The sequence below is a fragment of the Dendropsophus ebraccatus genome, chromosome 14 (assembly GCF_027789765.1).
Source record: "Dendropsophus ebraccatus isolate aDenEbr1 chromosome 14, aDenEbr1.pat, whole genome shotgun sequence".
NCBI lineage: Eukaryota > Metazoa > Chordata > Amphibia > Anura > Hylidae > Dendropsophus > Dendropsophus ebraccatus.
The window spans coordinates 56,428,245-56,491,029 of NC_091467.1; the positions used below are offsets into that span (position 1 = coordinate 56,428,245).

At 46.4% G+C, this 62,785-nt stretch overlaps 1 protein-coding gene across 8 annotated transcripts; it reads right to left on the minus strand.

The window, feature by feature from the left end:
* Positions 1–9,948: 9,948 nt before the first annotated feature.
* Positions 9,949–36,646, minus strand: EXOC7 (exocyst complex component 7). Of its 8 annotated transcripts, XM_069953971.1 has the most exons (21): positions 36,456–36,646; positions 35,174–35,239; positions 34,134–34,318; positions 33,693–33,798; positions 32,653–32,875; positions 32,080–32,247; positions 29,664–29,675; positions 27,797–27,889; positions 25,677–25,745; positions 23,846–23,991; positions 23,593–23,745; positions 21,913–22,011; positions 21,346–21,408; positions 19,906–19,972; positions 16,190–16,255; positions 13,427–13,547; positions 12,581–12,676; positions 10,724–10,784; positions 10,598–10,639; positions 10,375–10,508; positions 9,949–10,110 (listed from the first exon to the last, which is right to left on the minus strand). In XM_069953971.1, exons 1-21 carry the CDS (start codon positions 36,513–36,515, stop codon positions 10,005–10,007), a joined length of 2,136 nt encoding a protein of 711 aa, XP_069810072.1. In that variant the 5' UTR covers positions 36,516–36,646; the 3' UTR covers positions 9,949–10,004. The 8 variants fall into 8 exon arrangements, with proteins under 8 accessions (XP_069810072.1, XP_069810069.1, XP_069810066.1 ...); XM_069953968.1 differs by lacking the exon at positions 27,797–27,889; XM_069953965.1 differs by lacking the exon at positions 25,677–25,745.
* Between the last annotated feature and the right edge of the window lie 26,139 nt (positions 36,647–62,785).

The window sequence follows — 62,785 nt, forward strand, 5'->3', positions numbered from 1 at the left end:
TTATATACATGACTATCGTTGGATGCAGGGGCGGACTGGCCATAGGGCACTTTTGGCAAATGCCAGAAGGGCCGGTCCCGTGCTCCTCCTGGCCCGGCGACAACTTTCCCTAAAGGAGTCACTGGGCCAGGAGGAGCACAGGACCGGCATACGAAGCTCCTGTCAGCCCACGGATGATGTGAGGCTGCCGGGGTAGTCCCGTCCTATCCCTGGCAGCGTGCACATCAGAGAGCTCCTGTGGCTGTTTCTTCTCGTGAGGTAGCGCACGCTAGAGACGCTCACTGTGCTGGAAGTTCCATCCCCGGCCCGCAGGGAGCTCTCTGATGCGCGCGCTGCCCGGGATAGGACGGGACACCCTGGGCAGCCACGCATCAGCTGGGGACCAAACAGAACCTGAAGAGGGAGAGGTACGCCGGGGGAGCTGGTTGTCAGGTGAGTTGTGTGTTTGTTTTTTTATCTGCTGTGCAGAGGGAGAAGGGGATATCTATAATGGGGGGAGAGGAGAAGAGGGGGCCATCTATAAGGAGGGGGGAGGAGCCATCTATAAAGGGGGAGAGGGTGCCATCTATGAAGGGGGGAGAAGAGGGGGCCATCTATAAGGGGGGAGAAGAGGGGGCCATCTATAAGGGGGGAGAGGGGAAGAGGGGGGCATCTATAAGGGGGGAGAGGGGGCCATTTATAAGGGGGAGCCAATTATAAGGGGGGAGGGGGCCATTTATATGGGGGGCAGAAGAGGGAGCCATCTATAAGGGTGGAGAGGAGAAGAGAGGCCATCTATAAGGGAGGGGGGAAGAGGGGGGCATCTATAAGGGTGGAGGGGGGGGAAGAGGGGGCCATCTATAAGGGGGGAGAGGGGCCATCTATAAGGGAGGGGGAGAAAGAGGGGGCCATCTATAAGGGCGGCATCTATAGGGAGGAGAGAGGGGCCATCTATAGGGGGGAGAGGAGAAGGGGCCATCTATAAGGGGGAGAGAAGGGGCCATCTATAAGGGGGACAACATAGGGGGAGAGGGGGCCATCTATAAGGAGGCTACATAGAGGGGGGTATATACTAAAAGGGGGTCACATAGAGTCAGCCTACCCACTAAATGAGGGTGTGAAAGGGCAAATACAGATGTGCAGTGTGTATATAGATGAGGTTGGTGCCAGAGTGAGGAACCTAATATTTCTGTCTGGCAGATTCTGTGGATTTGTGGCTCAGAGAAGGTTTCATAATGGCCCAGAGCAGAAGAAGAAAATGAAAAGGGAAGAACTCCAATAAGAAAAGAAGCCCCCTGTGAGCCACCTGATGTAACTGCACTGTAAAGTAATGGTGTATAGATCCTGTGTGGAGCTGTGTCCACCTTTATATGACTGGAGGAGGTGATAGTTATCTGTGTACAGTGGATCTTATTCAGTAGCAGCGGTGGTGTTAGTCAGTATGTGGTGGTATTGATCAGTATGTGGTGGTAAGTTTGCGGTGGTATTAGTTAGTATGCGGTAGTATTAATCAGTATGCGGTGGTTTTAGTCAGTATGCGGTGGTTTTAGTCAGTATGTGGAGGTGGTGTTAAACTCAGCACGGTAACCGGGGCCGGAAACAGTCTGTCTCTGTACACTGTGTAGTGGTGAGGACCTGTAACTGCAGCTCAGCTACACAGTACAGAGACAGAAGCTTCTGACCCCATTTACTGTTATTATTATCTGTAATTCCAGTCATGGCCGTGATGATACAACATGTAGCCGTGCTGCACTCACAATATCGTCTCATAACTTATCACCGCACAGCGAGTGGGCCTGTGTGCTCTGAAATGCCAGGGCTGATTTTCAGTCCCAGTTCGGCCCTGGTTGGATGGACATCTTTCTGTGTGAACTATGTATGTAAAGAATTGGTATTATTTTAATTGAATCATTTATCTACAGATGGGCCCTTTGGTAATTTTATGTTGCTATGTGTATTTTCATATCCTTTATAAAATAAATATATACACTCACCGGCCACTTTATTAGGTACACCATGCTAGTAATGGGCTGGACCCCCTTTTGCCTTCAGAACTGCCTCAATTCTTCGTGGCATAGATACAACAAGGTGCTGGAAGCATTCCTCAGAGATTTTGGTCCATATTGACATGATGGCATCACACAGTTGCCACAGATTTGTCGGCTGCACATCCATGATGCGAATCTCCCGTTCCACCACATCCCAAAGATGCTCTATTGGATTGAGATCTGGTGGCTGTGGAGGCCATTGGAGTACAGTGAACTCATTGTCATGTTCAAGAAACCAGTCTGAGATGATTCTAGCTTTATGACATGGCGCATTATCCTGCTGAAAGTAGCCATCAGATGTTGGGTACATTGTGGTCATAAAGGGATGGACATGGTCAGCAACAATACTCAGGTAGGCTGTGGCGTTGCAACGATGCACAATTGGTACCAAGGGGCCCAAAGAGTGCCAAGAAAATATTCCCCACACCATGACACCACCACCACCAGCCTGAACCGTTGATACAAGGCAGGATGGATCCATGCTTTCATGTTGTTGACGCCAAATTCTGACCCTACCATCCGAAAGTCGCAGCAGAAATCGAGACTCATCAGACCAGGCAACGTTTTTCCAATCTTCTACTGTCCAATTTCGATGAGCTTGTGCAAATTGTAGCCTCAGTTTCCTGTTCTTAGCTGAAAGGAGTGGCACCCGGTGTGGTCTTCTGCTGCTGTAGCCCATCTGCCTCAAAGTTGGACGTACTGTGCGTTCAGAGATGCTCTTCTGCCTACCTTGGTTGTAACGGTTGGCTATTTGAGTCACTGTTGCCTTTCTATCAGCTCGAACCAGTCTGCCCATTCTCCTCTGACCTCTGGCATCAACAAGGCATTTCCGCCCACAGAACTGCCGCTCACTGGATGTTTTTTCTTTTTCGGACCATTCTCTGTAAACCCTAGAGATGGTTGTGCGTGAAAATCCCAGTAGATCAGCAGTTTCTGAAATACTCAGACCAGCCCTTCTGGCACCAACAACCATGCCACGTTCAAAGGCACTCAAATCACAAATCACCTTTCTTCCCCATACTGATGCTCGGTTTGAACTGCAGGAGATTGTCTTGACCATGTCTACATGCCTAAAGTTGCCGCCATGTGGCTGATTAGAAATTAAGTGGTAACGTGCAGTTGGACAGGTGTACCTAATAAAGTGGCCGGTGAGTGTATGTATGTATATATATATATATATATATATATATATATATATATATATATATATATATATATATCAGTATCTTGAGGACAGACAAATTGGGGGAGATTTATCAAACATGGTGTAAAGTGAAACTGGCTCAGTTGCCCCTAGCAACCAATCAGATTCCACCTTTCATTCCTCACAGACTCTTTGGAAAATGAAATCTGATTGGTTGCTAGGGGCAACTGAGCCAGTTTCACTTTACACCATGTTTGATAAATCCCCCTCATTGTTTACACAATTTCATTTATACTTTATTTATATTTCATTTCCATCTGAGGGACATCCATAGAGACAGTCCTATAATTTTAGATATGCTTTGAGGGCTAGGCAAGTGCTGGTTTACTGTAGATTTACCTCATTTTGTGTTACTAGGGTGGTCACAGCTTAGCTAACCTCAGCAGTTTTAGTGGTCTGCACCCATCCTGCTTGTTTTCTTAATCCATATGCTAATTAGGTGGTTTGGTGCATTGAGGACGGTGGTCCCGCCCCTAGTGCACCAAACCACCTCATTAGTATAAGAATTAAACTACAATGTACACGGAAACAGCACCAATGATCAAGGTATAAAACTTACCTTCACCCTCAGTGCCCGTGCGCTACAGGGACATGCTTCTGTGAGCGTGTAGTAGGGGGGATGTCCAACATGGGGACATGCTATCCACAGGGGTGGTGGTACTATGGGAGACGCCTGACATGGGGGGAATGCTATATACTAGTGTGTGTGGGGTGAATACTTTTGGAGAAGCCTAACCGGGGGGGGGGGGGGGGGGGAAGATGCTACCTACGGGAATATACTAGGAGAGACGCCTGAGATGGGGGGATGCTATCTACTAGTGGGGGGATACTAGAGGAGATACCTAATGGGGGGATACTATCTACTGGTGAAGGGGATACTAGTGAAGATGCTTAACATGGGGGATGCCATCTATTGGGAGTAGGAGGGCTAACTAACGGGGATTCCCTACAGAGGGATGCTTATTATATTGGGGAATATCACATACTTGGAGGGTGTCAACTACCAGGGGGGTTTACCTACTGGGATATACCTACTGGGGGTGAGGGAGTGCCAACTATCAGGGAGATGCCCACATATGGAGTACGAAATACTGGAGGGGTTACCTACAGTTAGCTACCAGGGAGATTACCTGGCAGAGTTTGGGGGGGGGGGGGGGGGACATAAGAGAATACTATCTACTTGGGGCTTACCTGTACAAAAAGGCATAATTGTAATATAGAGGCTCAGAGGGGCTTAATTAGTATGCAGGGGCAGAGAGAAGCCTAACTAGTAGTATATGGAGACACAGAGCAGCCTAACTACTATATGGAGGGCACAGAAGGGTCTAACTACTATATGGAGACAGAGGGAGGCACAAACGGGGCAACACAAATGTGGAAGATGACAATGGTGGTATTAGTAATTACGTTGTGGTAATATATGTCTTTGTTGGTAATTTTAAATGTCAGCAAGCTCTCTAAAAGGCCGCATTCACATGTTCTGTGTTCCGCACAGAATGCGGATGTGGAATGCCTATAACGGAGTCCTCCCCTGCCCGGGCAGCATCTGTGATATAATGCTGGGAGTGGGGGAACTGTATGAATATGCGCCACGCTGTAATGACAGCGATATGCAGCTGCTTCATTATGGTGCGGCACATATTCATGCAGTTCCCCCACTCCCAGCATCATATCGCAGATGATGCCCGCGCAGATGATGCCCAGTGTTTCGTATGGAACATGGAACGTGTGAATGCGCCCTCAGGCTATATCAGCATATAGCAGGGAGTTGTCCCTGCAGGCCCATTGAGTTTAATTGGCCAAATAAATTATAACACCAATGAGTTTCTAAAAAATATTACAATGGTCCTTGTATCTCAAGATGATAAACCAATGAAAAACACTGGACAAACACTAGACACAGCAGACTACACTACTGAGTTCCTCAGAAAAACAGAATGAACCACCGTGGTCCCTTAGATTACGGGCATATTCGTTCCGGGACCATGCTTGTAATCCAAATCACCCTTCGATCAAAGCAAATTTTCCCATAAGAAATCATTGAAATGCAGAAAATTGGTTCCCCACCCCAAAATTAATCTTTTTTTTTTTTTCTGAATAACATGTAAATCAACAGAAACAGCTGAATTTGTTATATTATACGTTACTGTCCTCAGCTGTGCATGAGGACAGTGACAGAAAATTTTCTATACAGCAGAATGGCTGAGTGTAAGTGCAGACACATTATAGCAGCAATGTGTATAGCTGAGTGTGAGTGCAGCCACATTATAGCAGCAGTGTGTATAGCTGAGTGTAAGGGCCCTATTCCACCGAACGATTATCGTTCGCATAATCGTTAACGATCTCAAACGACCCCTATTGCGAAAGACCTGAAAACGTTCACTCATTTCCATGGAACGATAATAGTTACTTATGATCGTATTTGCGCTCGTTCTTTCTTCGCTATTGCGTTCGTATGTACTGCGAGCGACCGAACAACGTCTTATTCAATGTGAACGATCTGCGAACGAGCAACGATAAAAATAGGTCCAGGTCTTATAAAGCGATCAACGATTTCTCGTTCGGTCGTTACTCGTTAACTGCATTTCAACCATACGATTATCGTTTAGATTCAAACGATTTAATGATAATCTGAACGATAATCGTCCGGTGGAATAGGGGCCTAAGTGCAGGCACATTATAGCAGGAATGGAGAGGATGGGAAACAAGGGTGGACAGAGACTGCAGGGAGCATGAAGGAATGAGCAGGGCAGATGTGGGCACATACATGCAGCACACTCTGTCCGGGGAGTGAGGGGTTACAGCTATGAAGAGATTACCTCCACAGTCCTGTCCCCTGATGTAAGCCCCAGCCCGAAGTGGATCTGCTATGATTTGGAAGGTGAGGGAGACTTCTTGAGTCAGAGTACAGTGCTGTAGACCATGCTATGCAGACCATACCGCTCCTCCACTCCCACCCAGTACATGGAGCTCTTAAACTAAAGCGATGCTCTTAAACCAAGTTAAAATTTTGAAAAACTGTGAGCTCTTCTTGCAAAACGCTCTCAATCCAAGTTGCTCTTAAACCAAGGTACCACTGTATGTCGACATATCTTAGTGAGAATGTACACTCCGGACAAGGGTCAAACATGATTGAACCACTTAACCCATGAGCTTGCAGCCTGGGTAGAGCTCTGTTCCATGGCTGTAGCTTACGGTCTCACTGTGGTGTAATGAATTCACTATATCATGATACTGGCAAAACTGTCAGTATCAGTACCAACATGAGAAACCCTTTATATCCTCAGAAATGCTACTCTAATGACATCTAGTGTTCACTTTACAAACTGCATTCATTAGGTCACGACCACTAATCACAAATATGAACATATATGGGCTTTGATGTAAAAATGCTTATGTTTAGGTTTAAGCTTTTAGCTGCCATAAACCCAGCATCTTAGATCTCTGGATTCACGCAGTCTGTCTAGCAAGGTTAACCTTTTCCATAAGGCTTGTGTGGTGTGTTAGCATAGCTTAAAGGGGTATTCTGCTAAAACATAACTGTTCATATGTTGCTGCCCATGAGGGGTGTGAGCTTTTCTCTCTGTCTCCGTCTCACTCTTCCCCCCCCCCACCCCTTTCCAGACAGCTGATGTAAAAAAGTCCTTACCTGTAACTTTGCAGATAAAGCCTGCCAGGGACTTGTTACATCAACCGTCTCCAGTAGCGGTCTTTGGCACCAAGCACCCCAAGCAATCGCTTGGGGCCCCCAACATCCAGGGGGGCCCCCATGCCCCGCTCTTCTCTTGTGTTCAAGACCGCTAGACAGGGCCGCTGCTGTGATCTGAACTGTAACTATGAGCACTCGTAATGAGCGCTCACAGTTACATGCAGCAGCACTGACAGGGCGGGAGCCATTGGCTCCCTTTCTGTCAGTCATTCTTGTGGTCGCAGGAAGTGTTTTACCTGCGGTCACAAGTGGCCGCTCTGTCCTTGTGGTGTCGGTGCTGCAGTGACATCACTGGAGCATCGGCGCCAGGAGAAGGGAAGCGCGGCCTCTTGTGACCACAGGGAAAACCCTGTGACGCCCGGACCCAGGTGAGTATAAGTGTTTGTTTTATTGTGTTATATACTATATGGGAGGGGGAGCAAACAGGAGCCTGTGTAACTGGAGGAGCGCACAGTGGGAATCTATATAAATGGGGGGAGCACACAGTGGGGCTATATAACGGGGAAGACACAGGGGGGCTATATATAACTGGGGGAGCACACAGGGGGGCTAGAGACTACTGGGGCTTCACAGAGGGGTCTATATACTACTTGGCTCAGCACACAGGGGGTCTATATACTATTTGGGGCAGCAGAATGGGGTCTATATACAACTGGGGGAGCACACAGGAGGTCTATATCCAAGTGGGGGAGCACACAGGGGGGCTATATACTACTGGGGGAGCATACAGGGGGTCTATATACTACTGGGGGAACACACAGGGGTCTATATACTATTGGTGGGGCACACAAGGGGTCTATATACTACTGGGGGAACATACAGGGGTCTATATATAACTGTTTTTTTTTTACAGGGGTCTATATACTACTGGGGCAGCACACAGGGGGTCTATATACTACTGGAGGAGCACACAGAGGTCCATATACTACTGGTGGGGCACACAGGGGGTCTATATACTACTGAAGGAACACACAGAGGGTCTATTATACTACTGGTGGGGCACACAGGAGGTCTATATACTACTGGGGTAGCACACAGGAGGTCTATATACTACTGGGGTAGCACACAGGGGTCTATATACTACTGGTGGGGCACACAGGGGGTCTATATACTGCTGAGGCAGCACACAGGGGGTCTATATATAACTGGGGGAACACACAGGCGTCTATATACTACTGGTGAGGCACACAGGGGGTCTATATATAACAGGGGGGGCACACAGGGGTCTATATACTACTGGGGCAGCACACAGGGGGTCTATATACTACTGGAGGAGCACACAGAGGTCCATATACTACTGGTGGGGCACACAAGGGGTCTATATACTGCTGAGGCAGCACACAGGGGGTCTATATATAACTGGGGGGCACACAGGGGTCTATATACTACTGGGACAGCACACAGGGGGTCTATATACTACTGGAGGAGCACACAGAGGTCTATATACTACTGGGGGAACACACAGAGGGTCTATATACTACTGGTGGGGCACACAGGGGGTCTATATACTACTGGGGCAGCACACAGGGGGTCTATATATAACGGGAAGCACACAAGGGGGACAAAATATAACTGGGGGAGCACACAGAGGGTCTATATATAACGAGGCAGCACACAAGGGGTCTATATACTGCTGAAGGAGCACATGGTGGTCTATATACTACTGGGGGAGCACACAGGGATCTATATAATACTGGTGGAGCACACAGGGGGTCTATATACTACTGGGGGAACCACACAGGGGGTTTATATACTACTGGAGGAGCACACAGGGGTCTATATCCAAGTGGGGCAGCACACAGGAGGTCTATATCCAAGTGGGGGAGCACACACGAGGGCTATATACAACTGAGGGAGCACACAGGGGAGCTATATACAAGTGGGGGAGCACAAAGGGGGTCTACATACTAGTGGGGGAGCACACAGGGGGTATATGCAACTGGGGGCAGCACACGGGGTATATACGACTGGGGGCAGCACACGGGGGGTTTATATACAACTGGGACAGCACACAGGGGGTCTACATACTTTTGGGGGAGCACACGGGGGGGCTAGATATAACTAGGGAAACACACAGGCGTCTATTCACTAATGGGGAAGCACACAAGGGGTATATATTACTGAGGGGAAGCACACAAGGGGTATATACTACTGGCGGCTGCGCACAAGGGGTATATACTACTGGGGGCAGCACACAGCGGCTATTGTTGTGGAGTGCGTGTCGAGGTGGGGGGGGGGGGCCCAGACATAAGTTCGCTTTGGGCCCCAGAAATGCCAAGACCGCCCCTGGCCGTCTCTGAAGGGAGGGGGAGGAGAAGGAGATGGACAGAAAAGCTCACACATAGATTTTTGTGTCTTCAGCAGAAAGCAGCAGCTCTGAACTGGGAGCAGGAGACTAAATAGATAATAACAAGTATGGAAGGAATTGTTAAGTCTCACCACGGGCAGCAACATATGAAAAGTTATGTTTGAGCCAAATACCCCTTTCAGGGGGTTTCTAGGGCTTTATAAAATTGAGTTCAAAGGGCTGTTTACACACACACACACACACACACACACACACACACACACGTTTTTTTTTTTATTTTTTTTATTAACTGGTGCCAGAGATTTGTAATTTACTTCTATTAATAAATCTCAATTCTTCCAGTACTTATCAGCTGCTGTATGTCCTGCAGGAAGTGGTATTTTCAGTCTGGAGAGCAGGAGAGGTTTTTATGGGGATTTGCTCCTGCTCTGTACAGTTTCTGACACAGACAGAGGTGGCAGCAGAGAGCACTGAGTCATACTGGAAAGAATACACCACTCCCTACAGGACATACAACAGCTGATAAGTACAGGAAAACTGGAGATTTTTTTAATAAAGGTAAATTATAAATCTCTGGCACCAGATTTAATTTTTTCTCTTTTTTTGCTGAACTAGCCCTTTAAGGCAATCCTTAAAGGGTTAATTTCATAATATATCTCTATTGTGCTTTGAAGGTAATTTTCAATCCATCTTCAGCCACCAGAGTTTAGGAGTTTATTTCAGAACTTTATAACAAAACAAAGGCAGTGGCGTTCATCATGCTGATGTATCAAAGAGTCTCTCAATCATTTCTCCAACGTGTTCCACTGAGTATTTGATGTATTTATCTGGGTTTTTAGTGAAATTCACCCCTGTGCCGTACCTAGAAAAGAAAACGGGGTATTAGAGGACTCAAGGAAAGCGTGTGGGTGACAATGCCAGGAATGATATATTAGTAAACATGGAGATAGAGCAGGTGTAGGGAACCTTGGCTCTTCAGCTTTTGCAAAACTACAACTCCCATCATGCCTGGGCAGCCAAAGCTAAAGCTTTGGCTGTCCAGGCATGATGGGAGTTGTAGTTTTGCAACAGCTGAAGAGCCAAGGTTCCTTACCCCTTAGGTAGACAATCCAAGATCACAGCTTACTTGTGCAAGAAGGCTCCATAGGCTTCCTGCACTATTTTCTTCTGTGACTGACGGATCCGCTCCCGCTGTTTTTTGTCTGGAATAGCCCATGACTTCTGGATTTTGCAGATCTCCTCCAGTCCTTCATTAAAGCCCTAACAATAAAAAGCAGAGATTAGACATGGGGTTTGGGGTTATATTACTTACAATGTCACCATACATACCCATGATCCATCAGTCTCACCTTAAATCGTTCCTTTATCATCTGTCTCTCTTTGTCTTTCAACTGTGACAAATAAAAGTATAAAAAGGTTAGTAAATTCCCACTCTGGGGAAGATCGGAGAATCTCTGTGTCTTACAGTAACTCGCCTTCGCTCCCTGGAGTGGCGGCATGTTCTTGTCGTTGACATAGTCAATCACCTTGAGCCAGCTGGAAGAGAAACAGGTAGTGTTAAAGGGGAACTAGCAGCAGGTTAGACGACTGCTGATAGCCCCCTAATGTGGATGGGGTATAGAGGAGGAAGGTATGTCTCAAACCTTCCTCCTCGGCACCATTCCCATGCCCTTAGTAGTTAAATCTATGGCCAGGAGCACCACTAGGAGCAATGCTCCTAATGGTGCTCCGGGCCATGGATTTAACGACTAACTGCACAGGAACTGGGCCTTTCTTCTTCCTCTTTGTTGTATTTATAGGTAATGTTGCCTATGATTTCCTGTCCTTATAATATCTTGAAAATAATGGGATCTGGTGGGACCACCCATGATGGCTCTCGCCATGGATAGTCATTCAATCTATGTTAATTTTTATTTTCTGTACCAATGCATTGGAAGTAGGGTTGCACGATGCCCCGAAAAATCGGTTCAATACCAGGATTCCCTGGTAGTCGATACTTTATGTTAAGCCGTGCTTTTGTGCAGCTTAACATAGAGTATACTGCAGAGAACATGGAGAGATAGGAGCGAGAGCGGTGTGGCTGGGAGAGGAGATCGCAGGAGAAGGATGGACGTGCAGAGAGCGGGGGAGGAGATGCCGCCACTACACCTGTGAGGATCCAGCGCGGCTGTGAAATGGGGGAGGCAGGCGGGACTGTCAGGACCCTGCTGGTGCAGACATGTGCGATAGTGGGGTGGGAATCACATGTCACCACACTGACAGGGGAGCAGGGTGTGAGGGGAATGCTGCAGCCGCCCGACAATGCAGCCTGCTAAACTGTGTGCCGGACAGGTGATCAGGACAGAAATCAGTCGGCTGTGTGTGGCAGCTGTTCTCTGTAGCACAGGCCATGCTTCCCGGGCAGTGCGGTGATCTGTGACCTCTGCCTGGCCGGTGTGCGTCCTCCCTCCTCCTTAGCAATTCGTGCAGCACCCAGGATCCTCTTCCCCTGCTGTAAGCCTGAAGATTCTTCTCTCTCCTCTCTCTAGCTCTTTATCCTCCCTCCTATCTATCTATCTATCTATCTATCTATCTCCTATCTACTGCCCCAGCATACCCAAACAGCTGAAACAATGCATAACTACCTCCCCCAGCATCCCTCATAGCTGAAACAGTGCATAACTACTGCCCTCAGCATACCCCAACAGCTGAAACAGTGCATAACTACTACCCCCAGCATCCCTCATACTGAAACAGTGCATGACTACTGCCCAAGCATACCCCAACAGCTGAAACAGTGCATAACTACTACCCTTAGTATACCCAAACAGCTGCAACAGTGCATAACTACTACCCCCAGCATCCCTCATAGCTGAAACAGTGCATAACTACTACCCCCAACATACCCCAACAGCTAAAACAGTGCATAACTACTACGCCCAGCATACCCCAACAGCTGAAACAGTGCATAACTACTACCCTTAGTATACCCAAACAGCTGCAACAGTGCATAACTACTACCCCCAGCATCCCTCATAGCTGAAACAGTGCATAACTACTACCCCAACATACCCCAACAGCTAAAACAGTGCATAACTACTACCCCCAGCATACCCCAACAGCTAAAACAGTGCATAACTACTACCCCCAGCATACCCCAACAGCTGAAACAGTGCATAACTACTACCCCGGCATCCCTCGTAGCCGAAACAGTGCATACCTACTGCCCCCAACAGCGGAAATAGTGCATAACTACTACCCCCAGCATCCATCATAGGCTTGTAGTATTCACTGTGTGTTGTCTAATTTGGTGCCAAAATAAAGAATAAAAAAAAACAGAAGATGACAGAAACCTTCTTTGGTAGCTCTGGATCTGCTGTTCTATGTGATCACGATACAGAGTGTCAGGGTCCTTTTGGGTCACAGACACCAACTGCATAAGCTCCGACCTGTAGAAACATACAAAAAAAAATTAATAAAAAAGAAACAGACTAACATCAATATAAAGTCAACAAAGGGCCAAAGGATATATTTTCCCTGGAGAATAACCCCCCACCACCTCCCCAGTACTGTATATTTTACTGCAGATTTTTGGTGCTCGGAACCTGACGATCTCTATATAACCAGAAGTATATGTCTGAGAACTTCTCTCCTTTGCTTCCATAATAATAACAGTAAGCAACCCACAACAAAAACTGACTTGTTGCGGATGTCAAAATTACAGCGAGGGACAATTTCCATGCAGATTCCATGCACAATTTTACTGCAGCACTGGGATGAGATTTATTAAAGGAGAAGACCAGCGAAAACAAAAAATCCAGTGCGGGCAGGGATGTGTGGGAACATAATGGACATTTTATTAACTATGTAACTATATAATAAAGAAGTTATACTTACCCATATCCATACTCCTGCAGCGCTACATCACCGCTCATAAACGACCCAGCTCAGGAGCCCATTAGGCACTTCCTGCCGCATTGTGAATTGGTAAGGCAGCGCTGCAGGGGCACCTGGATGGGTAAGTATAGATTCTTTATTAAGTATAGATTATTTATTCCCACACCGGATTTTTCATTTTCACAGGAGTTCTCCTTTAAAGTCCTATCCACACTGCCACTACTGTGGTGGATTCTGTGCTCAGAAACCAGCTATGGAATACCTGCTCCCCATAAAGCTTCTATAGGATGTTTCCTCCTTACTTTTCCAGCGACTTGAGGATGTAGTTATAATTGTTGTGCAGAAATATGGCCCCCAGAGCCAGGTCTTCGTACATCTTTGATTTAGACAGAAGCTTTAGATGCAAGTTTCCAAGGACTTTACCTGGGAGAGAGGAAAGTGAGGTATAATGCATCTGAAATTAAAGGAGTACTTTGGGCAGGAAGGCTTTTCTCACTATGACTATGACTCACTATGAGAGGGTGGATGAAAGCAATGACGTGCACTTACCTACCCAGTTCCAGAATCACGCTGCTGCGGTCTCTGGTCGCTTCCTGGTCTATGACAAAGCTTGAGAAGGGGTCCCACCTCTGCCGCTGAATGGCAAAGTGGGTTTGAAAGGTCATGTCTCAAGCCGTGTCATAGACCTGGAAGCGGCCAGAGACTGGAGTAACACGATGCAGGACCCAAATAGGACGTTGTTGCTTTGATCCACCCCCTCCCCGGCCATTGTGAAAAAAGCCCTCTCGCCCTGAGTACATCTTTAACTTGGTATTACTCCTTGGGGAGGGATATAATAGAGATGACACCCTAACTCTCATTTGCGGAACAACACAGTCTATGGTAGTTATATTTACTGCATCGGATATATCGTTCCCCGTAGTTTTTTGGGGGGTTTAGGCAGGGTGCGCTTTGCCCTAGATCAGTCATGTGTAACTCTGGCCCGTGGAGCCATTATTTTTGACCCGCCAAGCAATTCATAGTTTGAATTACATCTGGCCCACCATGGCTACCATATAAGAGACTATGGGGGAGGGCTGGCTACTATATGAGACTATTGGGGAGGGCTGGCTACTATATAAGAGACTATGGGGGAGGGCTGGCTACTATATAAGAGACTATGGGGGAGGGCTGGCTACTATATGAGACTATGGGGGAGGGCTGGCTACTATATGAGACTATGGGGGAGGGCTGCCTACTATATGAGACTACTGGGGAGGGCTGGCTACTATATAAGAGGCTATGGGGGAGGGCTGGCTACTATATGAGACTACTGGGTATGGCTGGCTACTATATAAGAGGCTATGGGGGAGGGCTGGCTACTATATGAGACTATGGGGGAGGGCTGGCTACTATATGAGACTATGGGGGAGGGCTGCCTACTATATGAGACTACTGGGGAGGGCTGGCTACTATATAAGAGGCTATGGGGGAGGGTTGGCTACTATATGAGACTACTGGGTATGGCTGGCTACTATATAAGAGGCTATGGGGGAGGGCTGGCTACTATATAAGAGGCTATGGGGGAGGGTTGGCTACTGTATGAGACTAATGGGGAGGGCCGGCTACTATATAAGAGACTATTTGGAGGGCTGGCTAATAAATAAGAGACTATGGGGGAGGGCTGGCTACTATATAGGAGACTATGGGGGAGGGCTGGCTACTATATGAGACTATGGGGGAGGGCTGCCTACTATATGAGACTACTGGGGAGGGCTGGCTACTATATAAGAGGCTATGGGGGAGGGCTGGCTACTATATGAGACTACTGGGGAGGGCTGCCTACTATATGAGACTATTGGGGATGGCTGGCTACTATATAAGAGGCTATGGGGGAGGGCTGGCTACTATATAAGAGGCTATGGGGGAGGGTTGGCTACTGTATGAGACTAATGGGGAGGGCTGGCTACTATATAAGAGACTATTCGGAGGGCTGGCTAATAAATAAGAGACTATGGGGGAGGGCTGGCTACTATATAAGAGACTATGGGGGAGGGCTGGCTACTATATAAGAGGCTATGAAGGAGGGCTGGCTACTGTATGAGACTAATGGGGAGGGCCGGAACTATATAAGAGACTATTCGGAGGGCTGGCTAATAAATAAGAGACTATGGGGGAGGGCTGGCTACTATATAAGAGACTATGGGGGAGGGCTGGCTAATAAATAAGAGACTATGGGGAATGGCTGGCTACTATAAAAGAGACTATTGGGGAGGGCTGACTACTATAAAAGAGACTATTGGGGAGGGCTGGCTACTATATAAGAGACTATGAAGGAGGGCTGACTACTATATAATAGAGTATGGAGGAGGGCTGACTACTATATAATAGAGTATGGAGGAGGGCTGACTACTATATAATAGAGTATGGAGGAGGGCTGACTACTATATGAGACTATGGGACAGATTTTTAATAGTCATCTCTCCCCAATCCCGCCCAACACATACTGTATGGTCCCATCATCCTAGGGAAGCTAGGTAGCATCTTTCTGTCAATAAGAATGATTTGTAAAGGCCCGTCTACGTGGGCCGATTATCGGCAAGGAGCGTTGCTAGAAACTGCTCATAATTGGCCTGTGTAAAAGTGTCAGTGATCAGTCGAAAAAAATGGGAAAACGCCCGATCCTCGGCTTTTTACTTCTTTTGTGACACGCTAAAATAGATCTCTATCAGCGGCACACCTCTCTGTGTTAACAGGGGGGCGTGCAGCCAACAGCAATATATTTAAATGGCTGCACAAACAATACCACAATTGTTTGGGCGGCCCAGCACTGCGATTAATTGTGCTTTTTGAAGGAATCTGCAGGGGGGGGGGGGGGATCAGTGTACTGAGGGTGTCCAGTGCACCAAAACGTCCCATTCACATAGAGAATAAACCAAACCGCTAATCTCACAAGAACAGCGCCAATGATAAAGGTAAGAAACTTATCAGCGTCCTGTGTCCTATAGGGACATATCGGCAGGTGAGATTCCTCAGTTTCCCTTTAATCCAACCCAATCATATACCCAGCGAGGTCCTGTACTCACAGATATATGTACTGAGAAGACGTCGGCTGAATTCGGAGCTGTAGTTACTGGCGGCGGAGCTGGTCTCTACAACACATTGAAGGCAGAGAATAGCACATCATTATATCATACCAATCAGACCCAGAAGACTATGAAATACAGTATAAAGATGGAGGACTGGTGAAACTAAAGATATCATGGAGGTTCCACAGCTACATGACTAGTGAGGGAGTGCATTACCTGACCATATTACTGATGGCATTATGGAGGATACTACTATATCAGCACCGGGTATGGGAACAATGTGGATTACCACTGTAACCCGTCTGATGTTATAGATGAGATGACATCCAGCCGCTCATACACACCACATACATTTTCTACAATATCCAGCCCCCCACGTCCTGTACTGTATATCTATAGTGATCTCCAGGCGGGTCACATGATTGATAGGGCAGCTGCAGGTCACATGATTGATAGGACAGCTGCGGGTCACTTGATTAATAGGACAGCCATCACGGTCCTAAGACACCTCCCTAGTTCCTGACCTATATTCTTTAATGGTGTTTCCATGACAACCAGTCTGGCCTATCTTAAGAAGGGCTGGATGAGCCCGATCCTGGGTGGATTTGCGTACATACGGACGGCTTCCAACAGCAAAACCCTTTAGGAAATATGGCAATTTCGAATACAGTCAAGATATGGATTCCTGGCTGACCCAGATAAACGCTCTACAAATAGAAAGGCTATATAAAGAAGTCCTGCGCAATGTACGGAAATAAAACCGAGCAGAGATAAATAGGCTGAAAGCTGGGTTCACACTACGTTTTTTTTTCATCCGTTTTTACAAAAAACGGATGGAAAAACGGATGCATTTGTGTGCATCCGTTTTTCCACTGACTTCCATCATAAAAAAAGGGATCAAAACGCATCTGTTTTTTTAACATAGACAAAAAATTGCGCCAACCATGTTTTTGCGTACGTTAATAAAAAAAAAACAGGTGCTTTTTGATCTGGTTTTTTTTTTTCGTTTTTGCAAAAAATGGATAAAAAAAACATAGCTTGAACCAACCCAGGCTAATACGTATGTATCTATTAAATTTAATGTAGAATAGGTGGATGGCACGAATACAGCAATTTTACAATGCAGTTCTCAGTCTGTGGCTACCTAGTTGCATCTGTTTCCCCAGGCTGATGGGGGGGAATATTCTGTTTCTAGTATTACATCACTTCTTTCAAGTATTGGAAGACGTGGCATCTTGTTTTATGCTGCCCCCTTTCCAGCCTCAATAAGTTGTATAAGAGAACAGCATCATGGGTACAGGCTTATTTCTACTTAATTGACAGCCAAGTGCAAAAGCATACTAGTCAACCTGACCAGACTCTCCCACAATGCGTCAATGCTCAGGCAAGATGGCTTAATCCTAATGAAATGCTGGACAGTGCGTACCCAAATGCCATTAACATTAACAGACAAGGACATATGACCCTAACACGGAAACGTTAACGTGAACAGATTTCTCCAGAACTGTGGTTGGAATGGAATCTGGTGAGGTCATGCAGCGAGAAGTTACACGTATGGGCATAGATAGGTATGAGCGGGGGAACCCCTAGAAGTCTTGCACTGCTTACCTCTAGGATCGATAGGAATATTGTAAGTGTCCCCAAGAACTATTGGTAAGGGAGGGGAGGAAGAGGAGAAAAAAGAAGCAAGAAGAAGGAGAGAGAGGGGCCGAAGAACAGGAGGGAACAGAAGATCAGTTTAGTGCACTAAAAGGAGAAGATTAAATCACTAAGTAAAAAATGACAGATGTGGCTGAATGTGGAGCTTACAAAATCAGAGAAAACGGAGAGAAAGAAGGTCTTATACAAGTGGAGTCAAAATAACGTGGAAAGGATCATGTGAGAGGCCAAGATGGAGGAAACCTTAGAGGGTAAATTACAGGATATAAATCACATTACAAATAAATTACAATGAATTAAAGGGGTTCTCTGGGACCTTACAGGGGTACTCTGGAGATTTTCTTTTCTATCTATGTTTAGTGCACAGTTAAATAGAAAAAAAAAATCATCCTATTCTTCCTATCCTTGCTCCCTCGTCGCCATAGTCATGGTCAATGACACAAGGACCTCAGTGGTGTACCACCTCCGACACAAGGAAATGCTTCATAGTGGGACCAGCGTCTGTCACCAGGGAGGCTATGGGGGGCCAGGAAGGTAAATTAAAGGATTTTTTTCTATTTAACTGCACACTGAGCACCAATAGAAAATCTATGGAATACCCCTTTAACATTAGAATGTTAAGTAAAAAAAAAAAAAATGAAAAACCAAACATTACTCAATGATAAATCTTCTACCACTCCATCAATGTTCATCTGATCGCCTATGCCTGTCTCTTCTATTATTCTGGAGCAATGACGTGCCGTACATCCACAAGACCACTACAACCAAGCATTGGCCTTAAAGGGGTTGTTCACCAAAAAAATTTTTTTTTCAAATGAACTGGTGCCAGAGATGTGTAATTTACTTCTATTAAAAAATCTCCAGTCTTCCAGTACTTACCAGCTTCTGTATGTGCTCTCTGCTGCCACCTCTGTCCAGTGCAGCAGCAAATCCTCATAGAAAACATATCCTGCTGTGGACAATTCCTGACACGGCCAGAGGTGTCAGCAGAGAACACTGTTTCAGACTGGAGATAATACACCACTTCCTGCAGGACATACAGCAGCTGATATGTACTGGAAGACTTGAGATTATTTAATACGAGTAAATTACAAATCTCTAGCACTTTCTGGCACCAGTTGATTTGAAAGAAAGTTGTTTTTTTTTTAACTACTCCTTTAAGCAGGATGGAAAAAAAAAAAAAAAAAAAAGAATGGCAGGGACCACCAGAGGATCAGTACTGGAGCAGCGGAGGATTTATTATGTAAAATTTGATGCTTTATTTTATAACAATTCCTGCAACTTGTGTAAAGTGAAGTGAAATTGAACAAAGGAGGACACAGAAACCGTGACGGAGAAGCAGGCATTGATCCTGGCAGAGGTAAAATATACAGTCACCCGCACACAGTGTAAGTAGTCATGCTCAGAACACTAAGGGCCCTATTAGGCTGGGTTCACACTGCGTTATTGCAATCCGTTTTTTTCATCCGTTTTTTGCAAAAAAACGGATGAAAAACGGATGGAAAAAAAGGATGCATTAGTGTGCATCCGTTTTGATCCGTTTTTCCATTGACTTCCATTGTAAAAAAAAAACGGATCAAAACAGATCCGTTTTTTTTAACGGACACAAAAGTAGTGACAGCTACGTTTTTGCGTCCGTCCAAAAAAAGCTCTCGGTCTTTTCCTGTGCCAGTGATCGGCTGAACGACCTGTCAGCTCAGACAGGCGCTCTGAAGCTACACCGCGCGGTGCCGGGACTCATACAGAGCACAGGAGTAAACAGAGAGCGTGGACAGGTGAAGTATTAACCGTTTGGGCAAGGGCTGCACGGACATCGGTGCAGCCCTTACTAAACGATTATCGGGATGTGTAATGGGCCCAGTAAACAAGCACTGATCTAGCAGATCAGCCTGTGTAATAGGACCCTAAATGTCTGAGCCATGAGGTATTGTGCGCGCTGCTGACAAAGAAATATACAGGAATAGGGAAAACAAGTAGTAAAATGGGGTCATTGTGGGTCACCCGATACAAGTGGAAGTTCATTGTTGTGGCCCCCAGACACTGAACCCTCTCACCTTGTGATGCCAGCATGGCCCCTGCTGTCTCCTGGAACTCCAGCAGCTGTTGTAGGAAAAGGATGGCCTGCATAGAAAACACAACGCTCAGGAGCTCGACCACTTGTCAAAACCTGAAGTGTTTACACAGGAGTAACCAATAGGAGGACCCTCCCCAACTTCTGAACAAACACCCCTCCTACGGGTCACACAATCCTCCGATGCCAGGTCACATGTAAAGTATCTTCTTAAAGGAGAAGTCCGTCCAAAAGTATTTTTTAATATGTTATTACTTATGGAAAGTTAGACAAATTCCTAATGTACATTAATTATGGGAAATGCACATATAGGGCTATTTCCCTTAATATAGTAGATCATGGAGACTTCAAATTCTCTCAAATAACGTGACGTCACGAATCAGGTGTAATTTTAATGCTGCATACATCCTCTGGCCGCAGTTCCGGTGTGCCGGGTGGGTCCGCTTCTGTAATTCTGAGACCAGGGCCTACTTCCTCCCTGAGACCGGGGCCTCAATTACAGCAGCGGACCCACCCAGCATGCCAAAGCTGTGGCCAACGGACGTATGCAGTGTACGAGTGACAGCAGGGGTGGCATCAGTGGTGGCGGTGATGGGGATAGCCCTGGTACTACTTCCCCATCATCTGCTCATACTATGAGCAGATGATTATGAGTAGTACAGTGTATATGTGTGCATACAGACGTGTTACATAGACAGCCATTGATTCAATAGAGGGTCCAGCAGGGGCGCACTATATATAGAAGTCAATGGTACTCATTGAATTCTATATATAGTGCGCCCCCTGCTGGACACTCCATTGGAATTACACCTGATTCGTGACGTCACAGTATTTGAGAGAATTTGAAGTCTCTATGAGCCACTAAATTAAGGGAAATAGCAGTATTTGTGCATTTCCCATAATTAATGTACATTATAAATTTGTCTAACCTTCCATAAGTAATAGCAGATTAAAAAATACTTTTGGCTGGAGTTGTCCTTTAAGAATTCCTCTTCAACTACACGCAGTCTTCCTCTGCAAAACTAGTCCCCCCACCACCACCGTTCAGCTTGCATTCTACTTCTATCCTGTAAAAATTATTACACACTACATTCTGTATCCTGCATTGCCCTGTGTTATAACCCAGAGCTGCATTCACAATTCTGCTGGTTTGTTATGGAACTCTTATATTAGAATTATACAAATGAATATGTAGGCAACCCAAAAGTAGCGGTGACTGTGACCCCGGAGTTGCAATAAAGCAATGCAAGATGGCTTTTTTGAGACTGTGGAGTCGTAAGGTAACCCCATTCACTTGAGAGATGAAGTCGTACCACAAGCAGTGTGACACAGGACTCATTGTCGTGTCACCGGGAATCATAGAGTAGCCCTAGCCTATTACATAAGCATCAGCTCACTCACCCAGACAGCACTCTATACTCACATTGCTGGTAAGTTCATGCACGGTGCCATCTTTAGACATGCTGTTCTCCTTATCAGGATCACTCTACAAATTATAAGAACACACATAGCAACTGAATTTAGTAGTGTTTCTTTCTGAAGACAAACACATGCTTAACAAATTAAAGGGGTTCTCATGCACAAAAATATTTCAAATTAACTGATGTCAGAAAGTGCCAGAGATTTGTAATTTACTTCTATTTAAAAATGTCAAGTCTTCCAGTACTTATCAGCTGCTGTATGTCCTGCAGGAAGTGGTGTATTCTTTCCATTCTGACACAGTGCTCTCTGCTGCCATCTGTCCCTATAGAAAACCTTCTCCAGACTGGAAAGAATACACCACATCCTGCCGGACATACAGCAGCTGATAAAATAAGTAAATTACAAGTCTCTGGCACCAGTTGAAAGTCTCTGGTGCCACCTCTGTCCATGTCAGGAACTGTCCAGGTAGCAAATCGCCATAGAAAACCTCTCCTGCCACCTTTTATCAGACAAGTATGTCCGCCATGACTAATTTCAATCTATGTCCTAAAGAGTAAATCAAAATTACCTTAATACTGTCTGCAAAATCCTCAAGTGCTTTGGCTCCAGTCGTCTCTATAGAAGTTATAAGGTTAGGTAGTTTGTTCTTGGTGCTGGCTGCAGTACCCTACAGACGGAACATAAAGAAATGATTAAAGCATACCTGTATATATATATATATATATATATATATATATATATATATATATATAAATAAAAAAAAAATGGATTGGTTAGAATAACCCTTCAGAATGGCCACAAGGAGATTTTAGTGCTCTCCTCGTTCTCTTCATTTCAGGGGGTGGGACCAGGCCATGCCATGGCAAAAGCAGAAAGCAAACGAACATCAGTAGGATCATGGCATAGACGTGGCTAAAGCACAAAAGCAGCCATGGTCTAAGCAGTTAACTGATCATATTAACTGTTTACATAACATAAAAGAACACAAGTATTGTGCTGCCCAGAACTATACAAGAGATCAGAAGGAAGCCTTGATTTATCTTTCAGACTCGCCTTTGACCCCCTTGAGGCGGCAGGCAGGTTCAGCATACATGCACTGTGCAGGCTCTCTCTTGTGCTTAACACTATCTAAGCCCTGATGCCCTTTCTGTGTTCTGTCTTGGTCTCTCTGCTGCTGGAGACAGAATTCCCCTAACAGGCAGTGGACAGCAGTTTTCAAGTTAATGATACACCTAGTGACCATAACTTTGGCTCCTTTTTAAAGGTGTGAGGAAACATTTTTGTTGATGTGATTTATAAACATGTTAGAAATCATTTGAAGGGAAAGTGTATGAAATAATAGTGAACATTTCAACAATGTTACAAAAATGCCACATTATGTCCTTGGAAGTGTAACTGTCATTTAATATTTTTTATGCAAAAATCAAACAGTACGAATGATTTTAAAGGGAACCTGTCACCCCCCGTGCCGGGGTGAAGGCCGCCCGACATCCCCCCCTTCCCGCTAGAGCCCCGGATACTTACCCCATCTCGCCAAGTCCTGGGACGGAGGTATCCCTGTCTGAAGCCCGGGGCACACGCTGCTGAGATGAGTCCGACGCCCATAGAGAATGATAGCTCCATTAATTCTCTATGGGCGTCGGACTCATCTCAGCAGCAGGCGCAACGGGCTTCAGACAGGGATACCTCTGTCTCGAGACCGGCTCCAGGAACGGGACTTGGCGAGATGGGGTAAGTATCCGGGGCTCTAGCGGGGGTCGGGCAGCCTTCGCCCACGGCACAGGGGGTGACAGGTTCCCTTTAAGAAATGCTGTAATTGATTTTATTAGGCCAAAAAAGCCTCTTTCTGTACTCAAAAAGATGTTTTTCAGCCCCCCCCCCTTTACTTCTTATTTGTGCATTATCAGGCAAAGCAGTCTCCATTACAGAGAAGCAAAGTGAAGATGGGTTTGTCGAGTCCCATTATAACCTATAGAGGGGGGAGGGGTCGAGGGGGATGAGTCAGCAGGAAGAGAAGAGAAACAGCTAGTGCAGTTTGGAGACTGTCTGGGCACAGAAAACGGACCGCGGCACCGGCTTCCCCGTGACGGCGCCGTTCGATCCGTGGGTTCATATTAAAGAGGATGTACCTGGTGGTACATCCTCTTTAATAAAACCTATTACTAAGTTTGTTATAAGTATAGATTTTTGCAAAAAATGTAAATAACATGAAGCAATGGAAGAATGGCTCACCTCTGCTACCACTCACCTGAAGGACTTTGTCGAACTCAGGTTTGGTAAGTTTGAGATGCCGTAATATGGGGAAGATGCTCAAAACAGAGGTGAAATCGTGCCTGGAATTGGCTTTCTTGGCAGCGAACACAATATTTTCCCCTTCAAGAATGAGATTATCCAGTGTCTCCTAAAAAAGGGGAGATGTGTAAGTAAAGGGGGAAGAGGTGTAAGTAAAGGGGGAAGAGGTCCACAACTGTTCCGAGCTCATCAAAGTAAGAATGGCTGACCTGAATGAGAGAGTCAAAGGTTTTCTTCTGGTGGTGCTCCGGAATGATGTCTAACAGAAGCTGGTACTCGCTCTGTGCCAGCCGCACAAAGGCACTGATACAGTATATGTAAGTGTCCGTCTCCAGATCCAGCACATCCTCCTTCCCTGGGACGGAAGACAAAGTGATGTCACATATAATGCTAGAAAAGGCATCGGATCTGCTGTGCAGCATTAAAGGGGTTATCCAAAAAAAATTATTTCAAATCAACTGGTTTCAGAAAGTTATGTTGATTTGTAAATTACTTATATTTAAAAATTTCCAGTCTTCCAGTACATATCAGCTGCTGTATGTCCTACAGGAAGTGGTGAATTCTTTCGAATCTGACACAGTGCTCTCTCTGCTGCCACCTCTGTCTGTGTCAGGAACTGTCCAGAGCAGCAGCAGCAGCAGCAGCAAATCCCCATAGAAAACCTCTCCTGCTTTGGACAGTTCCTGTCACAGACAGAGGTGTCAGCAGAGAGCACTGTGTCAGACTGGAAAGAATACACCACTTCCTGCAGGACATACAGCAGCTGATAAGTATGGAAAAAACTTGAAATTTTTAAATCTATAAAACTTTCTGAAACCAGTTGATGTGAAAGAAAAATATTTTTGCCGAAGTACCTCTTTGAAGATGACCAGTAGCCAATCCAAAAAATGAGATTTTACAAACAATTAAAGGGGTACTCAGGGCAGGAGGGCTTTTTTTGCTATGGCCGCGGAGGGGGTGGACGCAGCTTGAGACTTGAGGTTTCCAGCCCGCTTAGCCGTAGCGGGATCCAGCCTTTGCCGCTGAATGGATGATGTGGGAACCGGTGCTGGAATCAGGGAGGTAAATAGACATCATTGCCTTCATCCACCCCCTCCTCGGCCATAGCGGAAAAAGCCTTCACACCCCGAGTGCCCCTTAACATAGCTTAAAGTGTTACTATCATGGTACTTACTAACTACTACTACTATCATGTGGTAACTTTTCACAGGCCATCAGACATGGCACAAGTTACTGATCGCAGTGGGTCTTACTGCTAAAACCTGCTGCGATCCTGAGATACAGGATGGGGGCAGTGTGCTCCACTCCCCAGACAAACTATACACCCAACTATCTCAAGGACAGGAGGGCATATCTAGAATCTCAGGACACCCTAAACTATCTCATGATAGTAACAACTTTTTTCAGGGATGGTTACAGGTCTTTATTAAAGCGACTCTGTACCCACAATCTGACCCCCACAAACCACTTGTACCTTCAGATAGCTGCTTTTAATCCAAGATCTGTCCTGGGTTCTGTTCGGCAGGTGATGCAGTTATTGTCCTAAAAAACAACTTTTAAACTTGCAGCCCCGTGCCCAATGGGCATGGCTTAGAATATCTGTGCCCTAACTTTGCACCACCCCTCCGTCCCTCCTCCCCACCCTCTTCATCATTAGGAATGCCACTGGAACATTTTCTCCTGTCTGAACATTGCACAGGTGCCTTAACAATCCAGCCCATGTGCTGTGCTGACACAGCTGATGAATAGGAGACAATCTGCCTGGAGCATTCCTAATGATGAGGAGGGCGGGGAGGAGGAACAAAGAGGTTGTGCCAGCCTAATGCATACACAATCCAGGCCACGCCCGTTGGGCACGGGGCTGCACGTTTAAAAGTTGTTTTTTAGGACAATAACTGCATCACCTGCCAAATGGACCCCAGGACAGATGTTGGATTAAAAGCAGCTATCTGAAGGTACAAGTGGTTTGGGGGGGGGGTCAGATTGTGGGTACAGAGTCGCTTTAAAGCAATACCCATCACCAAGGGAACATGCACTCACCTAGGGCCGCACTGTGTTTGTCCCCCACGGCATCTCCGTGGTATCTGCCGCGAGAATCTTGCTCAAGACCTAATCGGTGGTTAGGGGGAGGCAGGGGGAGAGTGTTATCCAACACTTCACACTGAAGCCTGTGCCATACAGAGGGGGCGTCCGGTGTCCGAACTGGGAAAGGGTCCAGCATGGGGAATGATCTGGAGACGCTCCTTGTACAAACCAAGGGCAACTCAAAGACATGCAGGCTACAGTATTCTATTCCAATGACATGACCCATGAAGTCATCTGACCCTTCATTAGATGGGTACATGTAACACTGCAGTAGTATATAGGCTATAGGGGGATTTAGAAGTGGACCTGTTACCCCTCCCATGTCCTTTAGTAAACACTTGTATTCCTTTAACACTATGCCTTGTGCTGCTCCTCTGTTATGTCCCGTGAAAAGGTATGAATAAATGTACAAATGGGCGTTACCAACAGGGTGTCTCCCTATATCCCCTGGCATTCAACCTTTCATCAATAACCCTCCTAAAGGGAATGTGTCATCTGAAAATCTTATTGTTTAAAAAATGCTTTATGTTAAAGGAAACCTGTCACCAACCCCCCCCCCCCGTGCCGGGGTGACAGGCTCCCGACCCCCTGTTAGATCCCCCTATACTTACCTCATCACGCCGGGTACCGCTTCCTGAGCCGGTCGGGTGACTGAGATTTCAGCGTCCGAAGCCCGGCGCGCGCGCTCACAGGAGAGTCCGATGCACATAGAGAATGATGGAGCATCGGACTCCCCATTCATTCTCTATGTGCATCGGACTCTCCTGTGAGCGCGCGCGCCGGGCTTCGGGCGCTGAATTCTAAGTCACCCGACCGGCTCAGGAAGCGGGAACTGGCGCAATGAGGTATGTATAGGGGGATTTAACAGGGGGTCGGGAGCCTGTCACCCTGACACGGGGGTGTGGGGGGGGGGGGGGGGGGGTTGGGAGGAGGTCTGGGGGGGGGGGGGTGACAGGTACTCTTTAAACATCTTAAGACTTTTTGGTGACATTTTTTCTAATTTTCCATTTTTCTATCCATATTATAAAATAATCCTGAGATCTTGAAGTTTTCATTCTCACCACTGGGGCTAAAACTTAGCTGAGCCATCCTGTTGTGTCTGTAGTGTTAAGAGGAGGCTGCTGTAAAGTGATCTGTACAGCATTGCAGCATCAGGTGACACCAGAGAGGAGACAATAGCAGCTCCCTGTGGAATGACCTCTTCAAAGGTCACAGAGCGTGCTCAGTAATGTTTCACATTTATCTCGCAGACTCTGTCTATTGTCTATGCCCATTAAGCATGTTGTAAGGCATAGCACTAAATGCTGTTTAGAACAGCCCAGGCAATATGGCAGCCCCCCCCATAACAATGTACAAATAGTAAAAAATACTGTCAGAAAATAGAAACAGATTGGAATAAGAGAATATTTTTTAGGATCTGACACTAATCAGTTAAAGAAAATGTAGGTGACACATTCCCTTTAAGGCTGCATTACATGTCCACTCAGTAATGTTTCACATTCATCTCAAGGGGACAGAGTCTGTCTATTGTCATCTATGTCTATGAGTCTTGCTGTAAAGCATGTCCCAATTTTTAGTATCTGACTAACATATCCTAGTGGGTTTTGATCATAGAATTGGTAGTGGTACCCTGCCATACAAAAAGCCAACAAAGAGTGACAACCAAAATGGGGGAAGAGTAGTTCCAAATAACAGCAGTACATACAAGGATAACAGGAGGAGGAGCAGGAGGCAGGAGCTCATGCCATGCATCCGTTCAGTCTCCTGCAGGCCACACCCCCTTCTGGCACTGTCCAATCGCTGATGACCATGTCTTATTGACAAAATGGTAACGCCCATTTGTGAATTTACTCAAACATTTCCAGCTTGAATAAAAGAGGAGCAGCACAACACAGTGTTCTAAGAGAAGATGCAAGTATGTACTAAAACAGGGCAGGGGGAGTGATAGACCCTCTATAAAAGTCTCCATAACTGTGTGGACAGGAGCATTCCTGGCTCCCGTTATTAGCACCCACCAAGTTATACCAGATTCAGACCAAGAAAAGTACAACCATCTCCATGATATGTGCATTTACCTTCCAGGACGCCGAGGCTGGACCCTCCCTTTTTCCCATCATGCCCGTGCTGAGAGTACTGTTTGAGAAGATTCTGAGCCTTTCGGATAGTGCCTGTCACCAAGAGGAAAGCGAGAGGGAGAGAAGAGCAACAGGGGAGGGAAAAAATCTTGGAGAATGAGCAGGAAGATATCCAAACACCAAAATACAGATGAAAAAGCACCAGGGGGGATTAGAGAGGGACGTTTACCAGGTGACTAAAGATTATTGTACAATGGTGTTAGGGGAACATGTCACAACCACCAAACCCCAATGCATGCTGGTAAATCTGCCAACACTGAGCCAATGGATTGTAAAGAGTGTGCCTTCAAGTCAATATATCAGATTACAATTAATGGAGCCACGTCACAGGCGGGAGGGGGTTTCCTCCCTCTGGGGGCAGGGCGGACCGCCTCCAGTGCTTCAGCCCCAGCCAATGCCCGGTAATAGACCAGCGCCGTGCACGGGAACCAGGGCGCGGTTCAAAAAAAGGACCACAGCACAGGCATCCTCATGTTGTGCCAGTCTATTGATGTTAAAATCTTAGACCTGCTGGTACACTTTAAGGCCTCCATACACAAAAGAGAAAAGCCAGCCGCATTACTTAAAGAGGACCTATGGCTTTTGAGAAAAATTATGCAATCTGATGATTTCCCTGAGTATTACAGATAACAGGCTTTCCTCTCAATTTGGCAGAAAGAAATGCGATTCTCTTCTTCTTTGGGAGGTACGTATTCTAGAGGTGATCGTATAATGGATTCATCTGATTAGGATATAACTGCTTGTAATAGGTTAAACTGCAAGTGGAGAACACAGCTGCCTGTAAGATGTTACCCTGAGTCTCTCTGCAGCAGGCACAGCACACTAAGGAGAGAATACCGGCTACTTCTAACCTCTTCCTCCTCATCCTGCTCCCTAATACCTTTAAAAACAAATGCTAAGAATGTGCACCAGGGTATGAGGAGGAACAGCTGTCATCTGAACAAGCGTTTTGGCCCTATTAATGGCATATGGCTGCGCTTAATGCACCAGAGCAGATAAATGCTAACTTCTGGCAGACGCAGCCCTACCAAGCGATCTTACATTTCATGGCTGTCCGCAGAATCTTTCACCAATGCCAGCAGTATTTCTGAAGCAGTAACCTTGGCAGTTAACAGATTGCCAGCTCTTCATCTGCAAAAGAGTTTGGCTAAGCTTCTATAATGCATCGGGATGTATGAAGAAGCCAGAATTAGACACATGCTCAGTATTGTATTCCAATATTTTAGCTTGATGACCTCAGGATCAATGCAGTCATTTTATTAGATTGAATTTACCATTTGCCACCGTCGAAATTTACTGGCGCTTTACGGCAGATTCACAGCATGCCTTGCAGAGAATACACCCAGAGTTTATTAGATTTGCACCAATCATCATAAATGGTGGAAAGAAGATAGGAAGATACAAAAGCATGTCTCCCACCCACTACCCTCGGACACACGGAGTGGCCTTTACTCTGGGCAGGCTGCAGGCTGACAAAACAAAACGTAACGTTAATAACAATAATACAAAATGACGGACACAATGCAACAACAGAATGCTGTTATACATCAGCATACAATAGGCAGTGCGCATACTCTACCCAGCCTAAGCTGTATACCATCCATAAGCTTTGCCCCCCCCCCCCCCTGGCTGACCACCAACAGATATGCCACAGCACTGCTTGGATTATTCAGACAGGGAAGCTGGCTGGAAGCAGAGTTATACATCTCCAGCGTGTTAAGAGACTGCGGACACTTCCACGCATGTGTGATGCATGTGTATTGTTAATGTTGGCGTGGCACGCTGCAGAGAACTGCTTGTTTTTTACCTGGTATGAAGACTGCTTGTCATCGGGACATACAAGAGAGGAAATAACCGAGTCATTACACCCCAAGAGATACCATGCCCGTGATACCTTGCCCGTCTTAAAGCATATCTGTCATTAAAAAAAACTTTTGACAAAGACACAGAGACATGTCAATAGTTTTGATAGATCAGGGTCTGAGCATTGAGAGCGCAACTGATCAGGAGAACCAGCGGGCTCCTGCGATGTGTCCGCTGGATGACTCCATAGACTTACATTATGTAGCCGTCCAGGTCACATGACACAGAGCTGGGGGGGATGGGGGGGGAAGCACGGTCCACAGACTTCTCCCAGCTCATTCTCCTGATCAGTCACGGTCTGACCCCGACTGATCACAACTTTTGATATGTGAAATGTTTTTTATAGTGACAGGTACGTTTTAAAGCAGCTCTGTACCGGCACCTTGCTGCCCCCAAACCACCAACACCGCATTGTAGAGCTCCTCACGCCGTGCTCGGTTCGGGGGTCAGCCTGTCTCCCGATGTCTGTCAGTGGCGTAGCTACCATAGAAGCAAGGTAGGCATTTGCTATAGGGCCCGTGCAGGAGGGGGGCCCTGGGGGAGAAGGTAAGAGCGTGTGTTCTTCTGTTTAACCCCTTATGTACTGCAGTGTGTAAGTGACCCAGTGTTTACTTACATGCTGCAACGCAAAAAAGGGTTAACAAGCAGAAGACAGAGATCTCTGCTTAACTGCTCTGATAACCCTCGACCTCTGTTCTCCAGCTGCGCAATCAAGCAGAGGTCAGAGGTTATCAGTGCGCCAGCAATAAAGTGTGTGTGTGTATATATATATATATATATATATATATATATATATATATATATATATATATATATATATATATATATATATATATATATATATATATAATGTCCACAATAGAGCGCACTCCCAGTTCCAGTGCTGGAGTGCCAAGCAACGGAGATTGGATAAAAATCTCCACTAAATAAATCCAAGAATTTTGCGGCACATCCGTATGGTGAAAAAAAGTTGTGGTATTTATTGGTACATCAAAAAGCAAGTGCAACGTTTCAGTCTCATACACACACACATACACGCAGTGCTTTGTGTTGTGCACAGGGGAGGGGGGCCCCTTAAAATTTTTGCTATGAGGCCCCGTGAATCCTAGTTACGGCACCAGGAGACAGGCCAACCCCCGAACCGGGCATGGCGTGAGGAGCTCTACAACATGGTGCTGACCATTCAGGGCGGCAAGGAGCCGGTACAGAGTCGCTTGAAACCTAGCGTGAATGAACACAACAGATTTGAAGCTAAAGCAGTACACCTACACACCATGGATCTCCGCTCTCCAACAAAAATCTTTGACATGCCAAAAGTTTTGATCGGTCCAGGTCTCAGTGTGCATACCCATACAGATCGTGAAAACGAGCCAGGTGTAGGCCGCGCTGCAGTGCAGTCCGCTCCCCAATCAGACAGAAAAAAAAGGGTCATGCGCCATAGACTTCTATTAGGAGCCAGACTTATCATGTGACACTGAGCTAAGAGAGGAATGCAACTAGTGTGCCCTTCTCCCTGCTTGTTCTCATGATCGGTACGGGTGTGAACACTCAGACCAGGACCGATCAAAACTTTGATACGTCTCTATGACATGTCAAAACTAGGGATGGTCCGAACCTGCCGAACGCTCGGCTTCAGATTCCGTGCAGCGGGTGGATACAGAGGGAGGACCGCCTGGAAAACTGGGATACAGCCTATGGTTAAGGCTGTATCCCAGTTTTCCAGGCGGTCCTCCCGCTGTATCCACCCGCTGCACGGAGAAGGCAGACAGCGGGAATCATTTCCGAGGGTTTGTACGAACCCGACCTAAACCAGGTTCGGACCATCCCTAGTCAAAACGTTTCTTATAATGACAGGTAGACTTAAAAAAAAAAAAAAAAAAAAAAATTTAATATATTGCACAGACATGATTTTGGTGGGTTGGGGTCCCAGTTCTGAGACCCTCGCCAATCCCTAGATATGGCCTGGAGGAGAAGTCCCCATTATAAACCTTATAATGGAGCCCACCTCCTGCAATAACCGGGGTTAAATGACAAGTGATCGGCACAGCCGCATGTTTCTCCAGGATTTATGGAGAGATCACTGAGGGGTTTCAGCATTTGAGACCCCGACCAATCAAAACTTGGTGGAGCCCAATACTTTGTTATATAGTGTATAGCTACATGGTTGTAAACCATTCAGTTCAGCCCTTTCTGACCCCAAAGCCAACCATTAGGATAAATCCCTGGATCAAGGACCAGTCTCCAGGATCTGGTAACCATAGGTCCCTTCTGAAGTCTTGGATAGAAACCTGTAGTTAAGTCGCCCTTCACTAGAAACATTTAGCCAAAGAGCAGCCAGCACCCTGTAGTTGTGGTCTGACCTGGTCTCTTGGCCGGCTTCTTGGTCGGAGTATCTTTCCTCTTGTTCTGCACAGCAGGAGAATACGGGACTCCTGAGGAGGAGCTGTTCTTTCGGAAATGTTCTTTGAGACCTTTAATAGAGCGGTCCAGTTGGCTGGAGCGGATCTGGCAATATACATTCATGAAGTCTACAAGAAGAATAAAGCTGGTAAGAAATAAAAGTCCACAATGAATAAAGTCCAGACAACAAGACTATGGTTACTGCCCAAAAGGACCGATGCATCAGAGTTACAGCCAGTGAGATCCTATGTCGAGTCCATGTACAGAGTACATATAGCGAGGATATCCACTATGGCCAGGAGAAGAGCATGGCTGTGCACTTCACTCCCCACTCGATCCTACTCTTAGATTGAGCGGTGAGTAAGGCGCACAGGTTTGCCCTTCTCCAGGTAAGAGATCATTGGGGGTCTCAGCACTCAGACCCTGACTAGTCAAAAGTGACAGCACTGTTATAAGTGTATATGTATTGGACAAAAAGGAGGATTCCAAATACACATATATCCTGTCAGAGCTTCTCATAAGAATCTTCTCACCTTGGTTCCTCCCATATTCCACCAGCCACTGTGAGATGCGTATGATGTCCTGCAGGATACCTTCCGGGAGGTGCTCCAGCACCCCTTCCTCCTGTCCCTCTATCTCTTCATCTGTGCCAATCAAGTCCAAGATGAGAATCGGAGGAACGGGCTTACTGTGCCGCTGCAGGAGGTTGCGGAACTCGGCGTCCAGAGACTCTTTACCTCTTTCAAATAGCGATTTCTGCAAAGGGAAGCCAATGACTTAAGTCACCCTGTGCAGTAGTCAGACTGTAATAGCATCACTACAACAGCGGGAAGAGTTAGGAGCTCTGTGTGTGTGTAAACTTCTGTCTAGCTCCCCCCCCCCAATCTCATAAAACCCCTTTAATATGGTCAGGATTCCCCTTATGATGTCTAGTAGTAAAGTATATGGAAAACTGCTGCAAGGTTTTTCAGACAGGAATGCGGAGCAGTTAGTATTTTTACAACATCAACAGAGGAGCAGGGACACCAGTCATTTTGACAGGAGTCCCTAGTTCTATAGAGGAAACAGCAATGCGCTATGCAATCATCACCGCTTACTATATGGCTCATGGAGGTAAGTTCTGCTGCTAGGCATTGCTCCATATCTACATACACTCCATGGGTTAGACGTTCTGCACCTGGCCCAGGGAGCGTAGAGCTGAATCTGAATCAACATCTAATCCAAAACCAATCTGACAGCTTGATTCAAGTGACCAAGTGCTCTCTGCTGCCATCTCTGTGCGTGACAGGAACTGTCCAGAGCAGTAGTAAATCCCCATAGAAAACCTCTCCTCCTTTCCAGACTGGAAAGAATACACCACTTCCTGTAGGACATGCAGCAGCTGATAAGTGCTGGAAGACTTGATATTTGTTTTTAATAGAAGTGAATTACACATCTCTGGCATTTTCTGAAATTTTTTTTTTTTGCTGAACTACCCCTTTAAGCGATCATTTTCTGACTAATATTCCCTTTAAGGGCACAATATGTCCACAGGTACATAATCTACAACCACAGGCCTATGCTGGTAACATACCACTCTGTTCAGCTCAGGGCTGTCTGGATTGTTGTCTTGAAAATATTCTACTGCCTTCTGGATCTTGGCAATACAGCTTAGGTATTCCTCCAATCGTCCTGACGGCCTAGAAAAAAAGTAATGGAGGTGATACTATATACAGTATAGAGAGTGAATGGAGCGCTGTCTGCACATGCTCACTGTGCTCCATCCCCTCACACAGATAGATCCCCTGCCTTCTCATGGTCATTGTGCGTCACTATACAGGACGGTGTAATCTATGGCTTCCAGGGGGACTGTTCCTAACAGACAGCAGATCTACCTAGACAGGCAGAGTATGGGAGCGAGGACACATTCACCATCAGATCTCTGGTGACCACCCCTGTGGGGGATGTAACTGGGCCGCTACTGGTTTCCTGCAGCCAGTAAGATGGTACCAGCGGACCCCGATCCATCTCTTACCCATCCTTGATGACCTTCTCGGTCTCTGTGGCCACATGGTAATAACTGATGACGTGGTCCAGGCAGGACAGGGTACGGTCCACGTTTTCCTGCAGCCGCTGGAGTGTTTCCGTTTGCTTGTAGACGGGGATGATGGAATTTTCCAGTTTCATCAGTCGACTCTCAAAGGAAGATAGAATGGACACCTGCACGGGGAGAAGAGGAAGCTGCTGTGATAGCAAAAACTGAGGACCCTCACAGAATATATGTCACTGTACAGACTGTACAGACATCTCCGGGCACATACACCAGTGATACAGGGCGGAGGGATGTCACTGCACAGACATCTCCAGGCACATACACCAGTGATACAGGGCGGAGGGATGTCACTGCACAGACATCTCCGGGCACATACACCAGTGATACAGGGCGGAGGGATGTCACTGCACAGACATCTCCGGGCACATACACCAGTGATACAGGGCGGAGGGATGTCACTGCACAGACATCTCCGGGCACATACACCAGTGATACAGGGCGGAGGGATGTCACTGCCCAGACATCTCCAGGCACATACACCAGTGATACAGGGCGGAGGGATGTCACTGCACAGACATCTCCGGGCACATACACCAGTGATACAGGGCGGAGGGATGTCACTGCACAGACATCTCCAGGCACATACACCAGTGATACAGGGCGGAGGGATGTCACTGCACAGACATCTCCGGGCACATACACCAGTGATACAGGGCGGAGGGATGTCACTGCACAGACATCTCCGGGCACATACACCAGTGATACAGGGCGGAGGGATGTCACTGCACAGACATCTCCGGGCACATACACCAGTGATACAGGGCGGAGGGATGTCACTGCACAGACATCTCCGGGCACATACACCAGTGATACAGGGCGGAGGGATGTCACTGCACAGACATCTCCGGGCACATACACCAGTGATACAGGGCGGAGGGATGTCACTGCACAGACATCTCCGGGCACATACACCAGTGATACAGGGTGGGGGCTTCTGGGATGGGACCATCACACACACTCACCATGTTGTTGGTCAGCTGATCGCTCTTATCCAGACTCTCTTTGATGAAGGTCAGCATCTCCTCTTCCTGCAGAGATGAAGGTTAGTGCACAGGTGTAGCCATATACGCTGATCCTGAGTTTTCTCTCATCATTTCTATTAGGCTTTATGTATTTGCTGCAGTCCAATTACTTCATGACAAACATCTGCCACAGTATTTCATATGGGGGAGTGACACTCTATTAGGCTGCAGTCACCTGTGTTAGACCTGTACTAATCAGGGGTTACCAAAGGAAGACCTATACTGATCAGCTGATCGCTGGGGTTACAGAGAATAGACCTGTACTGATCAGCTGATCACTGGGGGGGGGGGGGTTACAGAAGATAGACCTGTACTGATCAGCTGATCACTGGGGGGGGGGGGGGGGTTACAGAAGATAGACCTGTACTGATCAGCTGATCACTGGGGGGGGGGGGGGGTTACAGAGGATAGACCTGTACTGATCAGCTGATCACTGGGGGGGTTACAGAGGATAGACCTGTACTGATCAGCTGATCGCTGGGGTTATAGGAGATAGCCCTGTACTGATCAGCTGATCGCTGGGGTTACAGAGAATAGACCTGTACTGATCAGCTGATCACGGGGGGGGGGGGGGGGGGGGGGTTACAGAAGATAGACCTGTACTGATCAGCTGATCACTGGGGGTTACAGAAGATAGACCTGTACTGATCAGCTGATCACTGGGGGGGGGGGGGGTTACAGAGGATAGACCTGTACTGATCAGCTAATCACTGGGGGGGTTACAGAGGATAGACCTGTACTGATCAGCTGATCACTGGGGGGGTTACAGAGGATAGACCTGTACTGATCAGCTGATCACTGGGGGGGTTACAGAGGATAGACCTGTACTGATCAGCTGATCACTGGGGGGGTTACAGAGGATAGACCTGTACTGATCAGCTGATCACTGGGGGGGTTACAGAGGATAGACCTGTACTGATCAGCTGATCACTGGGGTTACAGAGGATGGACCTGTACTGATCAGCTGATCACTGGGGGTTACAGAGGATAGACCTGTACTGATCAGCTGATCACTGGGGGTTACAGAGGATAGACCTGTACTGATCAGCTGATCACTGGGGGGGTTACAGAGGATAGACCTGTACTGATCACTGGGGGTCGATGAATGATGAATGCCCTGTGATTGGTCAGAGCTGCAGGATGGCTGCTCCCTCCCATGGCTGTGTATGGAGGCAGCAGTGTATACAGCACTGATCACACACAGCGGTATACTCCGCATCACCTGCTTCAGCTTCTCCTCTATGTCCCGCTTCCTGGAGGACGCATCCTCGTAAGAAATCATCCTGTCAGATTAATGTCCGAAGCGGCGGAACCGATCCGATCCGTGCAGCATCCTCCACCCTTCCTGACCCACAGGAACCACACACAGGAGCCTGGTGACGTCACCGTCACGTGGCCCTGACGGCCGCGCGTCACATGACCGCCGCGCCGGGAAGTTGTCTCATAGGGACTGTGGTGTGTAATATAAGATGCTTTCCGCTAGGATGTGCGTGCTCTGCCGTGACGCTGCAGTAAACCTGAGGGGGCGCTATGCAGGACATACAGGATATCAGGCATCACTTTGCTGCCCAAGAAATATATGCAAGTCGTTGTGGTTGCTGGGAAATACATGTACTGTGCGCTACTTGGATCATACTCTAGGTGGCGCCGCAGAGCACGCTGAACACGCGCTAGGTGGCGCTGCAGAGCACGCTGAACACGCGCTAGGTGGCGCTGCAGAGCACGCTGAACACACGCTAGGTGGCGCTGCAGAGCACGCTGAACACACGCTAGGTGGCGCTGCAGAGCACGCTGAACACACGCTAGGTGGCGCTGCAGAGCACGCTGAACACACGCTAGGTGGCGCTGCAGAGCATATCAATAATGTATTGTAGATGTAGACAATACTTAGAAGCAGCATACAGTGCAATTCACTACTGACACCACTGAGCATGCATTGCACTTGTTTTAGAGCGTAATATGCAGAGATAAGCTCAGGGCCGTATTACCAGCTGCTGCTGCCCCCCGGCACTACACCTGCAGACGCCCCATCTTCACTCACCAATTAGCTTCAGGATTTTCTAGTTTCTGAACATCATATTGATATTTGATCAGTCTTAGGCCACCACATTTACTGTACGTCACCACAAGCAGCCAAAACCGGACCCTCATGTGGTAACCAATAGGCGTCTGGCCGATAACCCTGGTAACAGCACATGACTATTGGGGAAGAAGTGGGAGAGTGGTTTCGGCCACATACATTTCTCTACATGGAGAATCATTGTCTGAATCGCGATTTTCATGTTTTTTAACGGCTTAAACATAAACAAATTTCCTCATTGAATCACTGATTAGAGCCGTCTGCTTATTGTCTGAGGGAATTCTCACCACAGGATTGGTAGATTGGTGGGTAATAGCTCCAGGTATCACATTTACCACCCCCACACCAGACCTGACCGCCATACCAGGTTTACTGGCATGTCTGAATGGGAGGTGGGAGACTTAAAGGAGAAGTCCGGCCAAAATTTATTTTTTATATGTTATTACTGATGGAAAGTTATATAATTTTCTAATGTACATTAATTATGGGAAATGCTTATATAGTGCTATTTCCCTTATTTTAGTGTATAAGGAAGTGTTAGAATTATCTCTGAAGCAGTGACGTCACGACGAAAGGTGTAATTCCTATGGAGTGTCCAGCAGGGGGCGCACTATATATAGAAGTCAATGAGTACCATTGACTTCTATATATAGTGCGCCCCTGCTGGACACTCCATTGGAATTACAATGGATGTGTATGTAAATGTAGTATACAGTGTTTTTGATTGAATACATTTATGAAATACTTTGGGGAGCAAATGTCCTTGCTCCCCAAAGTTTTCCATAAATGTAAGCAATCAGTACATAACAGTAAGCCCGCCGAATCGCCGCCGCCCGCCCACCGCTACAGAACGCCCGCCGCTCTGGACTACTCAACTACTACTCTCCTCACCTGCTCATAGCATGCGCAGGTGATGGGAGAGTAGTAGCTGGGTTATATCTCCGAGATCGCCGATGCCGCGCAGGGGAGCCGCTAATCACTTCAGCCATCAGCCCCCTCCTGCTGCTTCCTTACTCTCTGAGATATAACCCGGCTACTACTCTCCCATCACCTGCGCATGCTATGAGCAGGTGGGGAGAGTAGTAGTTGAGTAGTCCAGAGCGGCGGCGATTCGGCGGGCTTACTGTTATGTACTGATTGCTTACATTTATGGAATACTTTGGGGAGCAAGGACACTTGCTCCCCAAAGTATTTCATAAATGTATTCAATCAAAAACACTGTATACTACATTTACATACACATCCATTGTAATTCCAATGGAGTGTCCAGCAGGGGCGCACTATATATAGAAGTCAATAGTACTCATTGACTTCTATATATAGTGCGCCCCCTGCTGAACACTCCATAGGAATTACACCTTTCGTCGTGACGTCACTGCTTCAGAGATAATTCTAACACTTCCTGATACACTAAATTAAGGGAAATAGCAGTATAGGAGCATTTCCCATAATTAATGTACATTAGAAAATTATATAACTTTCCATCAGTAATCTATATCATAAAAATCAAAGTCTGTCTGTCTGTCTGTCTGTCTGTCCTCTATAGACTTCCAAACTCCTGAACCGTTTGACCCCAAATTTGGCACACAGATACATTGGGTGCCCGGGAAGGTTATTGCGAAGGTCCCGTCCCCGCCAGATGTACAGTAGGGGAGGGGGAGGGGAAAGAGAGGCGCCCCATAGAGATGAATGGGAAAATCTCCTCACTGCAAACACAGGTGATATAATTAGCTGCAGCAGACACGGCAGTTGGAGCCTTAGCAACCAATAGGATTACTGCTTTCATTTTCACAGGGAGCAATGGTTGCTAGGGAAGCTGCCTCACAACATCCACAGTAATAACTGGTAGACCCCCTACTCCATCTATACAGTACATGTATATACAGGACCCCCTACTCCATCTATACAGTACATGTATATACAGGACCCCCTACTCCATCTATACAGTACATGTATATACAGGGCCCCCTACTCCATCTATACAGTACATGTATATACAGGACTCCCTACTCCATCTATACAGTACATGTATCCAGGACCCCCTACTCCATCTATACAGTACATATATATACAGGACCCCCTACTCCATCTATACAGTACATGTATATACAGGACCCCCTACTCCATCTATACAGTACATGTATATACAGGACCCCCTACTCCATCTATACAGTACATGTATATACAGGACCCCCTACTCCATCTATACAGTACATGTATATACAGGACCCCCTACTCCATCTATACAGTACATGTATATACAGGGCCCCCTACTCCATCTATACAGTACATGTATATACAGGACCCCCTACTCCATCTATACACTACATGTATATACAGGACCCCCTACTCCATCTATACACTACATGTATATACAGGACCCCCTACTCCATCTATACAGTACATGTATATACAGGACCCCCTACTCCATCTATACAGTACATGTATATACAGGACCCCCTACTCCATCTATACAGTACATGTATATACAGGACCCCCTACTCCATCTATACAGTACATGTATATACAGGACCCCCTACTCCATCTATACAGTACATGTATATACAGGACCCCTATACAGTACATGTATATACAGGACCCCCTACTCCATCTATACAGTACATGTATATACAGGACCCCCTACTCCATCTATACAGTACATGTATATACAGGACCCCCTACTCCATCTATACAGTACATGTATATACAGGACCCCCTACTCCATCTATACAGTACATGTATATACAGGACCCCCTACTCCATCTATACAGTACATGTATATACAGGACCCCCTACTCCATCTATACAGTACATGTATATACAGGACCCCCTACTCCATCTATACAGTACATGTATATACAGGACCCCCTACTCCATCTATACAGTACATGTATATACAGGGCCCCCTACTCCATCTATACAGTACATGTATATACAGGACCCCCTACTCCATCTATACACTACATGTATATACAGGACCCCCTACTCCATCTATACACTACATGTATATACAGGACCCCCTACTCCATCTATACAGTACATGTATGTACAGGACCCCCTACTCCATCTATACAGTACATGTATATACAGGGCCCCCTACTCCATCTATACAGTACATGTATATACAGGACCCCCTACTCCATCTATACAGTACATGTATATACAGGACCCCCTACTCCATCTATACAGTACATGTATATACAGGACCCCCTACTCCATCTATACAGTACATGTATATACAGGACCCCCTACTCCATCTATACAGTACATGTATATACAGGGCCCCCTACTCCATCTATACAGTACATGTATATACAGGACCCCCTACTCCATCTATACAGTACATGTATATACAGGGCCCCCTACTCCATCTATACAGTACATGTATATACAGGACCCCCCTACTCCATCTATACAGTACATGTATATACAGGACCCCCTACTCCATCTATACAGTACATGTATATACAGGACCTCCTACTCCATCTATACAGTACATGTATATACAGGACCCCCTACTCCATCTATACAGTACATGTATATACAGGACCCCCTACTCCATCTATACAGTACATGTATATACAGGACCCCCTACTCCATCTATACAGTACATGTATATACAGGACCCCCTACTCCATCTATACAGTACATGTATATACAGGACCCCCTACTCCATCTATACAGTACATGTATATACAGGGCACAACAGGTATACCAAACTGTGACTGGGTAACACTGCTACACCAGAGCTGACAAATACCGCCATACTGTGCTGGATAACACTGTCATACCAGACCTGACCAATACCGCCATACTGTGACTGGATAACATTGCCAGACCTGACCAATACCGCCATACTGTGACTAGATAACACCTCCATACCAGACCTGACCAATACCGCCATACTGTGACTGGGTAACACCGCCACACCAGACCTGACTAATACCGCCATACTGTGACTGGATAACACTGCCACGCCAGACCTGACCAATACCGCCATACTGTGACTGGATAACACTACCATACCAGACCTGACCAATACCGCCATACTGTGACTGGATAACACTGTCATACCATACCTTACTAATACCGCCATACTGTGACTGGATAACACTGTCATATAAGACCTGACCAATACCGCCATACTGTGAATGGATAACAACGCCACACCAGACCTGACCAATACCGCTATACTGTGCTGGATAACACTGTCATACCAGACCTGACCAATACCGCCATACTGTGACTGGATAACACTGCCATACCAGACCTGACCAATACCGCCATACTGTGCTGGATAACACTGTCATACCAGACCTGATCAATACCGCCATACTGTGACTGGATAACACTGCCATACCAGACCTGACCAATACCGGCAAACTGTGACTGGGTAACACCGCCACACCAGTCCTGACCAATACCACCATACTGTGACTCGATAACACCATCATATCAGACCTGACCAATACTGCCATACTGGGACTGGATAACACCGCTATACCAGACCTGACCAATACCACCATACCATGACTGGATAACACCGCCACACCAGACCTGACCAATACCGCCATACTGTGACTGGATAACACCCCCATACCAGACATGACCAATACCGACACACTGTGACTGAATAACACTGCCATACGGGTAAATACAACCCTGCAGGTATACAGGACCCCAAAACTATACACTACAAGTGCACGGGACCTCCACAAAACTATATACTACAGGTATATAGGACCCCAAACTTTACACTACAGGTACACAGGACCCCAAAACTATATACTACAGGTATACAGGACCTCCACCAACTATATACTTCAGGTATACAGGACCTCCACCAACTATATACTTCAGGTATACAGGACCTCCACCAACTATATACTACAGGTATACAGGACCCCAAACTATACACTACAGGTATACAGGACCCCAAAACTATACACTACAGGTATACAGGAACTCCACCAACTATATACTACAGGTATATAGGACCCCAAACTATACACTACAGGTATACAGGACCTCAAAACCATACACTACAGGTATACAGGACCTACACCAACTCTATAATACAGGTATACAGCACCTTCACCAACTCTATACTACAAGTATACAGGACCCCAAATATACTACAGGTATACAGGAACTCCACCAGCTATATACTACAGGTATATAGGACCCCAAACTATACACTACAGGTATACAGGACCTCCACCAACTCTATACTATAGTTATACAGGACCCTCAAACTATTTACTACAGGTATATAGAACCCCCGAACTATATACTACAGGTATACAAGACCTCCACCAATTATACACTACAGGTATCCAGGACCCTCAAACTATAAACTACAGGTATACGAGACCTCCACCAACTATACATTACAGGTATACAGCACCAACTATATACTACAGGTATACAGGACCCCCAAACTATACAGTACAGGTATACAGGACCTTCACCAACTGTACACTGCAGGTATACAGGACCTCCCTCAACAATACACTATAGGTATACAGCCCCCCCAACTATGCACTACAGATATGCGAGACCCCTAAAAACTATACATTGTGGGTATACAGAACCCCTCCAACTATGCACTACAGGTATACACTAATTCCACTGATTAACTCAGATGAAACAATACCTTTAGCTTGGCCTCCTGGGCACCTTAGAACAAATCTAATTAACACACTGACACTTTATACCCGGGCAGCGCCGGGTACATTTTCTAGTAACATATAAAAAATAAATTTTGGCCGGACTTCTCCTTTAAGAAAGAAAAAGGTGTTTCCTGCTCCCTGGTGCTGCCCCCCCCCCCCCCCCCCCCCTGCAAGGTGCTGCCCTGGGCACCGGACCACGGGAGCTTAAAGGTAATTACGGCCCTGGATAAGCAATATATCTTAATAGTTTGAGCACTTACACACGCGGCGATATCACATATGTTGCACATATTTGATTGTTTACATTTTTATTTTGAAATCAGGAAAAGGGGGGTGGTTTAAACTTTTAGTATAAAGGTTTTTTTAATATTATTCAATTAAACTTTGTTCTTTTTTTTTTTTTACAGACATTTTTAGTTCCCTTAGGAGATTATAGGAAAGCTATGATCAGTATTATCTGTGATTGACTGATAGAGGCTGCAGGAGAATCCTCTACCAGTCGATTACGACACAAAGCCCACATGTTTGCGGCTTATGGCCAATCCCTGCACTACAGTTTGGAGACCTGGGGGCGGTAATCACCACCGGACCACCAGGTACCAGATTTAAAGCCCCTTAGAGTCCGTTTTCAGACTTTTAACAGCGGCCCTCTGCTACATGTAGTAACAGAGAGGTCGGCTCCCAATCTCCTGTTATACTGGCAGTGCTCCACCCAGAGGTATGGTAACGTCTTGGTGCAGCAAAGGGTTAACACTAGGGATAAGCAAATTAACAGTACTATCGAAGCAAAGCGCTAGGCTCGGAGGTCAGGTTATCAGCTGGCTACCTTTGATCTTAGATTTGTGCCATGATTTACGCCTATGTGTGGGCATAAATCATGGTAAATCTGGTGTGGGAAGAGGCGCAGCGTTCAAAAAACCCTGTTAGATCTCTACTCATAAAAACATTTGATACGTCTTCATGGCTTCTCAAAAAAAATTTTTTTTTTTCACCAGTTAAATAATAAAGATTCTTACCATAGTAGGTTGTGACACATAAAATGAATTTTTGAGAGATATCCGCCTCTTGCCAGCCATTTTCCCTCATTCCTTAGGTTCCTGTTCTACAAGTTAGTATGGGAGATGGGATGGGAAATGAAGAAGAAGTGACTCCTGACAGGGGATGGGCGGTCATCTCTAGTTATTCAGATCTTAGTTACAGAACCACCACTGACCTGTATTATATTATATAAAGCACAGGCTGCATTGTCTACACCTTTTTTTTATTTGGGTGCTTTCTGGTAATCACCACTAGATGGTGCAGTGGAGCCAAGAATGTGGCCGCAGGGAGTGAGTAGCCTGATGACCTGCTCAAGAGTTATCTTACCAGTGGCGGATTAAATGTACCCTGGGCCCCGGGCTGTCCACCCAACCTGGCCCCACCCACATTGTAATCCACTACTGCCCTCCCATGCTGTCCCCAAAAAACATAATGTTTGGTCCCTTGCTGCACAGAGGATGTCAGGAGAGGAGGGGCTGATCTTATAGGGGAGGTCACAGCAGCACAGAGGATGTCAGGAGAGGAGGGGGCTGATCTTATAGGGGAGGTCCCAGCAGCACAGAGGATGTCAGAAGATGAGGGTGCTATTCCTATAGGAGAGGTCCCAGCAGCACAGAGGATGTCAGGAGAAGAGGGTGCTAATCCTATAGGAGAAGTCCCAGCAGCACAGAGGATGTCAGGAGAGGAGGGTGCTGATCTATAGGGGAGGTCACAGCAGCACAGAGGATGTTAGGAGAGGAGGGTGCTGATCTATAGGGGAGGTCATAGCAGCACAGAGGATGTCAGGAAAGAGGGTGCTGATCCTATAGGAGAGGGCACAGTGTCACAGCAGCACAGAGGATGTCAGGAGAGGAGGGTGCTGATCTTATAGGAGATGGTCCCCCTCTTCCCCCCCTTATAGATGGTCCCCCTCTCCCCCCTCCCTTATAGATTGTCCCCCTCTCCCCCCTCCCTTATAGATGGTCCCCCTCTCCCATTGCCTTACAGATGGTCCCCATCTCCCCCTCCCTTATAGATGGTCCCCCTCTCCCCCCTCCCTTATAGATGGTCCCCCTCTCCCCCCCTCCCTTATAGATTGTCCCCCTCTCCCCCCTCCCTTATAGATGGTCCCCCTCTCCCCCCCTCCCTTATAGATTGTCCCCCCTCTCCCCCCTCCCTTATAGATTGGTCCCCCTCTCCCCCCCTCCCTTATAGATGGCCCCCTTCTCCCCCCTCCCTTATAGATTGTCCCCCTCCCTTATAGATTGTCCCCCTCTCCCCCCTCCCTTATAGATTGGTCCCCTCCCTTATAGATTGTCCCCCCTCTCCCCCCTCCCTTATAGATTGGTCCCCCTCCCCCCCCTCCCTTATAGATTGTCCCCCCTCTCCCCCCTCCCTTATAGATTGGTCCCCCTCTCCCCCCTCCCTTATAGATTGTCCCCCCTCTTCCCCTCCTTTATAGATTGGTCCCCCTCTCCCCCCTCCCTTATAGATTGTCCCCCTCCCTTATAGATTGTCCCCCCTCCCTTATAGATGGTCCCCCTCTCCCCCCTCCCTTATAGATTGGTCCCCCTCTCCCCCCTCCCTTATAGATTGGTCCCCCTCTCCACCCCCCTTATAGATGGTCCCCCTCTCCCCCCTCCCTTATAGATTGTCCCCCTCCCTTATAGATGGTCCCCCTCTCCCCCCCTCCCTTATAGATTGGTCCCCCTCTCCACCCCCCTTATAGATGGTCCCCCTCTCCCCCCTCCCTTATAGATTGTCCCCCCTCCCTTATAGATGGTCCCCCTCTCCCCCCTCCCTTATAGATGGTCCCCTTGTCCCCCCTCCCTTATAGATTGTCCCCCTCCCTTATAGATGGTCCCCCTCTCCCCCCTCCCTTATAGATTGTCCCCCCTCTCCCCCCTCCCTTATAGATTGTCCCCCTCTCCCCCCTCCCTTATAGATAATCCCCCTCTCCCCCCTCCCTTATAGATGGTCCCCCTCTCCCCCCTCCCTTATAGATTGTCCCCCTCCCTTATAGATGGTCCCCCTCTCCCCCCTCCCTTATAGATGGTCCCCCTCTCCCCCTCCCTTATAGATGGTCCCCCTCTCCCCCCTCCCTTATAGATTGGTCTCCCTCTCCTTCCCCCCTTATAGATTGGTCCCCCTCTCCCCCCCTCCCTTATAGATGGTCCCCCTCTCCCCCCTCCCTTATAGATGGTCCCCCTCTCCCCCCTCCCTTATAGATTGTCCCCCTCCCTTATAGGTTGTCCCCCTCTCCCCCCTCCCTTATAGATGGTCCCTCTCTCCCCCCTCCCTTATAGATTGTCCCCCCTCCCTTATAGATGGTCCCCCTCTCCCCCCTCCCTTATAGATGGTCCCCCTCTCCCCCCCTCCCTTATCGATGGTCCCCCTCTCCCCCCTCCCTTATAGATTGATCCCCCCTCCCTTATAGATTGTCCCCCTCTCCCCTCTCCCTTATAGATGGTCCCCCTCTCCCCCCTCCCTTATAGATTGTCCCCCTCCCTTATAGATTGTCCCCCTCTCCCCCCTCCCTTATAGATGGTCCCACTCTCCCCCCCTCCCTTATAGATGGTCCCCCTCTCCCCCCTCCCTTATAGATGGTCCCCCTCTCCCCCCCTCCCTTATAGATTGGTCCCCCTCTCCCCCCTCCCTTATAGATGGTCCCCCTCTCCCCCCTCCCTTATAGATTGTCCCCCCTCTCCCCCTCCCTTATAGATTGGTCCCCCCTCCCTTATAGATTGATCCCCCCTCCCTTATAGATTGGTCTCCCTCTCCCCCCCCCCCTTATAGATTGGTCCCCCTCTCCCCCCTCCCTTATAGATGGTCCCCCTCCCCCCCCCCCCCCTTATTGATGGTCCCCCTCTCCCCCCTCCCTTATAGATTGATTCCCCTCCCTTATAGATTGGACTCCCTCTCCCCCCCCCCTTATAGATGGGTCCCCCTCTCCCCCCCTCCCTTATAGATGGTCCCCCTCTCCCCCCTCCCTTATAGATGGTCCCCCTCTCCCCCCCTCCCTTATAGATTGTCCCCCCTCTCCCCCTCCCTTATAGATTGGTCCCCCCTCCCTTATAGATTGATCCCCCCTCCCTTATAGATTGTCCCCCCTCTCCCCCCTCCCTTATAGATTGGTCCCCCCTCCCTTATAGATTGGTCCCCCTCTCCCCCCCCCTTATAGATTGGTCCCCCTCTCCCCCCCCCCTTATAGATAGTCTCCCTCTCCCCCCCCCCCTTATTGATGGTCCCCCTTCCCCCCAGCAGATGAAACAAAACAAACCAAAAATAAAAACAACACAACTCACCTGCCGTCTGTTCCCCCGTTGAGCCTCTCTCCTTCTGCAGCCTCCAGCTGATGTGCGGCTGCCGGGGGTGTCCCGTCCTATCCCCGGCAGCGCGCGCATCAGAGAGCTCCCCGTGCGCCGGAAGTCACAGCCACAGGCACACGGGGAGCTCTCTGATGCGCGCGCTGCTGGGGATAGGACGGGACACGCCTGGCAGCCGCGCATCAGCCGGGGGACTAAGACTCAGTGGCGGATTATAATGTGAGCGGTGGGGCATGGGCCCCCCCGGAGCCTCGGGCCCCAGGCGGCCGCCCAAACCGCCCATATTATAATCCGGCACTGAATCTTACAGCTGTAAAGTGACCCTAAGGGCCCTATTCCACCGGACGATTATCGTTCACATAATCGTTAACAATCTCAAACGACCGCTATTGCGAAAGACCTGAAAACGTTCACTCATTTCCATGGAACAAAAATCGTTACTTATGATCGTATTTGCGATAGTTTTTTCTTCACTATTTCTTCGCTATTGCGTTTGTATCTATTGCGAACGACCGAACGACATCTTATTCAATGCGAACGATTTGCGAACGAGCAACAATAAAAATAGGTCCAGGTCTTATAAAGCGATCAACGATTTCTCGTTCGGTCGTTAATCGTTAACTGCATTTAAACCGAATGATTATCGTTTAGATTCGATTTAACGATAATCTGAATGATAGCCGTCCGGTGGAATAGGGCCCTAAGAGTACGTGAAAACAACCAAAGATTATGTGACATGAGCCTTTATGCTCTGATCCCTGTGTAAGGCAGGTGCATGTTAGTAAGGGCTGTCCAGGATTAAGAAACATAGTGGCTTTCTTCCAAAAACAGTGCCACATCTGTCTTGAGGTTGTGTTTGGTATTACAACTAGACTCCTTTTTACGCGTAAATCTGCATTTACGCTTGTAAAAAACAGGTTAAGAGTGCGTTCACATGTACAGGATCTACGGCAAATTTGATATCAGTGTAACTAAATACCTGAACACACTGTCAAATCTGCTGCAGATCCTGTACGTGTGAACGCACCCTTACACGGACATTCAAGCAAGGAGTGTGATGGGCAGACATCCATCCAAGCTATAAATGATGTTATCATATGTCTGTCCTAAAATCTCTGTAATGATTCCATACAGACAGAGAGAAGAAAGTGCTGTCACACAGTCACCTCTCAGGAGCTCCTTACCTCCTGACTAGACACCAGAGCTGCCAACCTCAGGGTTTTTATCAACAATTTACCACAATGCCAACAGTTATGCAGAAACAGTATATGTATATCTCAAAATACTCAAAATAATCTCTATTATAATAATACTCATAATAATTTATATTGTCAGCATTTACTGATAACTCCTGATAACCTGCGCCATCTACTGTTTCCCTGTTTTCATTATAGTTAAAGGTTGTCCATAACTTTACAGACAGTAGACAATATGGGTGTTGCCTGGGAGTTATAGTGTTTCTTGAATTAGAAAACTTTTTTTATAAGGTCATTCTGTGTTAATATGGGGGGGGGGGGTCCTATCCAGGACTTTCATCAGGTAGTCGTAGCTGTGAGGCTGTAGCCACCTCTAGAGGGCGCTCCTTACATACAACTAGCAGATGGGTGGCCATGGTTTGCATTAAATTGTAAATGGCTCCTCCAGAGTCTGGCTGGCTGTCTATGTGACTGCCATAAACGTCCCCTGAGTTAAGCTGAGTGCAGGGCCTGAGAAGGTTAGACACGCCACAGGGGTGCAAAAAAAAAATAAAATAGAATTTACTATTGTTCTTCTGTATTCAAGAGGGGGGACCAAATGACTCCTTCATTCTGTTACTGCCACTACTCTTTCAGTAAAGTGATATTTTCTCAAAGATCAGGAACAACATGAGAAAATATTACTGAAAGAGTAGTATGCTTGGAACAAACTTCCAGCAGGTGTGGTTGGTAAATCCACCGTAAGTGAGTGTAAACCTGCCTGGGATAAATATATGTATCCTACAAAAATAATAAAGGAAATAATGTAAGAGCGGACTTGATTGACCAAGTGGTTTTTTTCTACCGACAATCTTATTTATCTTTTATAAAGTTTGGATCAGCAGGAGTCTGGGTGTTCAGATTCTATCCGATTACTAGAATGAGAGGGGAGAATCGCATGTTCAAGCACTGCCTCTTCCTTCTATACGTGTGCAACAGGAGACAGTCCTGCTCTGAAGCTGCGGTGCGCGGTGACGGGACGCATGCAGAGCGCAGGAGAGGACCAGGAACGTGGAGAGGTAATGTATTAACTGTTTTGACAAGGGCTGCACGGACATCGCTAACGATGTCCTACAGGCCTTGCTAAATGATTATCAGGCCATGTAATGGTGCGTTTACACAGAGCGATTATAGTTCGAATTTTGGCAATAACGATCGCATTTAAGCGATAATCGGCTTGTGTAAACACAGCGAACGATCAAGCCACGAGCGAGAAATCCTTCATTGTGATCTTTCAACTTGTTCGCAAATCATTGTTGGTCGTTCGGTAAAAATTCACAGATCGCTTCGTGTAAACAGTCTTTTAAAGATTCAACATAGTGTGTGAGATGGTCTTAAGCGATGGTCTGATCGTCCGGGCAGCCCATAGCGTATAGCGGTGGTCTGCTGCCGCCGCTGCTAATCCGTGGTGTGGCGGCAGCAGATCGCTGCTATATAAGTCCTTTGTCTGTCAACATGTTGAAAGACAAACGACTTCAACGATCAGCCGACATGAACGATACGGACAATAATCGTTTCGTGGAATAGGGCCTTTAGGCTATATTCACACCTGCACTGAAATTTCTTTTGTTCTATTCCACAATAGAAGAAGAACAATGAAAATAACAATGCAGCCAGAGCTTTTACATGGCGGGCAGAAGCAGGGCCTAATAGATTCCATTGACTGTTTTTTTTAATGGTGTTTACTGGACACTAGTGTTTAGTGGACCTGCCAAACTGTTGTGGTTCAGCAAGAACGTTGCCGTACCCGAGCAGTTTGCTCACCAGTACTGGACACAATAGCACCGAACTATTATTCTCTATATGAGAAGCTCTGGTCTAAACTGTTCTATAATGGGAGGCGATTCTCTGATGGGTTTATACGTTGCAGATCTTTAGTTCCCTGCTAGACTAATAGGTAATAATTTACCAGGGCTTCTGTTAATATCTAAACATTGGCTATTTCTAACGGCGAGTATACATCCCCAGACCCCTTGCTGGATATTTTTTATTCTGAGACCGCGAAAATAGAAAAGGAAAAACTCTCCGGCCTGTATCTGTATGTAGCAATGTGCCGTATTCTGCATACAGATAGATATCACATGGTCCTCGATTCATGCATCACTATCCCTCAGTGGTAAAGCAGTGGTAGGCAGCTGGAGGCCTGGGGAAAAAAGACACTTCCATAATGTCTCTTTTGGACAGCCATAATTTTAGCCCCAAAAGACGGCTGTCTTATGATAATGATGGCTGAAGGAGGTGGCTGAACAATAGGCGCCTACCTCTCCGACTCCAGCGATGGGGTTCATTGTCCTCCACTCCAGATCCCTGGCCGCCAGCCGCTAAATGGTCTTAGCAGGGACCCGGGTCAGTGCACCTTACGCCTGATTTTACAGAGCTACAGAGGCTTGAAAAAGGTTGGGGATCCGACCGACACGTCGCCAGCAACCTTATACGTTTTTGCTATTATACGTTCCTTTATTATTGGTCTGGCTGGATTATATTGTATGGAACTCTGAAATCATAAAAGTTCCCTCACCTTCATGAGTGCCGTGAATCCTGGTCGTAGCCAAACGGACTGCATCCTGAAAGACGGCCGTCATTTTCCCATTGTGGGACCATATGTTCCCACTACGAGATTTTACAGCAAAATGACGGCCGTCTATTGATAATGTCGGCTGCAAATAATGTTCATGACCATTATTTGCAGCCGTTATTTCGCGGTAAAATGGCATAGTGGGAACATAGCCCAAGGCTGTGTTCCCACAATAGAAAGAAGACGGACATATTTCTGGAGGCCGTCATTTTAGCTCCAAGAGACGGATGTTTTTTATTTTAATGCCAATGACGGAAGCAAATAATGTTCACAATCATTATTTGCTGCTGTCATTATCATTATCAAAAGACGGCTATAAGAAACACAGCCTAAGATGTCATTTAGCGGCCAAACACGGCCGTATTATGCACATTACAACCTAACGTAAAACAAGAAAAAAAAAGACATTGTGCGTAATAGCCCAATAACGTCATCAAAACTTTGCACTTATGAGCGTGACGTGTCGAATGTTTTTGTATCTCCCACCTTTGGCTATGTTCACACACACTCAGTATTTTGGGCTGTTGGCTTGATTTTTTGAGTTCTGCTTAGTGGGAACATAGCTGCAAGTAGGGTATTATATACTCCACAGACCTCTGGTGGAATGAAGGGCCACAACAGAGACCTCGTGATGTGTAGGTGGCCACTTCGGCTATAGTGGTAGAGTAGAACACTCTCTGAAGCAGTGTACCATTGGCACTTAGGGCCCTATTACACGGAAAGATTATGGTGTGAAAAAAAGTTAAATATTCCAATTTTTTGGTGTATATACACATTGTTCATGCGTTCTTACGATTTTTGTTTACTAGAGTAATTGCAATCGTAATTACGATCTTAAGGCTGGGTTCACAGTACTTTTTTTTTTTTTTTTAAAGGGGGGCATTTGTGTGCAATCCTTTCTGATCCATTTTTCCATTGACTTTCATTATTTGAAAAAAAAAAAAAAACGTAAGTAAGGTAAGTCAATACTTTATTATTGTACATTAAAGGCAAGGGCTGCACGGACATCACTAATGATGTCCATGCATCCCTTGCTGCCCGATAGTCGGCCGGTGTAATTGCTCAGTAAACGAGCGCTGATCTAGCAGATCGGTGCTCATTTACAGTTTATGATCGGGCCGTGTAATAGGACCATTAAACTTTTCAGCAAGTGACTGATGTGGTAAACACAGGAAAGGGGCAGCAAAGCAAGACTGACATCTTCTTCTGACAGCGTCCTCCAGCCACTGTAGTCAGTGCTCCACAGATCTGTGTGTATTGCCCAGTAGCTGGATACACAAAATGGGTTTCGCTCTAGTGTTAAAGACCAGATGATGCCTGGTAGGCCGCATTGTGATTGTCAATACGCTGTGACATGAAACTTCAATCAGCAAGCCATTACCTGTGTACACAGGAGCCCGGAGCAGTGTGAAGAGTTGGCACATTGTGATATGAGGCTGGAAATTGTCACATGTAATGAATGAGCTGCCACTCGGGTCTCCATTGTCTAGTAATGTCCCCCATTTGCACTCAATGCTCTCATAATACACATCACTGCTGCCGCTGCTTTTTATAGGGAAATCGGTGACACTGGGGTGATCCTGGACATCGGGAGCTGGGTTTATTTTAACACTTGTGATTAAACCATCATTAGATCTAACTACAAAGCTTTGGTTTAGGGAAAGCGTACGTGTGATCTCGTGATCTACTATTTCCTCTCCGCTACCAAAAGAAAAACAGGAAAACTATGATTTTCTCTATTGAATCCCAGCTTCTAGAATCCTAATGTATGTTAGGTAATCCACTATTTTTTTTAAATTTCATTATAATTCTAGCATTTCTACATTCTTAAAGGAGTTGTTCACCCAAACATTTTTTCTTTTAAATCAACTGATGCCAGAAAGTGTCAGAGATTTGTCATTTACTTTTATCAGTACAGCTACTGTATGTCCTGCAGGAAGTTGTATATTCTTTCCAATGGGGATTTGCTACTGTTCTGGACCGTTCCTAAGGTGGCAGCAGAGAGCGCTGTGTCAGACTGGAAAGAATACACCTGCAGGACATACGGCAGCTGCTAATTACTGGGAGACTCGAGATTTTTTAATCGAAGTAAATTACAAATGTCTGGCACCAGTTGATTTGAAAGAATTTTTTGGGGGGTTAGTGCGGCGTTTAACATTTATTAGTTATTTATTAGTTATGCTCAGCCAATTGCGGTGGCCGGCATGAGGCCTCCCAAATATGACGTCGTTGACCCAAGATGGCGGAAGGGGTCGACAGCAATTGAGTAAGTATACTGCACCACACTTCCAGGGTGGGGGGAACACGGGTAAGGGGACCATTCACTTAAATAACACACATTACAAAGTTGTATAACTTTGTAATGTGTGTTATATAGTGAATAAATGTTAAACGCTGCACTACCCCTTTAAGGCTCTGACCCCCAGCACCCATAATAATAATCATGCACATATATTTAGAATTGTGCCTTGTATTCTAGGTAGAATGCTGAATATACAGTATAGTGTTACCAAATGAACACCCACCTGATCATAATGGTCTATCCTACAAGTCCTTTAACACAGCCTGATATGGGGTTGTGTACGGATGCAAACTGGCGCCAATCAGCCAGGCTGCATGAAAGATCGCTGTATCTTTCATGCGGCCTTTAACATTCATTGTTATCACATTGTTTACACAGAGAGATCTGTGGCCGATAACCATATATTTTACCATCGCACAAATGATCCAATGAGCCGCCGAGCGGGCACTTGCTCACTCATCAGCTGATCTCTGACACTTTTACACGGCTGAACGAGCATTCCTAGACACGCTCATTAGGGATAATTGACCCATGTAATAGACCATCAATCCATTCCGAATTCCAAAATATATTATATGGATCCATCCATGTAGCCATGAAGCAGTCTGCTGGGTGCTGCTGATCTATTCGCAGGATATTGGTAATTAGCTTTAAATGGCAGCCTATACTCTGAGCACATGTGTAGGTAGGGATTGGCTATTGTGGCCATAGCTGATATATAGTTACATAGAAACATATAAGAAACATAGAAAATTGTCAGCAGAAAAAGCCCACTGGGTCTATCTAGTCTGCCCTTTTAGGATTTCCCTTCTTATTATCTTAGGATAGATATATGTTTATCCCAGACAGGTGTATATTTTGTAATTGTAGATTTACCAACGACATCTGCTGGAAGTTTGTTCCAAGCATCTACTACTCGTTCAGTATAGCAATATTTTATACTTTCTTACGTTGCTTTTGATTTTTCCCCCAACAAACCTCACACTGTCTCCTCTTGTTCTTGAGTTCAGTTTTTAACCTAAAAACACTTCCCTCCTGAACTTTACTTAGTCCTTTTACATACTTAAAGGTTTCAATTGTGTCCCCCCCTTTGTCTTCTTTCCTCCAGACTATACAGATTAAAATCCTTAAAGTGTCACTGTTGTTTAATTATTATTATTTTTTTTTTTTTGCAGAAATCAATAGTACAGGTGATTTTAAGAAACTTTTTAATTGGGTTTATTAGGCAAAAAATGCATTTTTATCATGAAAAAACAGTTTGAAGCTCTCGCCCCTGTCTTTATGGTTCTCTTATAGAGAGGGGAGGGGTGGAGGGAGATGAGGATCCAAAACAGGACAGCAAAGAGTTAATTTACAGCTACATCGCCGGGCTATCTCCTCTGACAGTCAGCACCTACCTCTCTGACCTCTAAATACCGGCTTTCACACAGCTCCCGCTGTGTAATCCCTTGTTCTCTGCTCCCTGCTTCCTCCTCCCCTCTCCATAGGTTACACAGGGCTCGACTGATGTAAACCAGTCGAGATTTCCTGATAATGAGCAGTGAATGAGAGAGAGGAGGGAGGGGGGACCTGGGGAAAGTCTTTTTGAATGCAGATAATGGCATATTTGCCTAATAAACTAAATTACAAAGTTGCTTAAAAATCGCCTGTACTATTGATTTCTGCAAAAAGAAAAAAAAACATGACAGTGACACTTTAAGTCTTTCTTGATATGTTTTATGCCTGACAGCCAGCACCATTTTTGTAGCCTGTCTTTTGTAGGTGAGGTCTCCAGAAGTCATCCATACTAAACCTTCTGCTGTCATCAGCCACTGCCTCATTTACTGTACACGCTGTATGTGACCTGAGTGCAGCACGTCACTTGGCCTGTAGTCTATTATTAAGGCTGCAGTTCAGGAAAAGTAAGAATTTAGTCAATGATAGAGGCTGCAGCTGATCATAGCCCCCTGGACTGTTATCTGTCACTCACCAGGGCTGGTAATTACAGACTCTGACAATGCTGCATCAGGTCAGTAGGAAACGTCTTTGTCTAAAGCAGGCATGTCCAAAGTCCGTCCGGAGGGCCATTTGCGGCCCACGTTCCGAACTTTTACGGCCCCCCAGGTATCCAGCTTGCTATTATCTGCCTGTGTTATAAAGCATATAGCATGTAGCATGTAAAATGGTCGGCCCTCGCACATGTTCACTTCATCAAATTTGGCACTCTTCGAAAAAAGTTTGGACATGCCTGGTCTAAAGGAATGTGGAGACACGGAGAATGTGCCATGTACAGCTGGGCAGAGGGACCTGTAACCCACAGAGCTGTCAGCGGATGCTGAGTGTGTGTCTCCAGACAAAGGATTCTTATGTAACAACAAGAATATGAGCCGCCCTACAGCCATCTTCAGTGTGCCCAGAATGCAGAGTCTGATGTCGTAGACTATGTATGTTCTGTCGATGGCGGCTGATGGTCGTCATTGTATTCTACATGGAATACTCAGCGGCACATTACATTAGTGGAAAGTCATCCTCACTATCCATGTGTCTATATATATAGATGGCAGTTGTGGATCTATGTGGATTCTGAAGGGAAAAAATTTCATTGCATCTGGCAAGGCTGTCACATGTCCGGGATATATACTTACCTGTTCCGTTCCCTTGCAGCTGCCAGATCTGTGTTTTTAGGACATACAATGACATCCCACTCCCACCGGTAATGGTTGCTGAGCATAGACTCTATACTGAGCATCTTTTTTCTATTAGAGCACAACATCGAATGTTCGGCAAACAGAGGCAGTGGTGCTGAGCGGGTAGGCAGCAGTTCCAGCAGCGAGGAAACGAGACAGGTAAGTATATGTATTAGTGACATGTCCCCCCGCAGCCCCGACTGCCTGGCCAAGTATTATTTTTTTTCAGACAACCTGTTTAAAGTGTACTTAAACTTTTATTCAACTTTTGACATATGGTGGGGCTGGTTTGGTTACTGGGACCCCCACTAGCTGGTAGAATGAGGTTACAGAAGTAATCCGATGAATGTTTTGTGCCTTTATTTCTGCCTGGCTTTCTTTGGTAAATCAAGCACACGAAATATGGATGGCATGACATTCTCATGGGTATACATAAAGACCATCCTAAGATCTAACAATGTGATCTATTAAAGTCAGTGGAAAAGTGGGCATCAGTACATAAAAGAAGGCCTCCTTTCCATACACTTTAAAGGGGATGTTCACCAAATAATGTTTTCTTTCAAATCAACTGGTGCCAGAAGGTGCCAGAGATTCGTAATTTACTTTTATAAAAAAAAATCTCAAGTCTTTCAGTACTTATAAGATGCTGTATGTCCTGAAGGAAGTGGTGTATTCTTTTCAGTCTGCAGAACAGGAAAGGTTTTCTATGGGGATTTGCTACTGCTCTGGAAAGTATGGGAAGACTTGAGATTTATTAATAGAAGTAAATTACAAATCTCTGGATTTGAAGAAAAAAAATTTTTGTGAACACCCCATTAAGGCTATATTCACACACCATAAAAATGTGCAATAAAAAAATCAGTCATTTCAACAGTGTGAACATAGCCTAAAGGTATATATTCCTGTCTTGGCTTGTTATCCCATAGGATAAGGGGGGTAGCAAACTGATTGCTGGGGGTCTGACCCCTGGGACCCCCACCAATCCCAAGAATAGGGATACAATTGCCCTTCAATGAATTCAAATAAATAAAACCATCCCCAAAAAATTTAACCATGAAAACCTGCATCGACTTGTCCTGAGTGAGGAAGCTTTGCAGTAAATATTGGCTAGAGCTAGGCCTAATATTTGAGCAGGCAGCAGGGAATGCTGAGACTTGTAGTTCCACAGCTGGATAGCTCCTGGTAGCTTACAGTAATACCTCTGTGGATATGTCACATCCATTATCACTGTAAATGGCTGGGTAAACAAGCTGTTAGCACGCTTTTCATTCACCTGCTGGCAGGGGGTAGCGAGGCACAAGCTTCACAAGTTGTTTGGACAGTGCGGGGAATGTTTGCAAGCTACTCACCTGTTTAGCAATGCAGATCTGCCCTCTGTTAGCTGATAATAACTGGATTACCTGAGTTTCATGTCATTAGATGTTGCTAATCACTTCGCTGACAACTGGTCACACTTCCACCTTAACCCTTTCCTTCAAGACAATCATTTGTAAATAATGAATTGGATTAATGTACATGTACAACGTAGGTGGAGCAGGCATGGCCAAAGTGTATGGAAGACGCATGTTCTCAATCACTATAGAGATCACTGCCTAGTAGAGGATATAAGGGACATTGCTATGGCTGATCCGACATATGCATACATATCCATTTATTTTAATGGCCACCACACCATTTCCTTTGCAGCAAACTGTATGACCAGGCCTGGCGTCACCTGACAATAAAAGCAAATCACTGTGCTGGCTTGTATTTAGAGGTGAGGAGTCCTCATATACTACTACTTTAGAGCGGTATTACACGGAACAATCACTAATGTAAACGAATGCTGATCTGCTAGATCGCCACTCATTTACTGAGCATATTATACGGCTCGATAATATATATATATATCGTTAGTGATGTCTTTGCAGCCCTTGCTGTATATAGTAAATAATACAGAATATACGTTACCTGTCCATGCTCCCTGGTGTTTGTCTCCCTTTTTGCATGTTCCCCACAGCCGCTGCTGGAACTTCAGAGCAGGCCTGAAGAACATCAGGGAGCGTGGACAGGTAGGTACTTTTTTTTTTACAGTCATCAGCTGCACATTGTTATTGTAAGTAGCGATTCACGGGTGGCAGCCAAAGATTTTTAGGCAGGACCAAAAGACACAATCAGCTGATCATGTCTGAGTGTGTGTCTTTATTACACAAAACGATAATCAACGATAATCGGCCTAATCAGTTTGATTCGACAGATTATCGCTCCGAGTAATAACACAGTAATACACACAGGGTTGGACTGACCCACCAGAGTACCAAGCTGTGACACAATAATGTCCGCCTAATATGGGAACCCAGGAGTCTAGAAGAAAGCAGCCAGCTTAGAGTGTTTGTTCCCTTATGAAAGGCCGCTAATATTCTAAAATAAGGTTTCCTCATTGAGGAAGACTTTTTTTTGTGAGAACGCAGCAGCTTCATTTTACACAGATCACAGAGCTGAAATATTCCCACACGCTGTGATTAAAAAGTAACCAGGGTGTGTGTAGTAGGGGGGCGGCTGATCAATCCTGACTGACGTATCATGGGTGGATTAAATATGCCTGGTCACTGAGGACCACACACACTGCAGCATCCGCCTGGTGCTAAATACTGTAGCTGAGACATTCTCACAGCTACATGCGGCCTGCTCAGGATCATGAGGGATCAGTATTCAGACTGTAATTGTAAGCTGTTGGATACTTACATATTCTTATCCATACATCACTACTTCACTAGCTCTTACTTAGTCCATACAAAAGTGGCATGACCACCAATCTGCCCACAATTACCTCACAGGTTGTCATCCATGTTTTTCTGAACCACTGCAATAGTATGTAACAATACATATTGGGACTAATTTACCAACACCTTCCTGTCAGAAAATGGACAGGTTTTTGTCTATTTTTCCTGTCGGTTTGGGGTTTCAACACAGTGGCGTAGCTACAGGGGTCGCAACGGTCGCAGTTGCGACCCGGCCCGCCAGCCAGGGGGGCCCGGCTGGGCCCCCCATGCCACCTTGCTGTGTCCCCGAAGCTGCTTGCAGTGGCGTAGCTACCACGGTCGCGGCGGTCGCCGAGGCCCCCCCTTGCCACTGCACTGCTCCCCTCCCACTCCCTCTTGTGACCGCAAGCAATGTTTTGCCTGCGATCACAAGAGGCGGCTGGGACGGGGCCGGCTGACGTGCGGGGCTGGGAGCATCAGGTAGGCAAAAAGACAGGTCCCGCGAAGCCCCGCCCCCTCCGCGGGAAGCCCCGCCCCCGCCGCGAGAAGCCCGCCAGCGCGCGTGACTAGAAGACTAGAGGAACCATTCAGGTGAGTAAAGATTTTTTTTGTTTTAAAGGACATGATGGGGGTGTAGTGGTATGGTGGTGGAACAAGAGGATGATGGGGGGTGTAGTGGTATGGTGGTGGAACAAGAGGATGATGGGGGGTGTAGTGGTATGATGATGGGGGTGTAGTGGTATGATGATGAAGGAACAAGAGGATGATAGGGGTGTAGTGGTATGATGGTGGAACAAGAGGATGATGGGGGGTGTAGTGGTATGATGATGATGGAACAAGAGGATGATGGGGGTGTAGTGGTATGATGAAGGAACAAGAGGATGATGGGGGGTGTAGTGGTATGATGATGATGGAACAAGAGGATGATGGGGGGTGTAGTGGTATGATGGTGGAACAAGAGGATGATGGGGGGTGTAGTGGTATGATGATGATGGAACAAGAGGATGATGGGGGTGTAGTGGTATGATGAAGGAACAAGAGGATGATGGGGGGTGTAGTGGTATGATGATGATGGAACAAGAGGATGATGGGGGGTGTAGTGGTATGATGATGGAACAAGAGGATGATGGGGGGTGTAGTGGTATGATGGTGGAACAAGAGGATGATGGGGGGTGTAGTGGTATGATGATGATGGAACAAGAGGATGATGGGGGTGTAGTGGTATGATGAAGGAACAAGAGGATGATGGGGGTGTAGTGGTATGATGAAGGAACAAGAGGATGATGGGGGGTGTAGTGGTATGATGATGATGGAACAAGAGGATGATGGGGGTGTAGTGGTATGATGAAGGAACAAGAGGATGATGGGGGTGTAGTGGTATGATGAAGGAACAAGAGGATGATGGGGGTGTAGTGGTATGATGGTGGAACAAGAGGATGATGGGGGGTGTAGTGGTATGATGATGATGGAACAAGAGGATGATGGGGGTGTAGTGGTATGATGAAGGAACAAGAGGATGATGGGGGTGTAGTGGTATGATGAAGGAACAAGAGGATGATGGGGGGTGTAGTGGTATGATGAGGATGGAAAAGGAGGATGATGGGGGTGTAGTGGTATGATGCTGGAACAAGAAGATGATGGGGGTGTAGTTGTATGATGCTGGAACAAGAGGATGATGGGGGTGTAGTGGTATGATGAAGGAACAAGAGGATGATGGGGGGTGTAGTGGTATGATGATGAAACAAGAGGATGATGGGGGGTGTAGTGGTATGATGAAGGGGGTGTAGTTGTATGATCATGGAACAAGAGGATGATGAGGGTGAAGTTGTATGATGCTGGAACAAGAAGATGATGGGGGTGTAGTGGTATGATGATGGGGGTGTAGTTGTATGATCATGGAACAAGAGGATGATGAGGGGTGTAGTGGTATGATGATGAAACAAGAGGATGATGGGGGTGTAGTGGTATGATGATGATGGAACAAGAGGATGATGGGGGTGTAGTAGTATGATGATGAAACAAGAGGATGATGGAGGGTGTAGTGGTATGATGATGATGGAACAAGAGGATGATGGGGGGTGTAGTGGTATGATGATGATGGAACAAGAGGATGATGGGGGGTGTAGTGGTATGATGATGATGGAACAAGAGGATGATGGGGGGTGTAGTGGTATGATGATGATGGAACAAGAGGATGATGGGGGGTGTAGTGGTATGATGATGATGGAACAAGAGGATGATGGGGGGTGTAGTGGTATGATGATGAAGGAACAAGAGGATGATGAAGGGTGTAGTGGTATGATGATGGAGGGCAGGAGGATGAAAGGGGTAGTAGTATGGTGATGAAGGGGCAGGAGGAGGGGACAACATGGGGGGCATCTGTAAGGGGGATAAAATGGGGGGCCATCTATATGGGGGATAACATGGGGGGCATCTATATGGGGGATAACATGGGGGGGCATCTATAAGGGGGAAACATTGGGGGGCCATCTATAAGGTGGACTACATGGGGGGTGTATACAATAGGGCATGCACAGAGGGGGATATGTACTATAAGGGGATCACATAGTGTCAGGGCTAGCTACTAAATGAGGGTGTAAAGGGGCCAATACAGATGTGCAGTGTGTATAGAGATGAGGATGGTGTCAGTGTGAGGAGACTAATATGTCTGTCTGGCAGATTCTGTGGATTCGTGGCTCAGACGTTCTCATAATGGCCCAGGGCAGATGGAGAAGAAGATGAAAAGGGAAGAACTCCGATCAGAGAAGACGTCCCCTGTGAGTCACTTGATATAACTGCACTGTAATGTATATGGTGTATAGAGCCTGTGTGGAGCTGCATCCACCTCTATATGACTGGATGAGGTGATATTGGTCTATGTACAGAGGATTATATTCAGTAGCAGTGGTGGTGTTAGTCAGTATGTGGTGGTATTAGTCAGTAGCAGCAGTGGTGTTAGTCAGTATGTGGTGGTATTAGTCAGTAGCAGCAGTGGTGTTAGTCAGTATGTGGTGGTATTATTTGTTGTTATCTGGTACTGTGTTTTATTGGATTTAGTATACTGGGTTTGGTCAGTAACAATATGGTGGTGATGGTTGTGGTGTGGCAGTAATATTTCCCCTTGTGTACTGGTAATATGGGTCTCAGTAAACAGGATTTGTTTAGTAACAGTATGGCGGTAATATGTACGGTGATAATATTTCCTGTATACTGGTATTATTGGTAATATCAGTCTTGAGATATATATCTACCAATAGCATCGAGAAAGGGGGGGGGGGCCCAAGTTGACCTCTTGCACCAGGGCCCAAGAGACATTAGCTACGCCCCTGTTTCAACATATTTACTAAAGGCGTGCGACATAATTTTTTCAAAAACCCAACAAACCCTTCGTTTTTGTCAAAAAACCCAAGTAAGTGTGTCATGTATGTGTCCTTTAAAACACGCCACAGTCGACAGATTTATTAATCTTTATTAAACCCTCATTTCTTTTACAGGTTTCCCTGTCTAAAAACCAGCCACTTCTAGGTTTTACTTTTGTCCTGTGAAAAACCTTCCAGATTTACTAAGGGCATGCGCCACGTTAAGTGCTGTTCACACAGAGTAAGAGGGGCGGAATGCCGCCAGCCTCCGTGTTATAATGACACTCTATGGGAGGCGTGCGCGCTGCATCTCTCGGCGCTGAAGAGCAGAGAGACGCTGAGCGATGCGGCTCGCGCCCCTACCATAGAGTGTCATTATGACACAGAAATAATGAGGAAAACACCACCAAACTTTAACAACGGGGATCCAGGCGCAGGTCCAACTAATGGTGACCAGATGAATAATGTAAAACTATAAAAGTTTATTAAAAAGATCCAACGCGTTTCGGAACTGTACCGTTCCTTTTTCAAGAGTCATATTATAACACAGAGGCTGGCGGCATTCCGCGGCAGACAATT

Coding starts and splice junctions, on each gene's coding strand:
- EXOC7 (XM_069953971.1), bottom strand. CDS start 36,515: ATGATTTCTTACGAGGATGCGTCCTCCAGGAAGCGGGACATAGAGGAG. Junction 33,799..34,133: donor GAGAAGGTCATCAAGGATGG/GTAAGAGATGGA, acceptor CTTTTTTTCTAG/GCCGTCAGGACGATTGGAGG. Junction 32,248..32,652: donor GGAATATGGGAGGAACCAAG/GTGAGAAGATTC, acceptor TTCTTCTTGTAG/ACTTCATGAATGTATATTGC.